At 43.9% G+C, this 70,207-nt stretch overlaps 4 protein-coding genes, 1 long non-coding RNA gene and 1 other non-coding gene across 9 annotated transcripts in view; 3 read left to right on the top strand and 3 right to left on the bottom strand.

The window, feature by feature from the left end:
- LOC133058529 (T-cell surface glycoprotein CD3 gamma chain) overlaps positions 1-6,631 on the bottom strand; it is an 11,794-nt gene extending 5,163 nt beyond the window's left edge. The window contains exons 1-5 of one of the 2 annotated variants that reach the window (XM_061145242.1): positions 6,378-6,631; positions 2,752-2,775; positions 2,099-2,314; positions 1,416-1,547; positions 261-304 (exon numbers count right to left, since the gene is read on the bottom strand). In XM_061145242.1, coding sequence (XP_061001225.1) covers positions 261-304; positions 1,416-1,547; positions 2,099-2,314; positions 2,752-2,775; positions 6,378-6,438 — 477 coding nt within the window. In that variant the 5' untranslated portion in view covers positions 6,439-6,631. The remainder of the gene's footprint in view (positions 1-260; positions 305-1,415; positions 1,548-2,098; positions 2,315-2,751; positions 2,776-6,377) is intronic. The other variant, XM_061145234.1, reaches the window with a different exon arrangement.
- A 1,688-nt stretch (positions 6,632-8,319) lies between these two features.
- LOC133058541 (T-cell surface glycoprotein CD3 delta chain) lies at positions 8,320-12,289 on the top strand. The gene is made up of 5 exons (XM_061145254.1): positions 8,320-8,494; positions 10,225-10,431; positions 10,866-10,997; positions 11,268-11,311; positions 11,549-12,289. Exons 1-5 carry the CDS (start codon positions 8,440-8,442, stop codon positions 11,612-11,614), a joined length of 504 nt encoding a protein of 167 aa, XP_061001237.1. The 5' UTR covers positions 8,320-8,439; the 3' UTR covers positions 11,615-12,289.
- Positions 12,290-17,509: 5,220 nt separating this feature from the next.
- Positions 17,510-28,638, bottom strand: LOC133058511 (T-cell surface glycoprotein CD3 epsilon chain). 3 transcript variants are annotated; one of them, XM_061145216.1, is made up of 9 exons: positions 28,528-28,638; positions 28,307-28,415; positions 26,218-26,235; positions 21,102-21,119; positions 20,455-20,676; positions 19,454-19,621; positions 19,065-19,111; positions 18,152-18,239; positions 17,510-17,719 (listed from the first exon to the last, which is right to left on the bottom strand). In XM_061145216.1, exons 2-8 carry the CDS (start codon positions 28,353-28,355, stop codon positions 18,183-18,185), a joined length of 579 nt encoding a protein of 192 aa, XP_061001199.1. In that variant the 5' UTR covers positions 28,356-28,415; positions 28,528-28,638; the 3' UTR covers positions 17,510-17,719; positions 18,152-18,182. The 3 variants fall into 3 exon arrangements, with proteins under 3 accessions (XP_061001199.1, XP_061001192.1, XP_061001208.1); XM_061145209.1 differs by having other exon boundaries at positions 17,510-18,239; XM_061145225.1 differs by having other exon boundaries at positions 17,510-18,239; positions 28,307-28,412; positions 28,528-28,609.
- A 5,834-nt stretch (positions 28,639-34,472) lies between these two features.
- On the top strand, positions 34,473-55,570 carry LOC133058503 (uncharacterized). Its single transcript, XR_009693343.1, has 4 exons — positions 34,473-34,548; positions 40,124-40,255; positions 53,100-53,151; positions 55,091-55,570. It is a non-coding gene; the product is annotated as an uncharacterized LOC133058503 (long non-coding RNA).
- On the top strand, positions 36,898-37,143 carry LOC133064508 (cytochrome c oxidase assembly factor 5-like). The gene has a single exon (XM_061154726.1). The coding sequence runs from the start codon at positions 36,898-36,900 to the stop codon at positions 37,141-37,143; it is 246 nt and encodes an 81-aa protein (XP_061010709.1).
- An 8,267-nt stretch (positions 55,571-63,837) lies between the features above and the next one.
- On the bottom strand, positions 63,838-63,944 carry LOC133065122 (U6 spliceosomal RNA). Its single transcript, XR_009694853.1, has one exon. It is a non-coding gene; the product is annotated as a U6 spliceosomal RNA (small nuclear RNA).
- Between the last annotated feature and the right edge of the window lie 6,263 nt (positions 63,945-70,207).

The raw sequence follows: 70,207 nt of genomic DNA, 5'->3' as shown, positions 1-70,207 counted from the left end.
ATGGAGGGAGGTGCTGCATCTAGCTCTCTGTGTGGCCCCTAGTATGTTCTTCAGCTTTTCTCACTAGATCCTGACCCCTCTCCCAACCGTTCTCTTTGTTTCATCCATCCTACCCAAAGGGATAACGATGCCATTGTCTGTTATGTCCTAAGCAGTTTTGGTTTACATAGTAACTTCCAAATAACTTGCCCATCCCACTCCCATTCCAAATTTTTACCACTACTAACTAGCAGTGTCTCTTTGATTTCATATTCACTTACCTGGTAGAGCTGGTCATTGTTCAACAGCGTCTGCTTGTCTGAAGCTGCACAAAAAAATAAACAAAATGTACACATAAACAAGACAGAATGAATAATAAACTGGGTTATATTCTCCCAATGGAGTACTGAATAGCAATAAGAATGCACACAACATTATGGATGGATCTCACAAGCATATTGTTGAGTGAAAGAAGCCACACACAAGAGTGCTTCATGTGTGAGTCTATTTACATAAGGATCAAAACCAGGCAGAATGAATCAATGTTGTTACAAGTCAGGAGAGTGGTTGCTTCGGGGACTAGGTAGAGGCTGGAAGTGACCCCAAGGATTAATTCACTTTCTTTAACTGGGTGCTGAATGCCTGTGTGTTTGCTTTGTTAAAAAAATTTTTGAGCTGTATATATGATTCATGCACTTTTGTGAATGCAGGTTTTACTTAAATAAACAGATTTTTTAAAAGTACAGAGGACAGGGACTTCCCTGGTCGTCCAGTGGTTAAGAATCCATCTGTAAGTGCAGGGGACACAGTTTTGATCCCTGGTCTGGGAAGATCACACATGCCACTGAGCAAGTAAGCCTGCAAGCAGCAACTACTGAGCCTCTGTGCCCAGAGCCCATGCGCTGCAACTAGAGAAGCCACCACAATGAGAGCGCTCGCGCTGCAAAGAAGAGTAGCCCTGCTTGCCACAACTACCAAAAGCCTGCATGCAGCAATGAAGACCCACAGCCAAAAATAAACAAATAGACAAAATTAAATAAACAGTGAGTCATTTTTTAAAAAGTACAGAGGACAAATCAGAGAGAGTTGTATCCTGAAACAGGCAAATATGCTATGAAAACACCAAGTGTCCTTTTCCTTCTGCCTTCAGAGTCAGAGCCTCACTGGACCATGCTCATCAGCAACACGTGCCAACCCAGCCTCTTCTATTAGGTCTCTTTTGGTAGGAGGGAGGTTGAGGGTCCCAGATGGCCTCAGCTCTCATCTAAGAACATTGTTTTTTGTTTGTTTGTTTGTTTATTTGGCTGCACCGGGTCTTACTTGTGGCATGTGGGATCTAGTTGCCTGACTGTGGATCAAACTCTGGCTGCCTGCACTGGGAGCTCGGAGTCTTAGCCACTGGACCACCAGGGAAGTCCCTGAGAACATTCTTTTACCTCTTGACTGGCGAGCTTCTTCCTGTCCAGCAATGAAGTAGACCCCAACAGCAAGGAGGAAAATGCTGACGATTTCCGTGAAGATAAAGCCGACCACAGTGGCTGGATTCAGTTCAATGCAGTTCTGACACACTGTGGGGAGAGGGAAGGACAAGAATTCCTTCAATTCTGGAGTTTTTTCTCTTGAGATAATATTTCTGTCCAGGGCAGCAGGCCTCTCTCTGGGTGGTATGGCACAGGAATTGCCTGGAAGATCCTTGGACTAAGAACTCAATGCTTTTCGAAGTTCCTCTATTGTGCAGGAGTCCTGGGGAAATCCATGTGGTTTTACTACCAGCAACTACTGAAATGAAAGGAAGACCATATCCCATTCTCCATGCTACAGTCACTCAACTTGTAATCTCCTGTCTCTTTTACCTATCCTAACTTGGTTTATATAAACTGCTGACCTCCAAGCAGTGGGGCCTACCCAAAAGTGACCAGGCTTTATAAGACAGGCTATGCTTTTTCAAAATGTTGGGGGAACTGCTTTGTTAAATTTTTTAAAAAGTAAGCTGAGATTAAGAAAGCTGACTCTTACATTACTGTTTAGCATCTATGTCTACACCCACCCCAGACAAGAAGCTCACCAGAGCAGCCGGTACTGCTTAATTTCACAAAACCAAACCAAAGGGGATACGTACTTCTATAATATATTTGGAGTGATTTTGAACTGTTATTTGATCCTTCACATTTATATATCCCTCGAGGGTCTTTGGTACTACTTCCAAGATTCCAAGTACGTTTATCTGTGTTTCCATAGCTTATGTCCTCCGTATCTTTAAACCATGTGACCTTCTTTTCATTCGTGTCACAAATCAGAATTACGGAACCATCTTCTCGATTGTCATCCACTTTTACTGAAAAAGGAAATGTCTGTTAAGATCTTGCCTCTGAAATTCTCCCTGTCTCGGGGCGCACATGACTCACATGGGAATCTGGTTAGAATTCCAGGTACTATTCAATAGTTCTGGGGAAGCACTGGGAATTGGCATTTCTAACACACTCCCAGGTGAAGCCAATGCTGTTGATTCATAGGTGGTGCTTTGAGTAATGCCTAGCTGCTAGGGACCCGTTTCTCTTCCAAGCACCAGACAATGAATTGTTTAGCTCCAGGAAAGCCAGGGAGGTCAAGACTGGCCACTGATTTGGTTAACAATGGAAGGGTTTGCTCTCTATCCTTTATCATCCCATCTCTTCTAGGCTGTTCACTTGCTCCCATAGGACTGCTGTTGTGAGAGGCCATATTTTCATGAATTTCCCCAGTTTGATGATAGAAAGAAGCCATTTCACCTACCTTCTTTCACCTGGGCCATAATACCTGTAGAGAAAGAAGACAGAGGATCAGTTGGGCATGGAGTCCTTCAGATCTCCTGATGTATCATTTCCACAGTCATTTGAGGCCAAGATGAAGAGAGAGAGCCTAATCCATGTGAGTGACAGTATCTGTACTTATTTCCCTGGATGGTAGCCTAAACCACCAAACTGAATTTAGGGTGTTGTATAATAAACAGTTTGTCTAGTCTTTGTTCTGGGCTTCTGGGAGGGAGTTTCTCAACGCTTCGAATTTTATGAATGAGAGGATTGCCTTTGTGATTCTTGGTGGACCCTTGGATCACATATGAATTTATGTTAAAGAGATGACTCAGGATGGGACAGGTCAAGACCAAACATGTGATTAGAGAATTGGGACTTTGAGCTCTAGGAAGTGGAGGAGGGACTGGATATTGAGTTCAGTCACATGATCAATGATTCAATCAATCGTGCCTATGTGATGAAATCCCAAGGAAAACTCAGTGGCATTTCCTAGTTGGTGAACATATCAACATGCCAGGAGATTGATGTATTTTAATTCTGGAAGGAAAAAGCATGGAACCTCTGTGTTCAGGACCCTCCCAGACTTCACTCTATGTGTCTCTTCATTTGTCTAGATCTAATTTTTTTTTTTTTATAATAAAACTGTACTATTAAAAAAAAAAAAAACTGTACTAGTGAGTATAGGGCTTTTCTGAGTTCTGTGAGCTGTTCTAGCAAATTCTGAGGTGGCTCTTGGGAACTCTCCAGATTTGTAGGCTGTTCATCAGAAGTGTGGGTGGTCTGGGGATCCCTGAAGCAGTGCCTCCCTTTTAAAGTGAAGATAGTCTTTTTGGGGACTGTGCCCTTCACCTTTGGGGTCTGATCCCAACTCTGGATGGTTAGCATTGCACAATTGTATTGCACTATATGTAAGGGTATTGCCTGTACAGTGTGGAATGCTCTGCTCCTTTAGCAGCTAAAGCCTTGGAAAAGATTGGGTGTGTACTAGCTGAAGTCTTTTAGAGCAGAATTACTTCTATACTGTTCAGCTTTGGTGATCCATTTTTGTGTGTGTAAATTCTGAATGTCCTGAAGGAGTTAGCCACTACATAGCCCTCAAATCTGTCTCAAAAACTCAGAGCAGTAGAGTTGCATGTTAGACATACTATAGAGAGCCAACACTGGAGTTCAATTCAATTGGATTTAATCCAAACACTTACCAATCACTATTATGTGTCTGACATGAATAAGAAGTGTGGAAGAAAAGGGTGGTAATACAAATAACTAGTTGTTGCTTCTGAAGAGTTTACAGTGAAGTGGAAAATAACCCACAAATGTAATAAATGTAATAGTACTTACAAATTATCATTTAGTACTTGTATAAATGCAAGTGGAAAGGGGTAGAAAGTATTGATTTTGGCCAAGAGTGAGGGGACAGGGAAAGCTTGACAGAGACGATAGCAGTCTTAGAACTTCACACAGAGTTGAACTGAACTGTTTATGAATACCACTTAGCACAGTGCCTGAAACATGGTAGGAGCATTATATGTTTTGAATGAAAGTATGAATGGATAAATGAAAAAAAAAAAAAGTAAGACAAAGAGTTAAGCAGATTTCTAACTAGCTCTTCTCCCCAGCAACCTGGTCACTGTGAGAGGAACAAAGAGTTCTCTCATTCTAATCCTGATACCATAGAAAAGACAGTACAATTGATTGCTGACATTTAAAATTTTGATTATCTGAATTCTAGTTCCTTCTAGGACTTGAGAACTCATGTAGCCAAATTTCCTAGGTTGATGGGTGAGAGATCTGAGCCCAGAGGGAGGAGGCATTGCCAAGTTCACCTGGCGCATTGGTGACTGAGCTGCACACAGAACTCAGGTTTCTACGGCTCAGTCCGGGGCTTTTTTTGCTCGACAGAAATAGCTGCTGCACAGGCCTTCAGCACTGCCCCTCACCCTGTGTTGTCTTCAGCTGGCTCTTTCTCTATTCCTCTCAGAAATAATTCTAAACTCCAACGTCTCTTGTAGTCCCCTGCTCAATCATCACCCAGCTCAATTTTAGCAGGTCACATTGCTGCCCACTTAGTTCATTGAAAACACAGATGCTGTAATGGCTCTTTCTTTTTCAGCTTCTTTTCCATCCACAAGCCTCGCTAAGGCTGGAGCCACCTGCACTTCTTCCTCCTAGTCTCAGAGGGTGAGACTGCCTTGTGCTCTGTATCCTTGATCCCACTCTTGCAGCCCTTCAGTGTCAGTTCCAGGGCCTCCCTCTACTCACTGTCTTCTCCTTTAGCTTGGAAATGTGCTCAAGTTTCTTTCACACACACACAAATTTCTTCTTAGAGTCTGCCAGTTCTCCACTTACCACTCAACCTCTCCAGCCTTCTCATCCAAACTTCTTTAAAGAACATTTTACACTTGCTGCTCTTTCCCCGCCTTGCCCTCCACCTTCTACTCATTTCCATTTGGCTTCCACTCACACTACCTCACTTAAACTCTTTGAAGTCATCCGTGACCTTTGTTTTGCCAAATCCCACAGACTTAAACTTTTAAATACATTCTTCTATCAGTGGATGTATCTTTAGCATTTCATATTCTTGGTGATTCTCTCCTTCTGGAAATTCTCTACTCCCTTGGTTTCTATGGAATTGCACTCACCGATTATTCAGTTCTTTGATCATTCCTTTATCTCTTTCCTGACATTTTTCCCTCTAACTTTCCTTAACAGTGATATCCTCACAGTTCCACCCTCAACCTCCTCTTCCTCACATCTCACATAATGCTTGAACGACGTCAACAACTTTAAATGTCTAGAGTCCATATTCCAGGCATCGACCCAGTTCATCCACTTCCTACTGTATTTGCAAATGAATGTTCATACAAGTACCCTATATTGCGCGTTATACTCAGTCTGGAAATGTTGAAACTTATCACTTCAATCAGACTATGAGCTCATGGGGGGCAGGTTATTATTTACCTTTTAGTTAGTTAGTTAGTTAGTTAGGTCGCTCAGTCGTGTCCGACTCTTTGCGACCCCATGGACTGTAGCCCACCAGGCTCCTCCATCCGTGGGATTCTCCAGGCAAGAACACTGGAGTGGGTTGCCATTTCCTTCTCCAGGGGGTCTTCCCGACCCAGGAACCGAACCCGGGTCTCCCACACTGCAGGCAGATGCTTTAACCTCTGAGCCACCATATTCTCTTTATAGCCTGATACATATTAGGATCGACCTCACACATATTTGTTGACCAGCTGACCAACCAAGTGAGTGAATGCTCTATGAGTCTACTCTTAGCTGAAGCTCTGAGTTAAGGAATACAAACTGTTTCTCTTCAGGCTCCTGGCCTGTGCCCTTTGGGCTACATTCAAACCTAAGATGGCGGCATCCGGGTCCTCTCTCAAGTCAGTAAGTCCTCTGTTTTGATTTCTTAAGAGACAAGCACTCCACCTCTCCCATGGAACACTGCTTCTCTCTAGCAAATAAACTTCATTTTTGCCCTTTCTTCTTTGAACTTTAGGGTGACATCTCAAGGTTAGGGGATCCCAATACTCTTGTCCCCCCTGGTGATGGGCTTCTTCCCTTGAGCCCTTCTCTGGACTGTCAGACCCCCTAGCTAGCCCTTACCTTGAAAAAGAGTGACAACCAGGATGAGGACAGCCAGACGCTTCCCCTGCTCCATATCCATCTCTGTTCTCCGCAGAAGCACTGAGCGGCCCCCAGCAGCCAGCCAGCCAGCCTGCTAGCAGCTAGCCTGGCCCCGCCCAGCATCCTTAGGGCTGAGGCCCTTGTGAGCCTCCACCCTCCGCTGCTAGAGTGGGCAGGGTGGGGGCAGGGCTCAGGAGGGCTGCAGGTGCAGATGTCTCTGACTTTCCGTTGGGGAGAGGAGTGTGGGAGTTGGAGGGGAGGGAGCGGGACAGAGTGCCGGATTTCCATCTCAGAGACTCGGCTTATACAGAAAGTGCCCTTGGGTGCGGGGTGGGAGGTGGCCTGGGCCCCTTTCTTCATGAGGACGATAAACACTTCCGCCATCCTCTGTTACTTGGAGCTCAGCCAGTTGTTGCCTGTTGCTAGCTGTTGTTGGGAACTTAGCTGGGAACCCTTAGGTGCTTAGGGCTGGAGCTCTGAACAGAGAGCCACCTCAGTCCAGGGATTTTTTTCACTGCTCTTTGAAGATGAGATCATCAAAGTGGTGCCTGCCTGGAAATTAATAGGTAGGATTATTCCTCCAGGACAGAAAATGCATTTCTAGGGACAGGGTCCTCAGCTGAATTCCCAGGATCTCAGGCCCCTCAGCCAGTTAGCCAGTGAATCAACAAAAACATACAGAGCTCTCGTCAGGTGTTTGGAAAACAGAAGCCAGCAACGCATGTAGAATCTCTACCCTCGGGTAAAGTATGGTCTAACTGCAGCAGTGTAGACAGTTTTGGATCTCCATATCCCAAACGGAAAAACTCCATTTGTCTCCTGGGGAAGCTCAATTGTGCCTGGGACTTAATCATATTGCTATTATTATTTTTAATATTTATTTATTTATTTGGCTGCACAGGTCTTAGTTGCAGCACGTGGAATCTTTGGTCTTCTTTATGGCATGTGAACTCTTAGCTGTGGTGTGTGGGATCTAGTTCCCTGACCAGGGACTGAACACAGGCCCCCTGCATTGGGAGTCTTAGCCACTGGACCATAAGGGAAGTCCCAATTATATTGTTATTAATAACTCTTACTTAGCACATGTGAAGTGTCAGTATTAAGTGTTAGTTGCTCAGTCATGTCTGACTCTTTGCAGCCCCACAAACTGTTGTCCTCCATGCTTGTCTGTCTATGAGGTTCTCCAAGCAAGAATACTGGATATGGATTGCCATTCCCTTCTCCGGAGGATCTTCCCGACCCAGGGATTGAATCTAGGTCTCCTGCATTGCAGGCAGATTCTTTACTGTTTGAGCTACAGGGAAGTCCTATGAAGTGTCAGGCACCATACAAACATTCTGTTTGAATTCTTTTCATGATACTGAGGGGGTTAGTCTCTGGAGAATTCTGTGACTGGCACAGACCCAGCAGGTAGACAGTATTGGAGCCAGGATGCAAATCTCTCATTAGCGGGCCCCTAAAGGCCAACCTCCCGCTGATAAGAAGCTACTTAGTCTGGTACCCCAGGAGGCCCAAGAAGGAGCTTGGGCAGGGTCCCAAGAAAGACCAGAAAAGGGAGGAACCTAGCTGGTATGGCTTATAGAATGGGATTCACAGCTTCTATCAAGGGTTTTGAGAAGTGGCAGTTTTCAGATGGAGAGTAAATGTAATCATGTTGCTGACAGGAACTGAGTTTCTTATTTTTCGTCAGCAGCTCAAGAAAGGACACTCTGAATCTCCTTCTACTTCCCAGCCATCCCAGGATGCTAGAAGTCCTGGCATCCTTTTCCATAGCCTCTGCTTCCAGCTTCTACCCCACCCCCACACTCCATACTCTTGAGAGAGAGCGATTTGCAGCTGCTTCTTTCCTACCCCACCCCCAGCCTACCTCTACCCCAGCCACTCCTGTCACCAACAGCAGACAGAGAAATAGGCGTTTTCTAGTTCCTCCCCCACCCTTTACTTTTTCCGGGTACCCGCGAGTCAGTTGGGGAAAGGCAGCTTTAACCCCGGCTGATAGTCTGTGACCTGTGTCTGTCTCCTGGATGAATTTTGCTGGGAGATGGAGCACAGCAGGTTTCTCTCTAGCCTGATACTGGCTGCCCTTCTCTCCCAAGGTAAGGCTTCTTCGAGTGCACCGGGGCTTTGTGGGGAAGGGACCTGGGAGGGACATTACCACCTGGAATGAGGGCCATTCGAAAGCGCCTCAGTACACCAGTGTTGTCAAGGAGGGCCGTGTTGGGATGTAGCACAGGGTCTGGGAAGCACAGGCTCTTGGCTTTGACTGACTCTAACTAGGGGGGCATCTTGGCCTTCAGTATCTCTCTGAAGACCTCAGGCTAGAGATCTATAGGAAGTTTTGTAGTAGGTGTGCGACTGAGCCTAGGGCTGGTAATGGGAGCTTTGTTCCATCTAGGGTAGATAGCCTCCGGGGTCCAGGACTCCAGGTCATGTGGACACCATTACATCACCACCTGGGGCCATGGCCCAGCACTCAGGGAAATGCTTTAAGAGAAGTTCAATTGCAGCTGAGCAGGAGTGAGGGCAGATTTGGGGTGATAGAATGACGCACTCAGCCCAGTTTGCATGGTTTTAAAACTGATAGTCTGATGTTCCAGGAATTCCCTCAGTTCCAGGCAAACTGGGATGAGTGGTTACCCTAGTAGTCAGCTTCTTTGGGAGAGTCAGGATTTCCACTGGAAATGGATCCCCAAGGAAGACATGAGTGTATGATGTGGAGCATCTGATGTACATGTGTCCCCTGAGAATATATGCATGCTTTCTTGACAGGCACAAGGAATGGCTCTGGGGGGGATTTTCTAAAAGATGCTCTTCTATCCAAATTGGTAACTGACTATGAATCTCAGGGGCAATGTAGATTCCACTTTTCCCTGGGATTGGAGATATACATTCCAGTGCCTCTGTAGGCTGTGGAGATGTTCTTAGTCAATAGCAATTCAGTGGTCCTAGAAAGATGCTGTGCATACATCCAGCCCTTGACTTGACTTGTGTGGAGCCCCAAGAAAGGATTCAATTAAAAAAAGTTTTTTTCTGACCCTCTCCCCCAAGCATGGGTAGAACAACTAGAAATCTTTACATGGGATTTGCCGTAGGTCCCCTTTTGGACCATTGGAATGGTAATTCACATTAGCTTCCCTCCTACCCCCAGCCATCACTGGCCCTGGAAAAGGCTTTGGTAGTACCATTCTCTGGGCAGTGGTTGACCATGAGTGAGGAGGCGGGAAAGAGGATGAGAAGTTGATGTTGGAGTGTGGCAGGTGGCTGGGAAGTAGAATTAGAAGTTTTCTTAGAGAAAAAAAATGCGGACATCTCCAATTGAGAACCATTCTTCTGCCTTTCAATATCTCTTGGGTGTTTTAGCATTCTGGGCTCCCTTCCTACTTCTATTCAGTGATCTGAACACATTTCCATGAAGGTTTTGGATTAACCCAACTCCATGATTTTCTTTTTTGCTCTGTGTTCATCAGGGCCTGTCCTCTGTTTGGATTGCATCATCATGTCCTTCTCTCTTTTTTTAATTGGAGTATAATTTCTTTACAATGCTGTGTTAGTTTCTGTTGTACGATGAAGTGAATCAGCTATATGCCTATATATGTCCCCTCCCTCTTGGCCTTCCCTACCACCCCCCACTGTGTCCTTCTTGGTCTCTGCAGTTTGTGGGGTGCCTGCTGAAGCCTTTCTCTTGTGACTTCCGTCTCTCTCAGCAGAAACCTTGAACTGTTCTAGACTTGGATAGTGGTCCTTCTTAGGTAATGAGCCTCAGCAGAACAGTGGCCTGGTGCAGACTAAAGAGCTTGCTCCAATCGTGGTATTTTTTTTTCCTTAGTGAATCCCAGCGATCTAAAACTGACGGAACTAGAGGACAAAGTAATTTTGAAATGCAATTCCAGCATCACAGTGCTACAAGGAACAGCAGGACAAGAGGTGTCAGGCAATAAAAGTCTGGACTTAGGAAAACGTATCCAGGACCCAAGAGGAATGTATCAGTGCGGCAATGAAAACGCCAAATCTACTCTGCAAGTATACTTTCGAAGTATGTGCTTCCAGGATCCTTTGGGGGTGGAATAGGTGGGGGCATCCAGACATGAGAACTTCCTAGCTGGAGGGAGCTCTAGTGTACCGATTTGTGCTCTCAACAAACTGGCCTGCTCTTGTAAGGGTATGAGCCAGATTTTGAAGCTTTGAGTGGGAAAGAGCTTAATGGTAAAAGAGCAATAGTAGTCTTGTGACCCAAGCAGTAGGGGCTTGGTCTGGAGCCTGGCTGGCCTACTGCCTTTTTTAAGTTCCTACAAACCTGAGACTACTTCTTGGACTGAAGGTTAAAGGTGGATGTAGCAAGGCTCTTGGCAGGCCTTTTTCCAAGTTTGGGTCTTGATATGAGAACTCCTGGGGCTGCCGTAAGAGGCAGAGATGGTTTCCTGATCTTGAAGACCCTCCCCTTCTCTTCCGGCCTCGCTTCCCCCACAGTGTGCCAGAACTGTGTGGAGCTGGACTCAGCCACCCTGGCAGGCATCGTCATCACTGACATCATTGCCACTGTACTCCTTGCTTTGGGTGTCTACTGCTTTGCTGGACATGAGACTGGAAGATTCTCCAGGGGTAGGTAGAAGGGACAGACCATGTGTATGTTGTGGCTGTGTGTGTGTACCTGCTAAGGAATGGGGCTGGCATTGGGTTGTGCCTTATCTGGGCTTCACCACTGAAATCTCCTAAGGACTCCTATAACTGGTTACTGACAGAACTTGGGTGCCCACAAAGCTCATGCAGGCTTCTGAGGGTATTTGTAGCTTCGGTCTCCTGGCAGCATTCATGGGCCTCACTGTGCCACCTCCCTGGCCCTTGCTGACTGTCTTTCTCTGGGTCTTCTAGCTGCTGACACTCAAGTTCTGATGGGGAATGACCAGCTCTATCAGGTGAGCCCTGAGGGGAGAAAGATGAGGATGGGGGGAGGAGCAAGTGGGAATGGAGAGCCTGACAGTATGTTTAACGCACACGCATGTGTGTGTGTGTGTGTGTGTGTGTGTGTGTGAAGGTCCTAGTGGGGAATTCATCACTGGAGAGTCCCATGAGCTCTCGTCTCTGGGTTCTGCTGGGGTTCCCCATGGGAGAGTTCTAACCCTGCCTCCCTGTTCCCCTTTCTCATCTCTTAGCCCCTTCGAGAGCGCAATGATGCTCAGTATAGCCGTCTTGGTGATAAGTGGGCTCGGAACAAATGAACCTGAGGCTGGTGGCTTCTAGGCACATCAGTTATCAACTGGACCATCTCTCCTTGCTCAGTCAAGAAAGATGTCCTCCTCTGCTTAGCAGGTGCCTGGATTTTTGAAGGTTCCTGGGCATGGCATGGCAGTGCTGCCCACCTGTGTCCTTCCTTCATGACTTCCGTCCTCTGCCCCCCATGGACTGTGTGATGGGTGACCTCTCACCATATCCTGGCCCATTGGTGTTTCTGTCCCACTGGTGGGCTCCCTGGATGCAGGACCAGCCTGCTGCATTCTCTTGGCTCCAGTCCCCTGTTAAATCCTTCTACAGCTTTGACTTCCTCACCGCAGGCGAGGGTGGGCTGCTGTCTTTATGTACACAGCCACATAGAAGTTTCCATGACATCACAAGCGGAGGTAGCAGAGACATCGAGGGCCCTGGGGAATCACTTCTAATCAAGGCTCTGAGAATGTGCAGGACAAAGTCCCGCTTCTGCTAAGTGGCTGGCCCTGGCTTTATGATCCCTGTGGACTGGTAGCCACCAACTATGCGGAGGTTTCAGTCAAGGCCTCTTTAGTACCCATTTCCCTGTATAGAAGGTACCATTCTGTTTTCTTTCCCCAGAACCTGTCCCTGCTCCACCCTGCCTTCTGCATAATAAACTGGCATCAGAACCTCTTCATCAGTTAAAACATATGATCTTTTTCCACTCACTTGGAAAGCTGGAGTCTGAGACTGGGTGGGGAATTGGGATATTTTCAATAGATGTCATCTTTAGCCATTGGGTTAGTATTTGTTCAGAAACTTTGTGATATATTTTAAAAATACAGTGACTTCCCTGGCAGTCCAGTGGTTAAGATTCTGCACTTCCAATGTAGGGGGCCTGGGTTCAATCCCTGGTTGGGAAACTAAGATCCTGCATACTGCAAAGCCAAAAAATTAAAAAAAAAAAATTAAGCACAACTTGAAAAAAAATAAAAAGTACATACTTGGGTCCCACTTGGGACCATGCTTGGGTCTCCAGGTAATTCTGAAGCAGCTCCAATTCAAAGACTCTCTGGTTTAGAGGAAGAATTGAAGCCACTTCTTCTTTTGTGTCCTTTATGCCCATTCCTGTCTACCACGGGTGGGAAACCCTCTTTCTATTCTCTGTGTAAGGTAATTCAAGGAACTTTAGGGCAGTTTAATGAGAGCGGGAGTTTCTTAGGCCAAGGCTCCCAAAAGAGAAAATTATTAACAACCACATAGCCAGAGATCTGGATAATTCTTCCCTATCTCCTTGAGATACATACAGACTCTGACTTTGTTAGAGACAGAATGAACCGATTTACACATGCTTCATTCATGGTTATGAGTTATTCCTTCCCTTTATACCCTTCTGCTGCAGTCCTAGCCCTAGATCCCTCTTTTACACAGGATCCGTCCTCCCCGGGCAAGGCTTCCACGGCTTGCACTGCACCGAAGCTCATGTTCTTCCCTTGCACTGCACACCTCCTTTGACCCTATGCTCCTCATATACCCTTACATCCCCCTCTACTACTCACCAGTTCTCAACATTTGCTGTACACTGGATCTCCCAGGGAGCTTTCGAAGTCCTGATGCCCGTGTGCCACCCTCAGAGAGTCTGATCATATTGTGCCTCAGGTGATTCAAATGTGAAGTCAGGGTTGAGAAACACTGCCCTTCACCTGAGCCCTTCTGGAAACTTGGGTCCCTTCAGCTGCCTCCCTTTTTTTGTGCTTTTAAAACACAGCTTTATTGAAGTAAAGTGCGATGAATAAACTACATATATTTAAAGTGTGAAATTTCATAAGCTTTGGCATATGTATACATTTGTGAAACATCACCATGCTTGGTAAGTATGAACCTACCCAACACTCCAGACAGTTTTCTTGTGACCTTTTGCATTCAGATTTTCCCTTAGCCGTTTATCCTCTAGGCAACTACTGAATAGCTTTCTGTCATTATAGATCAGTTTCCAATATTCTAGAGTTTTATGTTAAGTGAAATAATATAACATATACCCCTTTTTGGTCTGGCTCCTTACATTCAGCATAATTATTTTGAGATTCATCATCTTTTTGCATCTATTAATAGCTCATTCCTTTCTAATGTCAGTAGTATTCCATTGAATGGATATACCACAAGCTGTTTATCCATTCACCCCTTGACTGTCTTTTGAGTGGTTATTTGTTTTGGCTATTACAAATTAAGTTTCTATAAACATTCATATATAAGTCATTATATAGGTCATACATACAAGGACATACACTCTTATTTCTATTGGATAAGTACTCAGGAGTGGAATGGCTAGGATAAAATTTTTAAAGAAAGTAGTCTAACTCTTCTCTTTCCAGTCCCATAGGAATTGGCTTCTCAGTTACTTCAAAATGCCTACTGAGAATTTGATCGGGATTGGTTTGAATTTATTGATCAGTTTGGTGTGAACAGATATCCTAGTGATACGGAGTCTTCCAATCCATGAACACATCTTTTTTATAAATTAGAAGGCAGATCTCCTTTTTTGGCTGTCCTGGGTCTTTGTTGCTGCACGGGCTTTTCTCTCGTTCTCTAGTTATGTTGAGCAGGGGCTACTCTAGTTGCAGTGGCTTCTCTTGTTGCAGAGCACGGGCTGTAGGGTGTGAAGACTTCAGTAGCTGTGGCACGTGGGCTCTGTAGCTGCGGCTCCTGGGCTCTAAAGCACAGGCTCAAGAGTTGTGGTGGACGGGCTATGTTGCTCCGAGGCACATGGAATCTTCCTGGATCAGGGATCGGAGCCCTGTCTCCTGCATTGGCAGGCTGATTCTTTACCACTGAGCCACAAGGGAAGCCCCCGTGAACACATTTTTTGGTCAGATTTATCCCTAAGTGTTTTAATCTAAATTCAATTTATTTACTAGCTAAAGGGCTATTTTGGTTCTCTATTTCATCCTCACTGGGTGGAATGCCTTCTCCTTTGTCTTCAGATTCTATCTATCCTTCCCTTCAAGACCCAGCTCAAGTCTTCCCTTCTCTGTGGAGCTTTCGCCGACCACCTCAATTCTCCCAGTACCTCTTAGGAGCACTGATACTACCATCTATAGCACTCCTATGCACACTCACATTTGTTCTGTCATTTTTTACATAGTTGGCCTCTCTTACATAACTGTAAGCTCCCTAAAAACAGAAACTGTTTTTATCCTTTTAGTACTTAGCACAGTGCTGGTCTGTCACATGAATGATTAGAAAAGCAGTCATAGGAGGAATACCTAAGCAATTCAATACAGAATTTTTAAGTCAGGGAAATGGAGTGTTTCTAATGATCACAGTCAGCACTGGGTACCTGTTCAGAGTGTAGGAGTTGGACAGCCTGGGTTGCTAATTCCACCTCTGTCCCTGACTAACTATGCACTTTGGGTGAGTGACTTTATCTCTTTGAGCCCCCATATCCTCATTTGTAAAATAAGGACAACATCTATCTTCTCAGTTGTCACAGGATGAAACGAGGTAACTCTTGTAAAGTGCTAAGCACGATTTCTGTTGTTGTTTCATCCCTAAGTCATGCCCAACTCTTTCATGACTCCATGGACTGTAGCCCGTCAAGCTCCTCTGTCCGTGGGATTTTTCCAGGCAAGAATACCTGAGTGGGTTGCCATTTCCTTCTCCAGGGGATCTTCCTGACCCAGGGATCGAACCTAGGTCTCTCGCATTGGCAGGTGGATTCTTTACCACTGAGACACCAGAGAAGCCCTCAAGCACAATTTCTGCTGCTGCTGCTAAGTCGCTTCAGTCGTGTCTGACTCTGTGCGACCCCATAGACGGCAGCCCACCAGGCTCCCCCATCCCTGGGATTCTCCAGGCAAGAACACTGGAGTGGGGTGCCATTTCCTTCTCCAGTGCGTGAAAGTGAAAAGTGAAAGTGAAGTCGCTCAGTCCTGTCCGACTCTTCAGGACCCCATGGACTGCAGCCCACCAGGCTCCATCCATGGGATTGTCCAGGCAAGAGTACTGGAGTGGGGTGCCATTGCCTTCTCCTCAGTTCAGTTCAGTTCAGTTCAGTTACTCAGTCATGTCCGACTCTTTGTGACCCCATGAATCGCAGCATGCCAGGCCTCCCTGTCCATCACCAACTCCCAGAGTTTACTCAAACTCATGTCCATTGAGTTGGTGATGCCATCCAGCCATCTCATCCTCTGTCATCCTCTTCTCCTCCTGCCCCCAATCCCTCCCAGCATCAGGGTCTTTTCCAATGCGTCAACTCTCCGTGTGAGGTGGCCAAAGTATTGGAATTTCAGCTTCAGCATCAGTCCTTCCAATGAACACCCAGGACTGATCTCCTTTAGGATGGACTGGTTGGATCTCCTTGCAGTCCAAGGGACTCTGAAGAGTCTTCTCCAACACCACAGTTCAAAAGCATCAATTTTTCAGCGCTCAGCTTTCTTCACAGTCCAGCTCTCACACCCATACATGACCATTGGAAAAACCATAGCCTTGACCAGACAGACCTTTGTTCGCAAAGTAATGTCTCTGCTTTTTAATGTGCTATCTAGGTTGGTCATAACTTTTCTTCCAAGGAGTAAGCGCCTTTTAATTTCATGGCTGCAATCACCATCTGCAGTGATTTTGAAGCCCAAAAAAATAAAGTCTGACACTGTCTCCACTGTTTCCCCATATATTTCCCATGAAGTGATGGGACCAGATGCCATGATCTTAGTTTTCTGAATGTTGAGCTTTAAGCCAACTTTTTCACTCTCCAAGCAGAGTAAATGCTTCCTAAATGTTCGCTATTATTGTTTTCATTATGCTGAGCCATACCTTCCTTGCCTGGGCACCATCATATACACCTGGGACAGAACTGCCACCCTTGGACCAGCCTGCTGATCAGCAGCTAGTCATGGTCAACGTCATGGAGATTCCTTTTGAGCCTAAGTACTGCTTTACAGGGACAGAAGTAACTTCAACGCAGGCCAGTACACAGAAACAGCAGCCACAAGACCGAGGCTGAATGTGTACAGTATATGGGGGCTGCAAACCACAGAGGACTTTTCTGAGTCGTGGTCACACCCTTAAATAGTCCTGTGGTCAGCAGGGTTTTCTGAGTGCAGCGAGCCGGCTGATTTGAACCGGGCTGAGAGAGCCTCAGTGCTCCAGAAGGCTCTCTGCAAGCTGAGCATGTGCCCTGGGAGGCCGAGAAGGAAGCCCTCCCACACGGGCCCTGTTGCTCTGCACCCATCACCCTCACTCAGAGCGCAGCCCACATCCGGGCGGCTAAACCACAGCCGGCTTCTGGCTGCCGTGCGCTACCTCTTGCAGCGGAGGCGGAGATCCCTGCTCTGCCGAACCTCCACCTCCTCCCTCCCCTCCCCCAGCCCCGGCGGCTCCTTCTCTCCTCGGAGGGGCTTCCTTCTCGAGGCAGTGGAAATCTGTATCCCCCCTCCCCCACATCCCAACCCCCGCCGACACACACCCCTTCACCTCCTCTTTTCTTTCCGCCGCCTTCATCTGCCTCTTAAGACCTCTATTTCTGTCTCACCCGTTTTCTGAACTGACCATTCATCAGGCATTCTTTGTCATCCTTGCTGTTTTTCTCCAAAAGGGGTTAGTCAAATGATTCTTTTTCTCCCTGTCTTTCTTTCTCTCTTCCCTCCTTCCCTTCCCTCCCTCCCTTCTTTTTCTTTTCCTTCTTCATCCCTTTCCTCTCTTCCTCCTTCCCTTTCTCTATATCCACCCCCCCCCGCCCCGCCCCTCTTTGATTTATTCCCCGATGCCCTTTTCAAAGAGAGCTTCAGGTAAGGCCTGTTCCAGCTGTGGAAACGGGTAGTACGTGCATTTGGGGTCATAGCTGGGAATACAGTCAAAGGTAGGGAGGACCTGTGTTGTCCAGGAAACAAGACAGCCTCTGAGGGCTTCCCAAAAAAGAGGGACAGCAACTCTTTCAGCCAAATACACTTTATTTCTTTTCTTTCTCAGCTGACAAGGAATTTAGCACATTCATGGAGCTACAAATGACCATCTGGGAGTCCACAGTGGAGACAGGGAGGGAGGGGGCACAGAGCGAGCTCTGGGTTGGGGTCTGTGAACAGGGCAGGACCTCTGCCAGCATTTACCCAGTCCGTTCCCACCAAGGGTTTCCAAAAAGAGAGCTAGAAACAGAGAAAGGTGGGTGGAATAGTTAGGGTTGGGGCAGTTTCTATGTAGAAAACTATGGGGCAGTTTCTATGTAGAAAGAGGGAACCAACTATGGGGCAGTTTCTATGTAGAAAGAGGGAACCAAGGGGAATAGTAATATCCACTGGGGAAGGAACGAATGGGGGCAGGGCGGCGTGAAGAATGGAAATAAATATCCCGACAAGAAGGCCGGCCAGGTGTGAAGGGGTGAGTAGCTATGATGTTTCAAAGGATAATAAAGCAGCAGCATCCCTGGACTGGGCGCCAGCAGAGAAGGCAGGAAGGAGGCCGCTGGGGACAAGGCTGAGGGTGGAAGCTCCCCACAAGGCAGAGGAACAGTTCTCCTGGGGGCCCAGGATTTGCCCAGGGAACAAACAGGGCGTGGCAGGCCTGGAGAGGAGTCAGACCTGGGTCAATGGGAGATGGCATCAGGAGTTGTCAGACGCCTCTCTGATTCAGGCCAGCATACAGGTCCCGCTGGCCTTTCCGGATGGGCTAGGGGTGGAATAGAGAGCGGGTGGTCAGCAGGGTGGGAGGAAGTCATTCCTGAGAAAGAATGGCCTCTGCAGAATTAGCTTTGGAGCAATGGGAAGATCCTAGGCTAGGAGGCAGGAGGTGAGTTCAACTGGTAAGAGAGTTGATCTGGTCACCTCCTGTGAACCTCAGTTTTCCCATCTCAAAAACGGGAAACTAAAGGACCACTTCTCAGGGCTTTTGTCAGAATTAAGTGAAGTCATTCATGCAAATGTAAATGCCACATGCTTGACTGGTGCTCAGTAAATATTTGTTGTGTTTGTCCAGGTGTGATATGCAAAATATTTAACCATTGGTGGTGCATACACACCGATTCTCTGCCATGCCAGGCAGTAACTCTTTACTTGCCAAATCAAAAGGTGGTCCAGTGGGGGAGGGGCTGTGATGTTGGGTAGTATGTGTGTTGGGGTGAGAAAGCTTTGGGCTACTCACTAGTGAAATATTTCCATATTTCAGCAGCTGGTAAGTACATGCTGGTGGGATGACAGTCATGAGTTTATGGTGTTTGAGTTTGGGTGTATGGTATTCCCCATGGCTGCTCCTGAGCTAATTAATGAATAAACCAGAGAAAGAGGAGTGACACCGCCACCCGCTCTGCTTGTGGTTGTGGGAACCCTGCAGCCTTTGAGATGACCACCTGCCACCACGACGGATGCAGAGGTGGCACATGTGGGTTGTCCCGGAGCCCTGAGGAGGGGCTTTGAAGTGTCTGACAGGCCAGGTGGCCAGTCCCACCTGTCCGCTTCTCCTCTAGAAAGACCCCTCCCCCATTCTGCCCCTCATTACCTCATAGTCTGGATTGGGTACAGGGGGTGGTCTCTCCCTGTTCTGTCCTGCAAAGGAGGGAAGGGAAACGATTCAGTTCCAAGAGGACACACCAATCTTGTGAAAATGAGACCCAGATCCAGGGTGGCAAACTCCCCTCTACTTCTAGTTTTTTCTGTTCCAGCTGCTATTTTTCCTTGCCTTTTTTCCAATCCCATCTCTAATGACCCTACACAGTTCTTATCATTTTGTGACCTCAGCTCAAGGTCCTTCCATGGTTTCTGAGTAATCTGAGATGGGACATTCTGTGTCGAGATCTTGGCCATACTATGAATGTTCTAGAGAAGCTGTTTTGACCTGGCCCGGGCCGGACATCCCCTCCTTGGTGGGCATCTCCTCCGCGATCTTACCCCGGGGCCTGCCGCCAGCACCCGCTCCTCTCGTCATAGGCGTGGCCTTGGCCTTTCGGCTCTTGCTCCAGTAATACACCAGCAGCAGCAAGCCCAGAGTGACACAGATGTCAACCACGATGATTGTGACCACCACCATCAGATCCACCTCCATGCAGTTCTCACACACTGTGAGGCAGGGATCGGGGGAGAAGAGAAATCCCCCAGCAAGGAAGACACAGGACACCGGAGATGAGGAAGGAACAAATGAAGCTCATTCTCCCTTTAGTACTCACGTATCTGCCATGGCCAGACACCCCTCCCTCTGCCCCCAGGCTGTTTCAGCACCTTTATAACAACAAATAAAGTGTGGTGTTCATGGGTGGAGACTCTGGAGTCAGACAGTCCTGGGTTCAAATCCCAGCTACATGATTCACTAGTTGTGAGAATTCTGAAATGTGTGTTGAACCTGCAAAGCTTCTGTTTCCTCATATATAAAATGGAAGTAAGATAACACTGAACCCATATATTTGGTAAGAATTATATGAAACGCCTGGGCAAGTGTTTGGTACAGTGCTTGAAACTTAATAAGCACTCATTGATTGTTAGCTGTCATTATTGTTTATGATTATGCCTTAGTTTATGACATTTTCATAGAGTAGCTTTGAGTCCTTTTTGCAAATCCTGAAGAATTCATGTCTGGATAAAGCATCAGATAAACTAATATTGGGGCCCCATATTTTCTGGACAGGATATAATGCAGACAGGATACCCAGTCCTGTCTCTTGGGAGGTTGTTTTGGATCTAGTGCTAAGGTTACCCCAACAGCCCTATATTGATGTTTAATCTATATTTCAGAAAATACTGATGATGTGTGGCCCCAGATAGTCTTGGATTGAGTGTAGGAGAAGCACAAAGTTGCCAGGGGACTGTAAGTTGGGTAAGGGGAAATCCTGAGAATGCTCTTTCAGAATACGCTCCCTAAAGTGTCTACTAGTACTTGCTCTTAAGACTTGTATTACCTCTTGCTTTCAGGTACAGCTTATGTGCCGTCTCTGTGCTGCCTTCGGTTATGAAGCAGTGATAATAACCACTGTTGTCCATTTCTGAAAAATTTTCCAGTAACAGCTGTTTCCCATCAGCCTTGTGTATTAGTTCATCACTTTTTTTCCATTTTACTCCACTTTCAGGCTCTAGAGGGCACGTCAGCTCAACAGTGTTTCCAGAGATGGAGACTTCATATGCTGGGGAATGGGAGAGAAGAGAAGGGAAATTTAAAGAGAGAAACCAATAAGATTTAAGGCAAGTTAGTAGCCAAAGAACCAACCAAATGCAGAAAGTCATCTGACATCCTAGATCTCAGATTTTCTTGTCAAAAGGCGACTCTGTTGGCTAAAGGGTATGAAAGAGGAGAGATGCAGGAGAAGGGGCCCTAGAGAACCTCTTGAAGATGACTTCAGAGTTTAGGCATGGACTTGGGGACTTGAAAGGAGAGGGTGAAAATAAAGAAAATCTATAGAAGTCCTTATTTGTAATGTTTCTAAAATGGGGAGTTAGAAATTTTGGGAGGACCTCAGTTCTTGGGGTTAATCTCCCTCAATCAGGTGCTTCTTCCCAACCACAGATCTGCATCATTGATAGGGCAGATATAAAAGACTGATAAACTTACGTTTCTCTTCAGTATTTTCTGAAAATGAAAAAAGGAAAGAATGGTAAGAAAATAATCTTGATTGAAGTTTAAACTGTAGGTAAAAAATTTCAAGTGGAGCTAGACACTGTCGCTAAGAATTCTGAGAGAATTCTTTGCGAGTCCCGTGTCTTGAAGATGAGGTATGTACCTGGCCTAAGAGATATGCTCATAGACATAACTCAGGTACATCAAACTGAGAATATATCAGCATGTACTTCTAGACTGAGATCCACTAAAGCTCAAAAAGTCTTACAATCGTAAAGCTGAAAAATTCTAGACATCTTCAAATTTTTTCTCTTGCATTAGCAAGAACCATATTCCAGATAGATATGAAAGGGATATCATATCCTTCTCAGAGATAAAGACCTTCATTTCTTTGAATCACTGATTCTTATACTCATCTGTTTTTCATTATTCAGAAGTTCTTTCTTATAACTAACAGAAACCCTCATAGTAGAGATCAAATATCTTTCTTCTTATTCCATGCCACTTTCATGTTATTACCCTTAAATTATGTGAAGTTCTATATATATTTTAAGGAAATAATTCTTCTAATAAAAAGTGACATTATTTTAAATTATATCTCAGTACAATCAGCTCTTAATTATATATGTTAGAACTATAGGTATGGACAACTGAAATCCACTAATAAAATTTGGGGATCCAGCAAAATTCCCCAGAGTAGGTAATTTTGCCCTAGGAAGTAGGGATGGGGAGCACCCTGGTTTCCTGGAAGACCTGTGGCTGGGACCCTAGGCAGCACTGGGTAAAGTATGCTCAAGCATACTTGAGTCTGAATATGTAACAGCTGGAAGAGCAGAGCGTGATGCTCAGAGACACCCCTCTCTCTACTGGGGGTGTTTTGCTACAGTGTGCTATGGGGACAGAACACTGGACTGAGTCAGAAACCCTGTGTTTGAATCCCAGATCTGCTTTAGGCTGTATGACCAAGGGAAAATCATTTAACTTCTCTGAGCTTCAGTTTCTTATCTGGGAAGCAGATAAACCATCCACCTCACAAGGTATTTGTGAGAACTAAATGGATTATGAAACTGAAAATGAATGGTGCATTGCAGATGCTCAAGAAAAGTGTTTTTTACTTTCTTTCTTTCCTTCTGGGGGTCCTGCTAATGGAGAACAGAACAGAGTACTGACCCAGTTGCTCAGTCAGCCCTCCAGCGGAGATCATATGGAATGTAAACAAGTCATTCTGCAGGTTTACCTATATACTAATAATGGGGAGCTGAGTATAAAGACAGTAGATCATCGATAATGTTTTGACTTGGAAATAATTTTTCAGCATTGATATTTCTTAGAAATATTAAACTAGAAATCATAAAATAATTTAGAAGTAAATAGAAATTTCACTCTGCATGGTATGTTTGTTTGGAAAAGCAAAAATGGCTCACAACTCTTTTTGGTATAAATTCAGTAGTGAAGCGCAGACCAATACATTCTCATACAATGGCCTAGATGTCTATGCTTAGAAGCACTTGTTTTATTATTATTATTTTGCTGTGCTCCATGGCATGTGGGATTTCAGTTCCTTAACCAGGGATCGAACCCATGGTCCCTGCAGTGGAAGCACAGACCACCAGGAAGTTCCCTTAGATGTCTATACTTAGAAACAGGACGTATGCTCACAAAAATTTTGTACATATTCATAATGATTAAAAAAAATAAGTTTCAGGGACTTCCCTGGTGGTCCAGTGGCTGAGACTGTGCTCCCTATGCAGGGGACCTGGGTTAGACTGCTGGTCAGGGAACTAGATCCCACAAGCTGCAACTAAGACCTGGTGTAGCCAAATAAATATTTTTTAAAAAATTAGTTTCAGTACAGAACAGACTTTTGGACTCTGTGGGAGAAGGTGAGGGTGGGATGTTTTGAGAGAACAGCATGTATATTATCTATAGTGAAACAGATCACCGGCCCAGGTGGGATGCATGAGACAAGTGCTCGGGCCTGGTGCACTGGGAAGACCCAGAGGAATCGGGTGGAGAGGGAGGTGGGAGCGGGGATCGGGATGGGGATTACATGTAACTCCATGGCTGATCCATGTCAATGTATGACAAAACCCACTGCAATGTTGTGAAGTAATTAGCCTCCAACTAATAAAAATAAATGAAAAAAAAATTAGTTTCAGCATCAGATAAATATGCATTTATATTTATATATATGATTGGACTATATATTTATTTTCTAAGTCTTGGTTTTCTTATCTGTAGAGTGGGGATGTTAGAATTATGTGAGGAAATTCAGGTAGAACATTAAGGGCAATTCCTAGAACATGTATGCTCAGTAAACTATAATGCTTATTATTTAGTCTGCATATTTCCCATACAATGATAGCTAAACTCTACCAACTGCTTTCCACCCATCAGATAATATTCTAAGTAAGTCAATCAATCCTCATAACAACTCTACAAGCTAGGTATCATTATTATTTATATTTCACATGTAATAATGCTATGGCATGGAGAAGTTAAGAAAATTATTCAGACACTCAGCAAGTAAGAAGTTGAGCTAGGATATGATGGTCTAGCTTCAGAGTTAGTCTCTTAGCCTCACACTCCATAACCTTCTCCACTGCCTGAGATATTGTTCCTTAAAATACAAGCTCACCCTTTAAAACTCAACTCAAGAATCACCTCCCCTGGGGAGCTTTCCCTAACTATATCCTTTGCAGAGTTGGCCATGCATCTGTTTATATTTTATTTTACTCTTTACTCATAGTAGGAAACAGATTATATTATCAATTATTTGTCTTTCAAATAAGACCATCAGCTTTTTTTTTTTTTTTTTTTTTTGCCTAACCATGTGGCTTGTGGGATCTTAGTTCCCTGACCAGGGATTGAACCCAGGCCCTCAGCAGTGAAAGTAAAAGGTTCTAACTGCTGGACTTCCAGGGAATTCCAAAGACCTTCAGCTTCTTGAGGGGAAGGAACTAGTGATGCAGTCATATGCATGATCATTTATTCATTAAAAAAACAGATATTGAGCACCTGTTCACACGCACACACACACACACACACACACATATATTGAGCACCTACCATGTGTGTTAGAAGTAAAAGTAAAGTGTTAGTGGCTCAGTCGTGTCCGACTCTGTGATCCCATGGACTGTAGCCCACTGGGCTCCTCTGTCCATGGGATTCTCCAGGCAAGAATACTGGAGTGGGTTACCATGCCCTTCTCCAGGGGATCTTCCTGACCCAGGGATCAAAACCAGGTCTCCTGCATTGCAGGTGGATTCTTTACCGTTTGAGCCACCTGGGAAGCCCGTGTATTTGGCCAAGTAAATAAGGTGTTGTTTTGGCCTTCAATGAATTCATGATATACACAAAAAATTCCAACCCACACCCGCATATATATTCTTTCCTGAATGGATGCTCAGGAATACACATCACTCAGCTATAATCGGACCTGACAGTTAGCAACAAACATAGGCACATCTCATACAGATTCTATTGAAAGATAATTATATTTTCTCTCTAATGGTTCTGGCTCTTAGTATTTATTACTGTGATATGTCATGATCATTTTGATCCACATTTGAAAGGAAGTTGTACAGAGCGAAAATCCTCTTACCAATTTCTTCTGAATCTGAAAAAGAAACTATTTGAAACACTCCTATCAGCTAATAAGGTCAGACCCTTCCACCCTGGATTAGGACTCTTCCCTCAATCTTCAGAAAACAATGGATATTTAAATTTCCCATGGTTGCATATGAAAAACTCTTTCATGTTCTACATTAAAAAAACTGGTGGCTAATTAGGTATAAAAAAAGGGTCCTAAGTAATCATTTTGAATATAATGTCTATTCGATACATAAATATAAAAATATATTTATAAAATTAAAAATATAATTGGCACTAGTGGTAAAGAACCGCCTGCCAGTGCAGGAGACATAAGAGATACGGGTTCTGTTCCTGGGTCGGGAAGATCCCCTGGAGCAGGAAATGGCAACCCACTCCAGTATTCTTGCCTGGAGAATCCCATGGATAGAGGACCTGGAAGGCTACAGTCCACAGGGTTGCAAAGAGTTGGACATAACTGAAGTGACTTAGCAGGCAGGCATAAAATTATCACATTGTACACCTTAAACTTATACCATGTTATATGTCAACTATATTCCAATAAAGATGGCAAAAAAGGAAGATCTCTATTGGGCATAAATTAAACGATAAACAAAAACCAACCCCAAATGACCAATAGCATGCAGAAGAGATTAGTTTTTCTGGCGTTTATCAGTGCTCTCAACATATCCCATCTGTCAGTAAGGTAACATTAACACATTCTCCATGATATATTTTTTAAAAAGGATTCTAAGGACACTACCATTTAGGCAGATTAATGCTATGTAATGGAGACTGGCCCAGTGCCTGCCTTTTAACACAAAATTGGTTCATTCAATTTGGAGGAGCTGAAATGAAGAGAAAGCCTTCCAATATTGGGATATTCCTGCCTCTCTTCTATGACTGAGGAGGTAAGTCCAGGCCAGGCACACTCATATGCATATGCACACATGAATAAACATGCATGCACACACATACACTTTCAGAGTACTTGGACATGTAATTTTTCTTCTTCTTCTTCTTCTTTTTTTTTTTTTCACTTTTTGGTAATACCCCACAGCTTGTGGAATCTTATGGCCCTCTCCAGGAATGGAACCTATGCTCCCACACATTGGAAGTGCAGAGTCTTAACCATTGGACCACCAGGGAAGTCCCTGGACATGTAATACTGAATGTGAACTCAAATGCTGGCCCAGAGGCCTATTCAGTGCCTCTCTAGGCATGCATTCAAGCCACAAATCCTCTACAAAAACTCACATCAAATAGGAAATGAAAACTTGGCATTGTTTTAGTTGGCTCAATTCTTTTCTTCTGAATAGTTAACACTCATTATTTCTTATGATCTCTGTCGCATTCCTCTTCTTGGCTAGAACTATCCCTAGACTTGTGAGGAAAAGGCAAAGGAGAAGACTAGAGAAATCCCTTTTATTGGTCTCTGTAGGAGGTCTAGTGAAAACATTCCTAAGTACAAAACAGACTGGGCTGATTTGATAACAAAGAAAGAAAAAGCATAACTCACCTTGTGCCCAAGCACCAACTAGAAAATAAAGAAGAAGAAAAGAGTTAGTAAATGTTGTGAGTGACTTTGAAATTCCAATTCTATAGTCTGACCTTTTCTGAGCAACTATGGTCCTTCCCACCCACTTCTGGATCACAGTTAACCCTATACGCTGTGAGTGATACGGACATCTAGGTACTGACCTGGGGTTTTTCGTCAATTTGGGATGAGACAGAAGAAGGAAGCACCTAGCGTTAAACATGAACACACAGCATTTGACAAACAGACGTTAGAAAAAGTTGAGGGGTGCTTCTGGGGAGATGGAGAAAGAGCGAGAGAGTTTTGCAGCCCAGCCTCCATTTTAAAAAGAAATCTCTTGACTGTGGAAGAAAAACAAGCTCTGGGTTAGGTACAAAGATTGAGATTCTTGTTCCATCTCTGACTCCTGCTGGTCTGATGGTTCGGTTTTTCCATTTGTTTTTTACCTGAGACAGAGATAGGAATATTTGAAACCAATTACTCATCAGCTAGAGCCTGTGCATTGAAGAGTCTGATCATATTTCCACTGGGTCCTCCAGAGTCCCTGCACTCAGCAGCAATCCGGATTCTCTGTAATGACCCGTTTCCCTGACATCACCTTCAAGTTTCATGTGTACCTATTTTATCAACAGCCTCTATATAGGGTGAGACACCCCTCCCAATCACTGTAACCAGAGCAGCCTGGGCACATTCTCATGAGGCCAAACCTCTAGGGGTGGTTGGGTCTTTGGTAGTCCCTCTCTTTCTCTCTGCAGAGCACAGTTTATACTATGGGGCTATAACCCAATGCCTTGAGGAGTCACACTCTGCCCCTTGACACTCCAAACATGTTCCCTGGACCAGTAGGAGACAAACGAGCCAGAGAGCTTGTTATAAAGGCAGAAGGGCAGTTCCACTCCAGACCCACTGAAGCAGAAGTTGAAATTTAACAAGATTCCCCGGTTACTCGTGTGCACGCTCAAGCTAGAGAAACCCAAGATGAAGCAGGAAGTGGAGACGCCATGGCTGTAACTCTGAGATGCAAGCCCCAGCTGTGATAGCGTTTTCTAGATCTCTAAAATACAACCCTCATGAGCTATTTGGCCTCACATCATGCCATCATTAAGGGCACAGGCTGTAGGCAGTTCTGAGTTCCCAGATCAGCTTCAGCACTTACTAACTGTGGTTTTAAACAAGCTATTGAACTTCTTCGAGTACTAGTTTTTTACATCTGTAAAATAGGGCAGAGGTCCCCAACCTCTGGGCCACAGATGGGTACCTTCTGTCAGATCAGTGGCAGCATTAGATTAGAAACAAAGTGCACAATAAATGTAATGTGTTTGAAACATCCTGAAATGAACCCCCACCCCAGTCCGTGGCAAAATTGTCTTCTACGAGACTGGTCTCTGGTGCACAAAAGGCTGGGGACCACTGAAACGAGATACGTATAACGTTTACCTTCCAAGGTGGAGGGAAAGATTAAATTAGTTAACACGGGTAAAGACTTTTTGTAACATGGTATCTGGCACTCAGTAAACAGCAACCTTAAAAAAAAAAATCTTTGTCTGATATGAGCTATGGAAAGCCTCTTAATTACTTATCAATTTATATTCCACCTTCCTTCCAACAGGACTAAAGTAATTGAAAGCACTTGGTCAACTGAAAAGGACTGGAAATTATGAGGTGCTTCACTGTCTCAGATACTAAGCTTGCCATATACTTGGTGCAGAGGTTGGGTTCAACCATCTACTCTCCTCGCAATAAACAGTGAAGGCTAACTCCTCTAATCTCCTTTGTGTTAGTTCATAAGGGCTGGGCTGTTCACTGACAGAACAAGCTTTTTCTCGGAGGCACAAAGATCTCCTTGCTTTCAGTAGATATGATCACCTCAACTGCTTTCCTTTAGCTGTTCTCTGAAAGGTCTTTTGGGAACACACTAGCCTAGCCCTAGTTCCCTGTGCTAACACTGCACCAACACTTCCTTACATTTTCTAGAAAATGAGGCTTCTTGATACACTGGGCAGCACCAGGGTAGGCAGTGAGCCTTTCATGGTCTGGAGAAACACCCATATTTTCATTCCATCCTACTCACCTAATAAGAGGCAGAGTCCCAGAACTCGCCAGAGATTCCCCGACTGCATCCTTCCCTCACTGGACGCTCACTCTACCTAAGATGGCGGAGGCCAGTTGGCTCACAACTTCTGAAAAAGAAACCAGAGGGCTTTTTCAAAACCCCTGCTGGAGTTGAGGACCCTGGGGCCATTACTCCCAATGCTGGGATGAAAAAGGGGGCTTTGTAAGAGAGAGACTCACCATTTTCCGAAGCAGGCACCTTCGGCTGGGAGGGGAGGCGGGTTTCTGAACCCCACACAGGAAGTGTGGAGGGGCCTCTGGGCCTGAAGGGTTCTACGTTTGAGACGGAGGCAGCCACCTGGGTTGGCTGGGGAGAGTTGGGCCCCATGTCCTCCCATTGGACGACGGAGACCTGAAGGTGCTGTGAAATACCTGCAACTTAGCTGCCCAGGCCTTGCACAATGCACCCCCCACATTGGGGCTCCCTTCTCAGATACCCCTCCCCACCACACAAGCTGTGATAGGAAGAAAGAGGTGCACCCAAGAGTTGCTTTCTTTATGGCATACGTGGCTTGGGGCAAGCTGTTGGTTTGAAAATATATGTTGATTTAAAACCATGAGATGCCATTCTTTTTTGCCTATAATGTTTACAAAAATATTTTTAAAATGTAATATTCAGCCTTGGAAAGGGTAAAGAGTGACAGTCGTAGACTCTGCTGATGTGAGTGTCAACGGTTATGGTCTTTCTTAATTTTTGAGCACGCATTAACCAAATGCTTACCCAGTGCCGGGCACTGTGCTAAGGCCTTTAACCAACAGTTCTCTAAGGACTTCCTTGGCAGTCCAGTGGTTAAGACTCTGTACTCCCAATACAGGGGCACAGGATTGATCCCTGGTCAGGAGCTAAGATTCCACATCCTAAGTGGCATGGCCCCAAAACAAACAAACACAGACAAACAAAAAAATAAACTTCTACAGTAGATATTAGGGTTTCCCTGATGGCTCAGTGGTAAAAGAATCTGCTTGCCAATACAGAAGATGTGGGTTCCATCCCTGGGTCGGGAAGAACTCTTGAAGAAAGAATTGGCAACCCATTCTAGTATTCTTGCCTGAGAAATCCCATGGACAGAGGAGCCTGGCCAGCTATAGTCCATGGGGTCAGCAAGAGTCGGATGTGACTTATCAACTAAACAACAACAACACAGTAGACATTAGGGTTAGGGTGTGGCCTCAAAACAAGCAAAAAATGACCCTCTGAGATAGGTATTATTTTCATCCTCATTTTATGCTTGAGTCAACTGGGGCTCAGATAGGTTATCTAAGTTGTCACAGATTACAGAGCTGGGAGCCTCAAAGTATTTTGGTGAAATTCATTGATTTAGTAAATATTTGATATCTACTCGGCTGTAGTATGTGCTGGGTGCTAGTAATAGAACAGTCACAAGATAGATAGTCCTCATGGAGGATGAAAGGAAATGTGGACCTTAAGCTGATTATTTCAGGAGACTGATGCTGAGAAATAAGAAATACAAGGGCTGGGGGAGTGATAGAAGCGAGGCCTAATGTAGTCTGGGGGTAGGGAAGGTCTGCTTTCTGAGCGTAACATCTAAGCTGAAACCTGCTGGAGGCCTGTAGTGAACCAGGATGGGGGGAGCACAAGGAAAGTATTCCAGACAGAGGGAGCAGAATGTTTGGGGCCTGGGGATGAGGAAAAGAGACCCATTCAAGAAACCGGAAACTCAGAAAGGCAAGTAGCAAAGGTAAGAAATGGAACTGAAAACTCAACGGGGGCCAGATGGAGAGGGATTTGCAAGCCTTGTTAAAGATTCTTTTTAAACAGTTTTGTAATTGGAGGATGATCGCTTACAATGTTGTGTTAGTTTCTGCTGTACAATGAAGTGAATCGGCTGTATGTACACATACATCGCCCTCCCCCTACCCGGGGGCCCGCCGCCCCTCTAGGTCATCACAGAGGGCCAGGCTGCCCTGTGCTATATAGCAGCTTCCCACTAGCTATCTATTTTACATATGGTAGTGTATATGTGTCAGTGCTACTCTCCCAGTTCATCCCAAAAGATTCTTAAGGATTATTTTAAGGGTAGTGGGAAGTGATTGAAGAGTTTAAAACAGGAGGATGACAGCATCAAATTCTTTAAAACTTTTTAAATGAAAAAATTAATCGTGGAAGTAATACATGCACGTTACGAACAAAGGAAAAGAGCGCAGAAGAATACATACAACCGTCTCCTGACTCACCTTGCCTTGGCCTTATTCCTCTCCCTAGAGAAAACCACTTTCAACTTTGTAAACTGTCTTTCTGGTGGTTACCTTCTTATCTATAAATGTGAGTTGTCATCATGTGGGTTCTCTGGGAAGCAAACTGCGATGGAGATTTGTGTGCAGGTGGCTCACAGAGGGAAGCGCAGCAACAGCTCTGGTCAGGGAAGGAAGTGGGATTGGCCAAGGGAGAAGGGGGACGACAATGAGAGTTCAGCCAAGCCAAGGGGAGATACCAGGCTAGGGTTGTATTGCAATAGCAAAGAGTCTCATATTCTATAATGAGTTAATCAGTAAAGGGATGTTACCCATAAGTTAAATTATACATAATGGCTCATTGGCGGGAACCTTGCCTCCCAGGTAATGAGAGTTAACATGACATAACTTTGTTCCGTTCATAGGAAACATCCTGACCAGGTTCACCTGTGAATGACTGCAGGCAGGAAGAAATTAACACAATCTCTCCCGAGTCTGGCTGGAACCAGGACTTTACACCCTCCCCTTTCAGTATAAAAGAAGCCTGAAAAAAAAAAAAAAAAAGAAGCCTGAATTCTAACTCTGGAAAGATGGTTCTTTGGGACGCTAACCTGCCATCTTCTCAGTCTTAACGGATTTTCCAATGAAATAGCTATTCCTTGCTTCCATAACTCCTCTCTCGATTTATTGGTCTGTCATGAGGTGGCTTTCTGATTTCTTTCTGGTGGCTCAGATGGTAAAGAATCTGCCTGCAATGCGGGAGAACCAGGTTCAATCCCTGGGTTGGGAAATTCCCCTGGAGAAGGAAATGGCAACCCACTCCAGTAGTCTTGCCTGGAGAAGTTCATGGACAGAGGAACCTGGTAGCTACAGTCCATGGAGTTGCAAAGAGTTGGACACAACTAAGCAACTAACACACACACTCGAGGTGGCACTAGTGGTAAAGAACCCGTTTGCCAATGCAGGAGACTTAAGAGATGTGGGTTCGATCCTTGGGTCAGGAAGATCCCCTGGAGGAGGGCATGGCAACCCACTCCATATTCTTGCCTGGAGAAGCCCATGGACAGAGAAACCTACAGTACATAGAGTTGTGGAGAGTTGGAAGTGACTTAGCATGCATGCATGTATGCATGCAATGAGTGGTACAAGCTTGGACTTGTTAACAGGGTGACCCATCAGAGGAGTCCTGAATTGAGGCCATAGGCATATCATCTAATTTTCAGTATGAACTGTTTCCAGAGAGGTGTGAACTCGGGTGTTGCAGCTGCTTCCGCTGAGAACAAGTCTCAGCGGAGTGAGTGAATTATTTTTTTGCCTTCTGTGAGAGGGCTCCGCTGTGAGCTCCCAGAGGACACAATCCCAGCAGATGGGTGAGTAAGTGGTCCTCAAGGGGGAACGTGGGCAGCATCACCAGCATCCATGCAGGTCATCCCTTGGCCTGCTTAAATCCACTTGCTGTATAATAATTTCACGTCATTCTTTAATCAACCTTTTCAGGATTCTGGTTGATCTTTTTTCTGGAGAAGCTTGTGAGAGAAGAGTTATGGCCCCACTATAGCTGTTCTGGGGGCCCCATCTGATCATCATAATCTCCCTTCTTTGTTACTCATTCTAGACTGTTCCTGGCCTTAGATGTTAATAGCACTTTTGCTGACCCAAGGGAAGACATAGCTTGGGGAGCCTGAGCCCCAGGTTGGCGTGGCCTTCTCAGGCTGTGAGCCCTTGGTTTCTACATGTATTCTCCATGCTCCCTGCAGTCCTGACTCCTCCTGATGATAAGGAGAGATTCATCCTGCTGGGAGAGTGAATTATTTTTTTGCCTACTGCCAACTGCTACATCCCTTGGGCCATTGGAAAATCATATGTAGGACAATTTTTTTGTTTTGCTGACCTGTTCTCTGCATGGCAAGATGCCAGCATTTGGTTGGCTATAGGCCTCTAGCATCCCACACAAACAACCACACACATTTCCAAAATACCCTCTAGAGAACAGTACCATCTTAATTGAGAATTACCATTTAAGAGCTTTCTTCCATCTGTGTTTATAGAACCCAGTCTCCAGTTCCCTCTCAAACTGAGCAGAAGGAGGCAGCAATTGACTAGGAAATCAGTAATGTGGCCACATGAATGCTCCAAAATCACTGCAGATAATGACTGCAGCCATGAAATTAAAAGACACATACTCCTTGGAAGAAAAGTTATGACCAACTTAGACAGCATATTAAAAAGCAGAGACATTGCTTTGTCAACAAAGGTCCATCTAGTCAAGGCTATGGTTTTTCCAGTGATCATGTATGGATGTGAGAGTTGGACTATAAAGAAAGCTGAGCACCGAAGAACTGATGCTTTTGAACTGTGGTGTTGGAGAAGACTCTTGAGAGTCCCTTGAACTGCAAGGAGATCCAACCAGTCCATCCTAAAGGAGATCAATCCTGAATATTCATTGGAAGGACTGATGCTGAAGTTGAAACTCCAATTCTTTGGCCACCTGATGTGAAGAGTTGACTCATTGGAAAAGACTCTGATGCTGGGAAAGATTGAAGGTGGGAGGAGAAGGGGATGACAGAGGATGAGATGATTTGATGGCATCACCAACTCAATGGTCATGAGTTTGAGTAAACTCTGGGAGTTGGTGATGGACAGGGAGGCCTGGCATGCTGCAGTCCATGGGGTCGCAAAGAGTTGGGCACGACTGAGTGACTAAACTGAACTGAATGCTCGGCATGAATGTCTCTACTTTTCTGAATTCTGCCCTCATTCAGCCTGCACTACAGCCACTAGACCAGCCCAGGACTCCACTCTGTTTCCTGGGAGTCTCTTAGGTCTGTTCTTCCCTCTGGCTTCCCAAATGGTCTCCATCTCTGTTCTAGTAAATTTGCAGTCCCTAAGCAGTATTCTCATTTTTTATTTTTGAGGATTAATTTAAAAATTTATGGTAAACACACATAACATAAAATTTACCATCTTAACTTTTTTTTTTGGGGGGGGGGGTTGGGGATGAGGCATGCGGGATCTTAGTTCCCTGAACAGAGATTGAATCCATACCCCTTTCATTGGAAGTACTGAAATGGAGTCGTGTAACCACTGGACTACCAGGGAAGTCCCAATCTTAACTACTTTTAAGTGAACAGTTCAGTACTGTTAAGTACATTTGTATTGTGCAGCCAGTCCCCAAAATCTTTTCATCTTGCAAAACAGAAACTCTATATTCATTAAACAACAACTCCCCATTTCCTCCTCTCTTCAGCCCATGACAACCACCATTCTGCTGTCTGTCTCTATGAATTTGACTTTCTCATTTAAGTGAAATCACATAGTATTTGCTTCTTTGGAACTAGCTTAATTCATTAGCATAATGTCCTCAAGATTTAGACTGAATAATTATTCTATGTATATACTATGTTTTGTGTAGCTATTCATCTGCTGATGGTCTCTTGGGTTGCTTTCACCCTTTTGGCTACTACGAATAATGCTGCTATGAACATGGGTATTCAAATCTCTCTTCAAGACACTGCTTTCAATTCTTTTGTGTCTGTACCTAGAAGTGGAATTGATGGATCATATGGTAATTATATATTTAATTTTTTTTTAAGATCTCATATATCATTTTCCCCAGCAGTTGCACCATTTTACATTTTCTCCAACAGTGTGTAAGGTTCCAATTTCTCCACATCTTTATCAGCACTTGCTTTCTGTTCTTTTGATAATAGTCATCCTAATGTCTATTGTAGTGGGAATTTCTAATAATGTACTTTCCCAGCCTTGAGAAATTCCATAGAAGTAGAATCTGGAAAAACAGCATATATTAAGAAACTATGCTTATGATTATCTTTCATGTTTTTCTTAGAATAATAGCCTTGTTACAAACCCCAAGGCCAGATCCAGAAGGGAATATGACCAGGATCATGAAAGCATGGACTTTGGAACACCGGGTCAGCGCCAGGCATGAACGCTGCCTACGCACTTGCTGATTGCTCCCGAGACTAGCCCGGAAGGGAACAGCCTCAGGTAAAAACCAAGGGGATCTGGACTATGTCAGTGTCATCCATGACATTTAGGAGTACATTATTAAAACAGCGTATGTCTTGAGAAAGGTAAGATTAAAGCAATTCTTGTAGTCTGCACTTAGGAATAAAAGCTGGACTCAGAGTGGGCTCTGCACCTCTGTCCAATAGAGGCTGCAGGTCCCCTGACCCATTGCACCAGATTTCATGTTCTGTCTTCATTCTTGTCACTTGCTCCCAGACCATTAAGGCGATAGGGTATGAAGTGGTATCTCATTGTAGTTTTGATTTACCTTTCCTTGATAGTTAGTGATGTTGAGTATCTTTTCACCGGCTTGTTGGCCACTTTATATCTTCTTGGGAGAAATGTCCATTCAAGTCCTTTGCTCATTTTTTAAAAGCTATTTTATTATATATTTTATTTATTTATTTTTGGCTGTGCTGGGTCTTTGCTGCTGTGCAGACTTTTCTCTAGCTGTGGCAAGTGGGGGCCACTGTGTAGTTTTGGTGCTCCGGCTTCTCATTGCTGTGGGTTCTCTTGCTGCAGAGCCCCGGCTCTAGGGCATGCAGGCTTCAGTAGTTGTGACACATGGGCTCAGAAGTTGTGACACATGGGCTCAGTAGTTGTGGCTCCGGGGCTCCAGAGGACAAGTTCAATAGTTGTGGTGCATGGGCTTAGTTGCTCTGTGACATGTGGGATCTTCCCGGACCAGGGATTGAAATTGTGTTCCCTGCATTGCCAGGCAATTCTTAACCAATGGACCACCAGGCAAATCTGTTTGCTCAATTTTTAATTGGGCTTTTAAAAAAAGCTGTAGTTGTTTATATATTCTAGCCCTTATCAGACATAGGATTTGCAGATATTTTCTCCCATTCCATAGGCTGCCTTTTCATGCTGTTGTGAAACTGGATGCACAGCTTTAAATTTTGATATACTCCAATTTACCTATTTTTCACTTTTATTGTCTGTGTTTTTTAAGTCATGCAGTGGCCCCCTTTCATTGCCAGTCTAGAGAACCCTTCAGGCTGGGGAACAGGAGGAGGAGGATTGGATTAATCTTTTGAGTCTCACTCAGTTATTGCAATGGTGGTCTTTCTGCCTCCACGCTTGATCCGACCAATCCATTTTCTGTAAGACAGTGAGAGTGAAGTTAAAACATACTAAAAAGTGTGATTTTGTCACACTGCTTCTTGAAGTTTGAAACACTCATCATTCTCAGGATAATTATAAAGCCAGGGATGGTGGTGGAAGTGGGGAAGGAATTTTGTCCCTGATTCTCTTTCCAGCTTTATCTAGCCTTCTATTTCTTTCTCCTCCTTTTTCATGCTTTTGCTGTACTAAACTATTAATGGATGCCTAACCACTTCATGCTTTTTATTTTTCTTACTTCCAAGCCTCTATGTATTCTTGGGTTTTCTGCCTAGAAAATTCACCCTCATCTAGGTCAGCTCATACTCAGGCTTCAGATTTCAACAAGATGCATCAGCCTCTGGGTAGCGTGCCTTGAACCCCAAACAAAAAATTAGGTTAGGCAATACTCCTCAACACAGCACTCATTATAAATGCCTTTTACTTGTCTTCTCTCTTCTAGACCACTGTAAAATACTGTGTCCTGTAAAATAGTGTTTCCCTGTTCAACACTTTGCTGAAGGAATAGGTAGGCAGCTGGTGTAACAAAGGTCTTAGTGTTACTGAATCAAACTTGTGTCTGCTCGCCCATGCTGAGTAGAGCCAGCCTGCTGACACTGGCTTGTGGGGAAGTACAGTACAGTGTTTACTGCTCAGGGTCAAGCGAGAAGTCAGGCAGCTAATGCTTAAAAGACCTGAACCCCCTGGTGGCTTTCAGGGAAAGGTTTTAAAAGACAAGGTGAGGGAGGGAGATTGTGGGGTATGTGATTAGGTTGTGGACATTCTTCTGTTTTGCTGGTGGTGGGGTTACTGGGAGTCAACATCATCAACCTTCTGGTTTCAACCAGTCTGGGGCCTACGTGCTGTGGGTAACATACGGTTAACTCTTTCCACCTGGTGGTGGTTTCAGTATCTGCAAAACAGCTCAAAGGATATGGTACAGAATATTATCTATAGCCCTTGAAGAGGAACTAAAGGTCCTTGACCTTGTTTAGTAGCTAAACTATCATTGTTTTGCTTGACTATTTTCCTTTATTTCTGAATATTCTGACTTCTCTGATTGAACCCCAGTCCTCTGTATTAGAATTACCAAGTCTTAGCACTGGACCACCAGGGAAGTCCCAAGCTCCATATTTTTAAGAAATTTATTTATTGGGCATCCCGAGGAGTCTGGGCCGTCTCGGAAGGAGAGGGTGGAGGCCGCGGCCAGCTGGAGACGCAGTCATGTCCCGGTATTACGAGGACAAGCCGGAGGGCTGCGCCTGCGCGGGCGTGAAGGAGGATCTGGGCGTGTGTCTGCTGCAGTCTGATTGCCTGCTCAAAGAAGGAAAATCCCCTCGGCAGTGTCTGGAGGCAGGCAACTGCGAAGCTTTGAAATCCTCATTTTTTGAGTGTAAGAGATCAATGCTGGATGCCAGGTCAAGATTCAGGGGAAGAACGGATATTGATACTATGTTGAAACCAAGCTGAAAACAACAAAGGACTCTGGTCATTAAACCAGAGAAGCCAAAATAAGAAACATACTTCTTGTTACATCTGTTCAGGTGGACCAGTTTTTTGCTCCATGAAACAAGAAAATGGATGAGTTCTGGTTTTCAGTAGGTATAAATGATTCTCTTGCCCTAAGTTATTCTTAGAATAAAAATTTAATTGAATAGTTGTGAGCTGAGAACATAGTAGATGTGTTTTAAGAATTGTTCTGAAGCACAGGGAATGGAAAGATTGTTAGTTTCCACTGACTTCTCAACCAGATGACACAATCTGTGCATCCTTTGTCAATACTGTGAAGGCCAGGGGTGGGACTGTGAGAATCAGCATGCAGCCTGATGAGAAAATATCCATCTGGAAGGCGTAGGCTAAAACTTTCTTTTATTCCAATTGTACTATTTAGTTCCAAAATAAATTGTGTTTGACTGCTTGGTGAAAAAATAAAATTATTGATTTATTTTGGCTGCGCTGGGTTGCAGCGTGCAGCATTGCTGCCTGCAGGCTTTCTCTAGTTGTGATGAGTGGGGGCTACCCTCTAGTTGCGGTGCTCAGGCTTCTCAATCTGGTGGCTCCTCTAATTGCTTAGTTGCCCTGCGTTATGTGAGATCTTCCCAGACCAGGGACTGAACTGGTGTCCCTTGCATTGAAAGGCAGATTCTTAACCACTGGACCACCAGGGAAGCCCAAGCTCCACATTTTTAATAGTCTGTCCTTTCCCCACTTTTTTTAACATGTTACCTGTATTATATAACAAAGTTTCATATGTGTAAAGGTCTAACTAATGGGCTATGATTGTTTCACCAGTTAATTTTTCCATCCCTACATCAATACCACATCATCGTTATTGTTTTCTCTCTTTTTAAAAATTGAGGTAGAGGTGACTAACAATATTACATGAATTTTATGTGTGCAACACAGTGATTCACAATTTTTAAATGTTATATTCCATTTACAGTTATTATAAAATATTGGCTATATGCCCTATGTTCTATGGTATATCCTTATGGCTTATTTACTTTATATGTAGCAGTTTGTACTTCTTTGTCCCCTATCCATATCATACCTCTCTACCCTGCCCCTTCCTCACTAGTAGCCACTAGTTTGTTTTCTATACCTGTGAGCCTGTTTCTTGTTTGTTATATTGACTAGTTTGTTTTAGTTTTTAGATTCTACATATAAGTGATAACATACATTATTCATCTCTCTCTGACTTTTTTCACTGAGCATAATACCCTCCATGTCCATCCATGTTGTTACAAATGGCAAAATTTTATCCTTTTTTATGCCTGAGTAGTACTCCATTGCATACATATGCTGCATCTCTTTTATCCATTCATCCATTGATGGACACTTAAGTTGCTTCCTTATCTTGGCTATTGTAAATAATGCTGCTATGAACACTGGGGTGCATGTATCTTTTCAAATTAATGTTTTCATTTTCTTCAGTATATACCCAGGAGTGGAATTTCTATTGTATATAGAAATATAATTGTGGATTATATTGTAGTTTTATTTTTAGTTTTTTGAGGAACCTCCATACTTTTCCCCACAGTGGCTACACCAATATATATTCCCACCAACAGTGTACAAGAGTTCTTTTTTCTCCACATCCTCCCCAACCATTTGTCACTTGTGGTCTTTCGGATGATAGCCATCCTGATGGATGTGAGGTGATATCTCATTGTGGTTTTGACATTTCTCCAACCACATTATCTTACTTTTTATAACTTTATTATAAATTCTGCCATCTGATAGAGTAAGTTCTAAGCCCTGTTCTTTTCAGAAGTGTCCTATTCTGGGCCTTTTACTTTTTCATATAAATTTGGAGTCATTAATAGTTTCATGAAAAACCCTTCCAGAATTTTGTTAGAAAATGAAATAAATTTGTAGATCAATTTGGGGAGAATTGGTATTTTTATAATATTAAGTCTTTGAATACATGAACATGCTATAGCTTTCCATTTATTTATTTTGAAATGTCTCTTGGTGGTGGTTTAGTCGCTAAGGCATTTCCAACTCTTATGATCCCATAGACCATAGCCCACCAGTCTCACTTGTCCATGGGATTTCCCAGGCAAGAATACTGAAGTGGATGAGTGAATACATTTCCTTCTCTAGGGATTCTTCCCAACCTAGGGATCAAACCTGTGTCTCTTGTGTTGCAGGCATATTCTTTACTGCTGAGCCACCAGGGAAGCCCCAAAATGCCTCTTAAGAATGTTTTATAATTTCCTCTATCTAGGTCATATTTTTGTGGAGTTAGATTTTTGTTGAATATACCCTGAGACTATGGTAGGTGGTATCTTTTTTTAAATGGAAGTATAGTTGATTTAAAATAATAGTTTCAGGTGTACTATATAGTATTCAATTCAATATTTTTAGAGATTATACTCTAAAGTCTTTTTAAAGCTGTTTTTAGTTAATTGTTGGGGTATAGAAGTGCTTCCTAATAGTATGTATATTAATCTTACACCTGTTTCATTGCTAAATTCTGTTGTTCCTAATCATTTGTTATATTTTGTTTTGGTATTGTGGAAAATTGTGTCATCTGCAAACAATTACAGCTTTAGTTCTTTTTTTTTTTTTCTTTTGCTCTGCAAGCTTCTAATTTGTCTTCCTTGTTGTACTGTGCTGGGTATGGTCTCTGATACAACATGGAATAAAAATAGGGACACTGAGCATTCTTTTCAGTGCTTAATTTGGAAGTGAATCTGCTGTTAGGATGATACTTGCTGAAGGATTTTAGTAGTTACTGTTTATCAGGTTAAGGAATTCCTATCTTCTTCCAATTTACGAAGAGTTTTTATCCTGCACAGGCATGGGATTTTATTCATGCTTTTTCTGCTTCTATTGAGATGCTCATGTGGTTTTTCTCTTAATCTGTTTATGTGGTGAATTACATTTGTAGGTTTTCTAATATTAAACCATTATTATATAACTGATGTTGGGCTGCACCCCACAGGCTGGCAAACCTTGTAGCTGCCTGGCCTTGAGACCAAAGAAACAGCCTGGAGACAGTGACATCAGTGGTTTATTGGACAGGGGATCTTATGAAAACAGACTTGGAGCCACATCCCACCACGTGCAGCAAATGGTGAGAAGAACACAGCAGGTTTTACTGCTTGCAGGGGTGAGGGGGCTGGTGGGAGAAGGAGGCCACTGTTTATAGGGAAACTGACACGAGGTGAGTTCAGTTACCAGGGACCAATTAAGCCCTACAATTAAGAGGATTGGATAGTCGTGACACTGAAGCAGGGACTGGTCCAACAGATGTACAGAGAGCAAGAGAATAGCCATCTAGAATGGTCTGCCCATATGACTAGATAAATCCTATTTTGTAGTGGTTCCTTCCTTCCTTCCTTCCTCCTTCCCTCCCTCTTTCTCTCTCTTCTTCTTTTTTTAAACTTGGTTGGATTCAATTTGCTAATATTTTGTTTAGGATTTTTTCTTTATTTTCTTTTTTAAAAAAATTTTTCTTCATTTTCATTAGTGAATTAGGCTTGAAATTTCTTTGTTATAGTGTCTTTGATTTTTGTATGGGGGTTATGCTGGCCTCGATGAATGACTTAAGTAGTATTTTATTTCTTCAATACTCTGGAAGAAATTTAATTTTGGGGGGCATGATAAGTGATTTGCCACCCATTTACTGGTTTTTCAGCTTCTAAACTTTTGTTCCACTTCCTATCTGCTATTATCTTCATATTCACCTTGTCTTTTATGGGTATATGCCATTTTAGCAGGGTTTCAGAAGTCAAAGGGGATAAGTACCACATGTGTGCCAAGTTTGTCATGTTTAACCCCATTTATTTGTGAAATTGAACCAATTGAGAGTTGATAGTATAAAAAGTAGATTCAGATCTGAGCTTGTATATTTAACTTTAAATTATTCATTTTAATGGAAGGACTGAGAAGTCTATATAACATAAAACAGTACCTAATTCAAAACAATTTACCAATCTAGTAGCATTAAGTATACCTAATGCCTAGGTACGTAGGCCTAAAAAATGATTTCCCACTAGAAGTAATCAAAGATACTTGAAGATTTGTGGATGATTTCAGATTTGGGCAAGAAATAGACAAGATGAGGCTGGAACATTTTGTCATATGTGTCAAAAAGACTGTCATGTAAGAAATTACCCTCACGTTATCATGGCCTCCTGATACGTGCATGCTCTGTCTCTCAGTTGTGTCCGACTCTGCAACTCCTTGGACTGTAGCCCGCCAGGCTCCTCTGTCCATGGGATTCTCCAGGCAAGAATACTGGAGTGGGTTGCCATTTCCTCCTCCAGGACATCTTCTGGATCCAGGCATCAAACCTGTATCTCCTGTGTCTCCTGCATTGGCAAGCAGATTCTTTACCATGAGCGCCACCTAGGAAGTCCTAAGATACTATATACAAACAATTCCAGAGATCACAGAGCAGAATGGCTTACAGATAAAATGAATACCCTTGATTCATTTGGTGTATTAAATCAATTAAAAACATTTCATGGAAAAGAATCTAAAAAATACATACATGTATAACTGATTCACTTTGCTGTACAGTAGAAACTAATACTTTTTTTTTTTTTAATTTGAGAGAACAATTTCTTGTTATAATGAACCAGAAACAAAAGATTCTACTGCAACTGAAGAGTTGACAGACTATGGTTGAACTTAAACCTTCAGGGGGAATAAGAAGAGGGTCAACAAAGTAGATGAATGGAGAAGCCCAAGATTAGTCTAGGGTAAACAAAAGGATAACAGCACTTCAGCAAGGTTATCTTCTGACCCTCCCACCAGGTATCTGTCATCAATTTTCAGCCCTTTTCCTTCTGAGGCATCTGCCAAACCAAAAGGCTTTCTCCTCTGTTGTAGGGTGTTCAGCCAACCCAAAAACATCCCTTAGAGCATGATGCAAAACCAAGAAGAAAAGTTTATAAATCTCATTCCAGGGTAGAAAGTGCACATATCCAACCCAGTAAAATGGTTATGTGGTGCAAATGTACATGGTAATAACTTGAATCAAATCAGAGCTGCTACCCTGTGTAACATGTTTAGGTGGCCCGGTAGCTATGTCAATGTTCCCAATTTACTAAAGCATCAATGTGGCAGAATGCATTTATGAGCTCCTGATTTTCTGAACACTTTAAAGAGGCGATTAAAAATGACGTAAAACAGAATTCTATCTCAGAAACCTAGACATTAAGGTGGAACACTGGCGGACTCTTTCTGGGTGCCCTCCCACTGCCTAGAGGAAAGGAATGTTCTTATCTCCAAAGATCCAGAAAGTTTCCCCCAGTGTAGCATACAATGACCTTATATGCCTCAAAATATTATTGCCGTACAATGGTCCACTCTTTCCTTTAGTATTAAAATTTTTACTTAGTTAGCTGCCTCGAGTCTTAGTTGTGGCATGAGAGATCTCTCACTGAGGCGTGTGACCTCTCTCATTACAGGGTGTAGGCTTCGTTGCTCTGTAGCATGTGGGAGCTGAGATTTCCAATCAGAGGTTGAACCCACGCCTAGGCACTACAAGGTGGTCTCTTAACCACTGAACCAATAGCAGAGTCCCCACAAAGGGCCACTCTTCACCAAACTCAGCAAAAAGTACTCAAGTCTACTTCTTTGAGTCTTCGTTTCCTTATTAAATCTCCCACGTAGTGCAAAAGTTGCATTAAATCAATATGTAGGTTTTCCTTCTATGAATCCTTGTTAGTTTAATTTTCAGACCTAGCCAGGGAACCTAAGAGTATCAAGGAAGACTTTCTGTTGCTGTTGTTCTTGTTGTTCAGGGGCTCAGTCCTGTCTGACTCTGTGACCCCATGGACTGCAGCATACAGTCTTCCCTGTCCTTTATCATCTCCCAGAGTTCGCTCAAATTCATGTCCATTGAACTGATGATGCCACCCAACCATCTTGTCCTCTGTTGTCCCCTTCTCCTCCTGCCTTCAATCTTTCCCAGCATCAGGGTCTTTTCCAATGAGTCAGTTCTTCACATCAGGTGGCCAAAGTATTGGAGTTTCAGCTTCAGCATTAGTCCTTTCCATGAATATTCAGGGTTGATTTCTTTCAGGACTGACTGGTTTGATCTCCTAGCTGTCCAGGTGACTCTAAAGAGTCTTTTCCAGCACCACAGTTTGAAAGTGTCAGTTCTTTGGCGCTCAGCCTTTTTTACTGTCCAGCTCTCACATTCCCATATGAATACTAGAAAAACCATAGCTTTGACTATACAGACCTTTGTTGGCAAAGTAATGTCTCTGCTTTTTAATACACTGTCTAAGTTTATTCATTTCCAAGGCAAACCATTCAGTATCACAGTAATCCAAGTCTATGCCCCAACCAATAATATTGAAGAAGCTGAACGGTTCTATGAAGACCTACAAGACCTTCTAGAACTAACACCCAAAAAAAGATGTCCTTTTCATTATAGGGGATTGGAATGCAAAAGTAGCAAGTCAAGAAATACCTGGAGTAACAGGCAAATTTGGCTTTGGAGTACAGAATGAAGCAGGGCAAAGGCCAACAGAGTTTTGTGAAGAGACGCAGTGGTCATAGCAAGTCAGTTCAGTTAGTTAGTTCAGCCACTCAGTTGTGTCCGACTCTTTGCGACCCCATGAATCGCAGCACACCAGGCCTCCCTGTCCATCACAAACTCCTGGAGTTTACTCAAACTCATGCCCATTGAATCGGTGATGCCATCCAGCCATCTCATCCTCTGTCGTCCCCTTCTCCTCCTGCCCCCAATCCCTCCCAGCATCAGGGTCTTTTCCAATGAGTCAAATCTTCGCATGAGGTGGCCAAAGTATTGGAGTTTCAGCTTCAGCATCAGTCCTTCCAATGAATATTCAGGATTGATTTCTTTTAGGATGGACTGGTTGGATCTCCTTGCAGTCCAAGGGACTCTCAAGAGTCTTCTCCAACACCACAGTTCAAAAGCATCAATTCTTCAGTGTTCAGCTTTCTTTATGGTCCAACTCTCACATCCATACATGACCACTGGAAAAACCATAGCCTTGACTAGACAGACCTTTGTTGACAAAGCAATGTCTCTGCTTTTTAATATGCTCTCTAGGTTGGTCATAACTTTCCTTCCAAGGAGTAAGCGTCCTTTAATTTCATGGCTGCAATCACCATCTGTAGTGATTTTGGAGCCCCCGAAAATAAAGTCTGACACTGCTTCCTCTGTTTCCCCATCTATTTCCCATGAAGTGATGGGACCAGATGCCATGATCTTAGTTTTCTGAATGCTGAGCTTTAAGCCAACTTTTTCACTCTCCTCTTTTTAGTTCCTCTTCACTTTCTGCCATAAGGGTGGTGTCATCTGCATATCTGAGGTTATTGATATTTCTCCCAGCAATCTTGATTCCAGCTTGTGCTTCTTCTAGCCCAGCATTTCTCATGATGTACTCTGCATATATAAGTTAAATAAGCAGGGTGACAATATACAGCCTTGACCTACTCCTTTTCCTATTTGGAACCAGTCTGTTTTTCCATGTCCAGTTCTAACTGTTGCTTCCTGACCTGCATACAGGTTTCTCAAGAGGTAGGTCAGGTGGTCTGGTATTCCCATCTCCTTCAGAATTTTCCACAGTTTATTGTGATCCACACAGTTGAAGTCTTTGGCATAGTCAATAAAGCAGAAATAGATGTTTTTCTGGAACTCTCTTGCTTTTTCAATGATCCAGTAGATGTTGGCAATTTGATCTCAGGTTCTTCTGCCTTTTCTAAAACCAGCTTGAACATCTGGAAGTTCACAGTTCACGTATTACTGAAGCCTGGCTTGGAGAATTTTGAGTATTACTTTGCTAGCGTGTGAGATGAGTGCAATTGTGTGGTAGTTTGAGCATTCTTTGGCATTGCCTTTCTTTGGGATTGGAATAAAAACTGACCTTTTCCAGTCCTGTGGTCACTGCTGAGTTTTCCAAATTTGCTGGCATATTGAGTGCAGCACTTTCACAGCATCATCTTTCAGGATTTGAAATAGCTCAACTGGAATTCTATCACCTCCATTAGCTTTGTTCGTAGTGATGCTTTCTAAGGCCCACATCCCAGGATGTCTGGTTCTAGGTGAATGATCACACCGTCGTGATTATCTGGGTCATGAAGATCTTTTTTGTATAGTCCTTCTGTGTATTCTTGCCACCTCTTCTTAATATCTTCTGCTTCTGTTAGGTCCATGCCATTTCTGTCCTTTATCAAACCCATCTTTGCATGAAGTGTTCCCTTGGTATCTCTAATTTTCTTGAAGAGATCTCTAGTCTTTCCCATTCTGTTGTTTTCCTCTATTTCTTTGCATTGATCACTGAGGAAGGCTTTCTTATCTCTCCTTGCTATTCTTTGGAACTCTGCATTCAAATGGGGATATCTTTCCTTTTCTTCCTTGCTTTTCGCTTCTCTTCTTTTCACAGCTATTTGTAAGACCTCCTCAGACAACCATTTTGCCGTTTTGCATTTCTTTTCCATGGGGATGGTCTTGATCCCTGTTTCCTGTACAATGTCACGAACCTCTGTCCGTAGTTCATCAGGCACTCTGTCTATCAGACCTAGTTCCTTACATCTATTTCTCACTTCCACTGTATAGTCATAAGGGATTTGATTTTGGTCATACCTGAATGGTCTAGTGGTTTTCCCTACTTTCTTCAATTTAAGTCTGAATTTGGCAATAAGGAGTTCACGACCTGAGCCACAGTCAGATCCCGGTCTTGTTTTGCTGACTGTATAGAGCTTCTCCATCTTTGGCTGCAAAGAATATAATCAGTCTGATTTCAGTGTTGACCATCTGGTGATGTCCATGTGTAGAGTCTTCTCTTGTGTTGTTGGAAGAGGGTGTTTGCTATGACAAGTGTATTCTCTTGGCAAAACTCTATTAGCTTTTGCCCTGCTTCATTCCATACTCCAAGGCCAAATTTGCCTGTTACTCCAGGTGTTTCTTGACTTCCTACTTTTGCATTCCTGTCCCCTATAATGAAAAGGACGTCTTTTTTGGATGTTAGTTCTAAAAGGTCTTGTAGGTCTTCATAGAACCCTTCAACTTCAGCTTCTTCAGCATTACTGGTTGGGGCATAGACTTGGAGTACCATGATATTGAATGGTTTGCCTTGGAAATGAACAGAGATCATTCTGTCATTTTTGAGATTGCATCCAAGTACTGCATTTCAGACTCTTTTGTTGACCATGATGGCTACTCCATTTCTTCTAAGGGATTCCTGCCCACAGTAGTAGACATAATGAACAGTATGATAGGCAAAATAATAGGATACTGAAAGAGGAACTCCCCAGGTTGGTAGGTGCCCAATATGCTACTGGAGATCAGTGGAGAAATAACTCCAGAAAGAATGAAGGGATGGAGCCAAAGCAAAAACAATACCCAGTTGTGGATGTGACTGGTGCTGGAAGCAAGGTCTGATGCTGTAAAGAGCAATATTGCATAGGAATGTGGAATGTTAGGTCCATGAATCAAGCCAAATTGGAAGTGGTCAAACAGGAGATGGCAAGAGTGAATGTCCACATTCTAGGAATCAGCGAACTAAAATGGACTGGAAAGGGTGAATTTAACTCAGGTGTTAGCAAACACCCTATTAAATATAAGAGAAGATTCTACACATGGACATCGCCAGATGGTCAGTACCCAAATCAGATTGATTATATTCTTTGCAGCCAAAGATGGACTGTTTATACAGTCAGCAAAGCAAGACTGGGAGCTGACTGTGGCTCAGATCGTGAACTCCTTGTTGCCAGATTCAGACTTAAATTGAAGAAAGTAGGGAAAAACCACTAGACCATTCAGGTATGACCTAAATAAAATCCCTTACGACTATACAGTGAAAGTGACAAATAGATTCAAGGGATTAGATCTGATAGACAGAGTGCCTGACGAACTATGGATGGAGGTTCATGACATTGTGCAGGAGGCAAGGATCAAGACCATCCGCAAGAAAAAGAAATGCAAAAAGGCACAATGGTTGTCTGAGGAGGCCTAACAAACAGCTATGAAAAAAAGAGAAGCGAAAGGCAAAGGAAAAAGGAAAGATATACCCATCTGAATGCAGAGTTCCAAAGAACAAGGAGAGATAAGAAAGCCTTCCTTAGTGATCAATGGAAAGAAATACAGGAAAACAATAGATTGGGAAAGACTAGAGATCTCTTCAGTTCCAAAGAACAAGGAGAGATAAGAAAGCCTTCCTTAGTAATCAATGGAAAGAAATACAGGAAAACAATAGATTGGGAAAGACTAGCGATCTCTTCAGTTCCAAAGAACAAGGAGAGATAAGAAAGCCTTCCGTAGTGATCAATGGAAAGAAATACAGGAAAACAATAGATTGGGAAAGACTAGCGATCTTTCAAGAAAATTAGAGATACCAAGGGAACACTTCATGCAAAGATGGGCACAATAAAGGACAGAAATGGTATGGACCTAACAGAAGCAGAAGATATTAAGAAGAGGTGGCAAGAATACACAGAAGGACTGTACAAAAAAGATCTTCATGACCCAGATAATCACGACAGTGTGCTCACTCACCTAGAGCCAGACATCCTGGAATGTGAAGTCAAGTGGGCCTTAGAAAGCATTACTATGAACAAAGCTAATGGAGGTGATAGAATTCCAGTTGAGCTATTTCAAATCCTAAAAGATGATGCTGTGAAAGTGCTGCACTCAATATGCCAGCAAATTTGGAAAACTCAGCAGTGGCCATAGGACTGGAAAAGGTCAGTTTTCATTCCAATCCCAAAGAAAGGCAATGCCAAAGAATGCTCAAACTACCACACAATTGCACTCATCTCACACGCTAGTAAAGTAATACTCAAAATTCTCCAAGCAAGGCTTCAACAGTATGTGAACTTCCAGATGTTCAAGTTGGATTGAGAAAAGACAGAGGAACCAGAGATCAAATTGCCAACATCTGCTGGATCATCAAAAAAGCAAGAGAGTTCCAGAAAAACATCTACTTCTGCTTTATTGACTATGCCAAAGCCTTTGACTGTGTGGATCACAACAAACTGTGGAAAATTCTGAAAGAGATGGGAATACCAGACCACCTGACCTGCCTCCTGAGAAATCTGTATGCAGATCAAGAAGCAACAGTTAGAACTGGACATGGAACAACAGACTGGTTCCAAATCAGGAAAGGAGTACATCAAGGATGTATATTGTCGCCACTCTTATTTAACTTATATATGCAGAGTACATCATGAGAAATGCTGGGCTGGATGAAGAACAAGCTGGAATCAAGTTTGCTGGGAGAAATATTAATAACCTCAGATATGTAGATGACATCATCCTTATGGTAGAAAGCGAAGAAGAACTAAAGAGCCTCTTGATGAAAGCAAAAGAGGAGAGTGAAAAAGTTGGCTTAAAACTCAACATTAAGAAAACTAAGATCATGGCATCTGGTCCCATCACTTCATGGCTAATAGTTGGAGAAACAGTGACAGACTTTATTTTCTTGGGCTCCAGAATCACTGCAGATAGTGACTGCAGCCATGAAATTTAAAGACGCTTACTCCTTGGAAGGAAAGTTATGACCAACCTAGAGAGCATATTAAAGAGCAGAAACATTGCTTTGCCAACAAAGGTCCATCTAGTCAAGGCTATGGTTTTTCCAGTGATCATGTATGGATGTGAGAGTTGGACTATAAAGAAAGCTGAGCACCAAAGAACTGATGCTTTTGAACTGTGGTGTTGGAGAAGACTCTTGAGAGTCCCTTGGACTGCAAGGAGATCCAACCAGTCCATCCTAAAGGAGATCAATCCTGAATATTCATCGGAAGGACTGATGCTGAAGCTGAAATTCTAATACTTTGGCCACCTGATGTGAGAACTGACTCATTGGAAAAGACTCTGATGCTGGGAAAGATTGAAGGTGGCAGGAGAAGGGGACGACAGAGGATGAGATGGTTGGATGGCATCACCAACTCAATGGACATGAATTTGAGTAAACTCTGGGAGTTGGTGATGAACAGGGAGGCCTGGTGTCCTGCAGTCCATGGGGTTGCAAAGAGTCAGACACGACTGAGCGACTGAACTGAATCGAGGTTTGTCATAGTTTTTCTTTCGAAGAGTAAGCATATTAATTTCATGACTGCAGTCACCATCCACAGTGATTTTGGAGCCCAAGGAAATAAAGTCCATCACTATTTCCGTTGTTTCCCCATCTATTTGCCATGAAGTGATGGGACCAGATGCCATGATCATAGTTTTATGAGTGTTGAGCTGTAAGCCAGCTTTTTCACTCTCTGCTTTCATTTTCGTCAAGAGGCTCTTTAATTCCTGTTCACTTTCTGCCATTAGAGTCGTATCATCTGCATATCTGAGGTTATTGATATTTCTCCCTGCAATCCTGATTCCAGCTTGTGCTTCAAGGAAGACTTTTCCCTCTCCCATATTCCTTTGTAGGCTTCTCAGGTGGCATTAGTGGTAAAGAACCCAGCTGTCAATGCAAGAGACATAAGAGATGGGTTCGATCCCTGGGTTGGAAAGATCCCCTGGAAGAGGGCATGGCAACCCAGTCCAGGATTCTTGTATGGAATCCCATGGACAGAGGAGCCTGGCGGGTTACAGTCCATAGGTTGCAAAGAGTTGGACATGACTGAAGCAACTTCACACACACACACACACACACACACACACACACACACACACACACTGTTGCAGGAACACAAGGGCAAGAATTCCAGGCTGCAGCTGTAGCTTGCCAATTACCATGATAGGCAGCTATGGGTTCTACCTCCGTATCTTTTCACTCTCCTCTTTCACCCTCATCAAGAGGTTCTTTAGTTCTTCTTCACTTTCTGCCATTGGAGTGGTATCATCTGCATAGCTGAGGTTGTTGATGTTTGTTCATGCATGCTAAATCGCTTTGGTCATTTCTGACTCTTTGTGACCCCATGGACTGTAGCCGCCAGTCTCCTCTGTCCATAGGATTTTCCAGGCAAGAACACTGGAGTGGGTTGCTGTGCCTGCCTCCAGGGGATCTTCTTGACCCAGGGATCGAACCCCTGTCTCTCATGTCTCCTGAACTGGCTGGCGGGTTCTTTACCACTAGTGCCACCTGGGAATGATGTTTGCAATGCATTGAATACATTTAACGCCATGAGTTTATAATGACCTACAAACAAACATATACACAAAAATCTCTAAATGGTAACCATTGGATGATACTAGTGAACTAGCTGTTGTACTCAAAACTGGTCTTTTACCTGTACGAATTATCCCAGTGGGAAGTCATTTTGTAGAGGAGGGAAATTCTCTTCCTAGAAGTAGCCAGGCTAGTAAATGAAGCAGGAATGTTAGAATTAGAACTCATTGTTTTGTAACACCTAATGAAGGAGTGGTTCTAGACACTGAGTCTCACAGACTGCTAACATCACCAAAAAAGGACAGGAAGAACATCGTGTCACCTATGAGGTAGAGTCAACTCTGAATCTGACTGAGGCTTGGTCAAGTCTACAGTGTGACTCTTAGGTGCAGTCAGCATCAGCTGACAAACTGTTAGAAATGTGAAATTTCATGACTTGCCTCAGACCAGAAACAGAAACTCTCAAGGTGAGGTTCAGCAATCTGTTTTGACAAACCATTCAGAAGAGACTCTGATGCCCACTAAAGGTTGAGAATCATTGCTCTAAATCCGATAGCAATTTATAGGAAATACAGAGGAATATATTATACAGCATCATAGCAACGCAAGCCAAAAATTCAGACTGTGGAAAAATCCAGACACAAGTGACCCAGTTTCTTTGAATGTAACTTGCAAGGAAATAGAAAAAGGGATAAAGAGGAACATATAGATTAAAAGAGACTTAGGAAATATATAGATCAATTGCAAATTTTGCACATTATTTGGATCCTAATTCAAATATGTAAACTGAAGGGACTCCCCTGGTGGTCTAGTGGTTAAGACTCTGCACTTCCAATTGAGGGGCAGGTTCGATTCTTGGATGGGGAATTAAGATCCCAGAAGCCGTGTGGCACAGACAAAAAAAAAAAAAAAAGATAAGCTATAAAAACATTTAAAATATTTATGGTATAATTGGAAATTTTAACACTAGATATATAATATTTAGGAAATGTTCATTCTTTTTATGTGTGACAATGGCATTGAAATTACATTTAGGGGTGAAATGGTATGATTTCTTCAATTTGTTAAAAATAAGATTGGATGGGTAGGTCAAGGTATAAATGCGACAAAGTTGACCATGGGTTGCTTATAATTGGAGCTGGGTGATAGGTACCTAGGGGTCATTATACCATTTTGCGTACTGTTGTATGTGTTTGAAATTATCTATAGTAAAAAGCTAGAAAAGAAATTGCCTTTGACTCTGTGGGGCTTTGTGAGAAACCCATGGGAAAAGTTTTGGATTTAAATACAGAATTCCCAGACTGGGCCCTGATTCTTCCACATACTTTATAGGGAGACTGAGCTGGATAGCTAGGCAAATCACTTCATATCACCATCCTCATTTTCTTCATCTGTTAAAAAGAATATTGAGAATTAAAGGATGCAATGTCTTCAAATGCTTTGCACAGTGCTTTGCAGACGGAAGGTTCTAGTATCAACTATCTGTGAATTTCTTAAAGCTGGCTAAGGCATCTTCTAACGTTTCTTCAGCCCAGTGTGGGACATATATCAGGTGATCCTTAAGTGTAGACTCAATTTCTTTAATCAGATCATTATTTATTAAATAAATGAGTGAAAGAGTACATTCCAAATTCTGTTTCAGAACTCTAGGTTGAATCATTCACTCAATAATTAAGACCTAGAATGAATGAATAAAAGTAGGAGACATAACCTGACAATTATAATTTATTACTTTATACATTTTCAAATAGACTCTACTATATATTATAGACTATAGTTGCTCCCCTCCTTTCATGATAGCTCCTAGGCTGAAAACAGTGTAAGGTGGAAAACTGTTGATCAGTGTGTAGTTTTCAGTCATGAAGGTGCTCTTTGTGTGGGTGTGGGCTCACCTCTATGGGACTCTGTGGACTGTAACCCATCAGGCTCTTCTGTCTAAGAGATTTCCCAGGCAGGAATACCGGAGCGGGTTGCCATTTCCTTCTCCAGGAGATCTTCTCAACCCAGGGATCTTTGTGTGCTAAGTCACTTCAGTGGTGTCCGACTCTTTGAGACCCCATGAACTGTAGCCCACCAGGCTCCTCTGTCCATGGGATTCTCCAGGCAAGAATACTGAAGTGGGTTGCTATTTGCTTCTCCAGGGGATCTTCCCAATCCAGAGATCGAACCGCATCTCTTGCATCTCCCGCATTGGCAGTCAGGTTCCTTATGACTAGCGCCACCTGGGATCTTTAGTGAGATACAAAAATAAGCAAAGTTAAAACTGGAACTGTTTTAGGTCTTTACCCTGGGGCTTCTTTGGGTTCCACCAGAGGGCGCTCCATATCGCGTGCCTTTGCTGAGATGTGGAGCCCACAGGAACCTCTCCTGTTATGCAGTCACCCCTTTAGCAAATGTACATTGAGCTTCTACCATGTGCCTAGAAGTTGTAGGTGCTGAGGATACAGAGGTGAAAAGACCTGGACCTGTCCTCAAGGGACTCAGACTAGAGTGGAGACTGACATGTAAACAAGAAAGGATGGCACAGTGCAGCAAGGGCTATAATAAAGGTATTACAAGGTGTAAGGAACTATTAATTCTGGCTCCAGGAGTTAGGGAAGGCTTCATAGAATGTGAGATTAAATTTGAAAGGCAAGTAAGAATTCATCAGGTGGACAAAGCAGACAGAATAGCGAGTACAGATACATTGTGTGTGTCTATGTGTTAATTGCTCACTGTGTCCAACTCTTTGCAACCCCATAGACTATATCTCAGCTGGGGAATAGCCGGGCTCCTCTGTCCATGGGGTTTTCCAAGCAAGAATACTGAAGCGGGTTGCCATTTCCTTCTCCAGGGGATCTTCTCTACCCAGAGATTGACCTTGTGTCTCTTGCATTGCAGATTCCTTACTGTGTGAGCCACCAGGAAAGCCCACAGATATATGTACATGAAGGTAAGAGCACACATATAGTTAGTTTGCCATGGCCAAGAATAAGTTTCAAGGAACCTGAAAAGTGGGGAGGTGGGGCTGGATAGTTGGTGGGGCCAGATCATAAAAGGCCTTATTCTGTGAAAAGGAAAGCGCCCCTTAACATTTTTTTTTTTTTTTTAAATTTTTTGGCCTTGTTCATGTAGCATGTGGGATCCTAAGTGCCCAACCAGGGATCAAACCTGCAGCCCCTCTATTTGAAGGGTGGAGTTCTAACCATTGGACCTCCAGGGAAGTCCTCCCCCTTATGGTCTATGTTCAGCTCAGTAAATATAGGGGCAATGTTAAACTCTAGAAGAGATGATCTCCTCATCATAGTTCTGCACAAAATGGTTCCAGAGTTTTTTGTCTTTGAAAGGATCTTTAGGGAGCAAATACACTTCACAAGATCTTCATTCTCCCAATTTTATAATTAGCGGCATTTAGTTGCTCACTTTCTCATGATTTTTGGATTTGATTTATGTGTCAGAGAATTAAACTAGCTCTCAAAAGTGTTATGATTTGCCATTATTAAGGATCTAAAAAAAATTGTGGTTCAAGATGCTAAGAATCCTTCTAGAAACGTTGGAATAATGTTAGCATCCTTAGAGTAAGAGCTTGCACTTGACAGTTTTAAATGGTCATTTTTTGCTGTTTTTCTTTGAAAATCCCATTTCCTCTGGTTCCTGCTACTATAACTCAGCAGATGCTGACACTAGTTTAGTTTACTTTAGTTGCTTAGTCGTGTCCGACTCTTTGTGACCCCATGGACTCTAGCCTACCAGGCTCCTCTGTCCATGGGATTTTCCAGGCAAGAGTACTGGAGTGGGTTGCCATTTCCTTCTCCAGCTGACACTGAGAGGGTGTAAACACAGGGACATTTGGGAAGAAAAAAAACAGGAACATTGCTGAGACTTTTCTCCAGTCTTCTGGGGGAAGCTGGGGCTGGGTGGGGTGGGGTGGGGAATCCCCCAAGGGACTGGTCAGGTGTGCTTTCTCTCTTAGTCTCTTACTCAGCAGGGAAGACTCATATCCTGTTTGCCTGGACAAGCCGCGGCTCTGCCCTTTTTACCCAGAAATGCTTCTGAGCAGACGAGTCCAACCAGCTCGTTCCCTTGCAGGCATCAGACATCCATGGGAAGTGGAGGGGGCGGGGCAGAGAGGCTGAACTGCCTTCACTAACTCAGCACCCTGGCCACGTCTCAGCATTCAGCAGATCTGTGATGGGAAACAGTGGTTCTGAGACCTTGTGGCATCTGAGGTTTTCTGAGTAAGACTGAATTTCATGGATGAAGCACTTTAAATCAGAACAGTAGACTCTTGGAAGGTTAAGACTGGAAGGGTCAGGACTTCCCTGGTGGTCTAGTGGCTAAGACTCTAAACTTCAAATGCAGGGGGCTGGGATTCAACCCCTGGTCAGGAAACTAGATCCCGAATGCTGCAACTAAGACCTGAAGCAGCCAAAAAAAAAAGAAAGAGGAGACTGGGAGGGTCCTTAAAAGTCACTTGTTCCAAACCCCTCATTTTATTAAGGTGGAAACTGAGGACATGAGAGTTTAAAACAGGGTAATTCTACATTTCAGTAACCCTGGAAAAGTCCTTGGTGTATGCCTGTTTTTCCAGTGAAAATATCAACCATGCCAGTTTTACTCTCAAAACTGTTCTGGTTTGGACAATAAATTATATGATCACTCACATCCACCCTAAAAGAAAAGAAAGGGTGTGAATAGGTAAGAAGCAGCAGAGAAGGAATGTTAGAGGAAAGAAACAGTTTGAAAAAGGTATAGAGATGAACATAAGAATGAATCTAGTACAGCAGGGTTCTTTTTCAGTTATTCTTCTAAATTACATTTTCTTTCATAGAGGTTTTGCTTCTCCAGATAAAATTGAGAGGAATAAATATTAACATCTTGGTCATTTGCAGTTTCTTGTTACTAGTGAAGAAAGAGTTCATAGGGCCTGTACTCAATCTGAGGCCTGTCCGTGCTGATCGTGCTCGGCCACCTCTCCAGTGGACTCTGAACTCTGCTTAGTGCCTGTGGGAACGACAATGGAAGGATAAGACCCCTTCTGGACAGGGGAACCTTGAAGATCGTATCCAGGTTACTCATCGCCTAAGAGAAAACATACTCTAATCACCCCTGCCTCCGGACAGTATCTATCGGAATGTAACCACAGGCTTATTGGTTATTAACTGGTTGGAATGTAATCGCAGGCTTATTGATTATTAACTGTTTGAACACATAACATGTGAATGATGGGGTTATTGTGATTGTATTTACCCTTCCTTTGTAAGCCTCAAGGGATTTGGGGTGGTGGGTTTGGACACGTACACATGGGGTATAAAAGATTTTCACAAATGCTGGTTGGGGTCCTTGGCCAAGAAGAGACTCTGCCTTGAGCCTGCCGGTGTAATAAACTGCACTCCACTATCTGCATTGTCCTTCTGAGTGAGTTTGTTTTCCGGAAAGCGTGGCTATAACATTTGGTGCGTTGGCGGGGATACTCCTCCCTTTGAGGAGACAGGTCTCATTTGAGGCCACCCTGAGGCTTTGTAGCTTGAATCTCCTAGAGGGGGGAAGGTGCCTCGCCCCTCTGGAAGGATTCTGCTTCTCAACGCCCGGACCTTTCACCTTAGCAGGTAGTGGAAGGCAGCAGGGGAACTGAGCGCTCAGGTGAGGAGGAACCCACCCGGCAGGGTGGAAGAAGGGGCCTGATCACCCCCCTGGGAGGGGCTAGAAGGAGCGGGGACCCACAGGAGCCTGGAATAGGCAGGCGGCGATTGCTTTCTAGGGTTTAGGAAGGAAATTTGTGAAGGTCATTTAGGAGGTGTGTCCACGCCGTCTTGGGGAAAATTATTACCAAGCGATCACCAGGGGATTTTTAGGACAGGAAACTGGTCCTTGTATGCTCGTATTCTGCCCTCCCCCAGGAGGTGTCCCGTCTGCTGTGAAATTCTTGACTCCCTTGGAATTGTCAGGCTAGAAGGAGGGGGATACATAAGTGAGTATGAATTGGCTTTTCTGGAGATGGCCTGGGACAGGGGATATTTAACCCATCTGTGTTTTCATCTGCACCTGATCAAGCCCACCAAGGCAGAATGGACTTTAAGGGAGAAACAGTCTTGGACCATGTGATGTTCTGGTTCAACTGTGCTGACCGGCAGGTGAAGACATGCTGATCCCCCTTCTCCCTCTGGGATCTGGCAGGTAAGGCTCTTCTCACCCCAATTAGGAAGGAGGCAGAATGGCAATTTAAGTGTCACTGAGTGGAAATATCAGAAGTACATAGGGTACTGAGAACTTCGCAGACAGAATGAAAAGGAAAAGTAGAAGAAGGTCTGAGAAGGTAAGCAAGATGGGGGTAAGTGAATCTAAGGCAAATGTATTGGAGTGCATGATTAAAAATTTAAAGAAGGGATTAGGAGGAGACTACGGTGTGAAGATGAAGCCTAACCAGCTCCACAGACTCTGTGAGGTCAAATGGCCCCCTATGGGAGTAGGACGGCCACCAGAGAACACCATGAACTCAAAAATAGTGGAAGCAGTCTATACAGTAGTCACAGGAGAGCCAGGACACCTGCATCAATATCCATCTATTGACTCATGGCTAGGGTTAGCTTGAGACCCTCCTACTTGGACAAGGTTCTGTATCCAGAAGGGAAAGGGAAAAATATTAATGGCACAAAAATTTACTAATGATAAAAAAGGAAATTCTACAGGATTTGGACAGGGATGACCTGACCCCTCCCCCATGCTGGATAATGACGCGCCTGCCTCCCAGTGCTCCACCAGGACCGGAGGCCGCCTTAAGGCCCGATCCAGGGCCAGGTGAAGTTCCTGCAGCAGCCGCTGCTCTTCCGCCAGCTTTCCTGGAGTTCGTAGAGCTGCCGTTCTGGCAGGCCCCCATCCCGGTGACAGAAGCCTCTGGCCAACACTTCCAGGATCCGGCTCCAGCCGAACCGCCCAAGCTATACCTGCCTCTCCCGGTGAGTACTGACAAGAAGGGGAGGGAGACGTTGGAATTAAGCAGAGACTGCGCTCTGCCGGAGAGCTGGAGGGAAGGAAAGAGAACAAACAAGAGATTTATAGCGCTAGCTGCTGCTCTGGGAAAGTCTTATCTCGGGCCCTCTGGAAAACCTCATCTGCCCCAGGGACAAGACAGTCCTTCAACCGGTCCCAAGGGAGGCCCCGGTCCCCGTTACAGCCAAACCAGTGTGCCCAGTGCAAGCTTTTGGCCCCTAGAAGAATGAATGTCCTAAGGCAAGGAAGGAAGAGGAAGTTCCTACAGTTGTGGGGCTTACTGACTTGGAAATTAACTAGGGCTGCCAGGGCTCAGAGATATCAGGTTCCCGAGAGCCCATGGTAACCTTAAAAGTGGGGGACCAAAACATTGACTTCATGGTGGATACAGGAGCAGAACTGTTGGTAGTAACAAAACCTGTGGCACCACTGTCCAAAAAGACTACCGCTGTAACTGGGGTATCGGGAGAAGAGATGATTAAATCGTTTTGCCAGCCCAGAAAATGTCAGATGGGGAGGGGGGGGCACCAAGTGATTCATGAATTCCTATACATTCCTGAGTGCCCAGTACCCCTTGTTGGGAAGAGACTTGCTCTCCAAACTAGGAGCACAAGTGACTTTCTCCCCTGAGGAGAGGCCCACCTTCCGGATGGACACTATGACTTATTTGCTCTCTCTCTCAATACCACCCCAAGATGAGTGGAAGTTGCATGAGCCTCTGAAGGCAGAACCGGGTGGGCCGGAAGAGCATGAGAGAGCTAACTCAATTATTCCCTGAGGTCTGGGTGGAAGACAATCCCCTCCTCCCCCCAGGCTGGCTAAACATCACGCCCCAGTGATAATAGAACCCAAACCAGGCACCATCCCGGTTAGAAAGCGCCAGTACCTGCTACGGATAGAGGCCTGAGCCGGCATATTGCCCCACATCAATAGATTGAAACAAGCCGGCATTCTAGTAGAGTGTCAGTTGGCTTGGAATACGCCAATCCTGCCAGTCAAAAAGGAAGGAGGACAGGACTATAGGCCTGTACAAGATCTCAGGCTAGTCAGCCAGGCTACTGTGACTTTACACCCCACTGTTCCAAACCCCTATACCTTACTTAGCCTCCTCCTGCCGAGGACTAAAGTTTACACTTGCCTAGATCTCCAGGATGCCTTCTTCTGCATACACCTCGCCCCTGCGTCACAGCCCATCTTTGCCTTTGAATGGGAAAATCCAGTCGGGAGCACCAAACAACAGCTCATCTGGACTCCCCCACAAGGGTTTAAGAACTCCCCAGCCATCTTTGGGGAAGCCTTGGCTTCTGATCTGGACTCATTCCATCTGGAAGAGTATGGATGTCAGCTCCTACAATACGGGGATGACCTGCTGCTGGCTGTCTGAGACCAAGGAAAAATGCTGGAAAGGGACAAATGCACTGCTCCAGCTGTTGATGGAAGCAGGTTACTGGGTGTCGAAGAAGAAGGCAGAGATCTACAAGAGGAGGTAAGGTATCTGGGGTTTGTTTTAAAGAAGGGCACAAGGTTCCAGACCCTAATTGGGTCCTATATACTGATGGCACTAACCTGATAAAACAAGGACAACTGCTGTCAGGTTAGCCAGAGCGGAAGGGGCCATCAAGACTGAAAAGAGATGGTGGGAATTGCCAAGTGGCAAATTATTGGTACCGGAGGAGCTGGCACACAGTCTGGTAAGCCAAACACACCAAACGACCCACCTAGGCCATGCTGCCTGCTCACAGGTTAATGCTGCCTCTCGGGTTTTCAGACAAAAACCTCTGGGTATTCAGCTGAAAGGCATGCTGCCCCCTGAACACCTGGGAGTGGACTTCACTGAAATGAAACCTCACCGACACTACCGTTACCTGCTGGTCATGGTATGTACGTTCTCGAGATGGGTAAAAGCTTTTCCTACCTGGACTGAAAGAGCATCAGAAGTAGCCCAGTGCCTGCTTAGGGAAATAGTTCCCAGATTTGGATTTCCTACCAGCATTGGATCAGGCAATGGCCCGGCTTTTGTAGCTGATTTAGTACAACAAGTAAGCAAAACTTTAAACATCAAATGGAAACTGCACACTGCATATAGGCCCAGAGTTCTGAGATGGTGGAATGAACCAACCGGACACTTAAAGAGACTCTCCAAGTGGATCAGAGAGAATGGCTGCTCCTGAGTGGACTTGCTTCCGATGGCTCTGCTCAGACTCAGGATGACCCCACAGTCCCAAGGCTATTCTCCGCACGAAATTGTGTATGGGAGGCCTCCTCCCATAATAAAACAGGTGTCAACAAATTTGCCTCAGGTAAGGGGGGATAGGATTTCACAGCAGATGGAACTGGGTAAGGTAATAAATTGGGTAACTAAGTTTGTACAAGAAAGGGTGCCGTTCCCCCTTGGGGAACAGATCATGAGTTTACACTTGGTGACCAAGTATGGGTCAAAGATTGGAAACATGATTTGCTAGCCCTTTGGTGAAAGGGCCCTTATGTTATTCTAACTACCCCTACTGCAGTTATAGTTGCAGATATTGTCCCTTGATCCATCACACCAGAGCGAAGAAGGCATACCACGCTGACCTGGAGGATGCTGAGTGGACCACCCAGAAGGACCCCACCGACCCATGGGAAACCAAGATCATTCTGAGGAGGAAGAAGAAAACGAGGTCCTGGACGAGCCCTCTACAGGATGGAGCTGGATAAACGACTCCTGCTGCTCGGCCTCACCAATGCAATTCTGAACCTGACCACTGCTCCTGCACAGGACAACGTCTTCATCTCGTGGGCCACAACTCCGCCAACTGTTGGGTATGTGGGGCTATGCCCCTGTCAGTAATGGACTGACTCCCCTGGTGGGTATCGCCACTCCGTTCCTCTCTCTCACCAACCATAACCTTTCTTTGCTCTCCTGGTGTAAGAAGAAGCCATCAATGGGCCAGGGACATAGGGTTACATTTAACATGAACACCAGCCTTACGGAGATAACAAAGGCTTATACCTCATATATGAAAATTAAAGAGGAAAAGGGCTCCCTTACAAAAGGGGGACAGGCCTCCCGGTACCTTGAGCAATACTACCAGGTCTGGGATGAGTATTTCTGGATGACTCCTGAAAAAGGACAATTGATTGCCCCTGCTACTATTTGCTGCGAACAAAAAGAACAAATAGTTGGATTTGGAGACCGTACAAATCTTGGAAGTTACCTATCACCCCAATCAGTCTGCTCAATGGCCCGGGTCCGACTGGAAATATAATCCTGGAATCCGCTGGGTAGCCCCCAATGGGACCCAGTGGCTCTGTGGGCTTAACTTATGGCCATGGTTACCAGTTGGCTGGGTGGGGCGTTGCACATTAGGATTTGCTTTCGCCCATGGCAGTATTAAGCCTAGCCTACACCAGCCTCCAGTAAACCTCCCTTATCTGCATGCAAGATGGACACGATCTGTGTTCCAGTGGTATGACTATCTTGCTGCCTTGTTTGTACCCTCTGTAGGGACAACGGATATCATGGTTAAGGTAGAGGCCTTAACTAATTTCACTAAACAGGCCCTCTTAGACAGTACTAAAGCCATTAATGCTAAATGCCGGCATGAGACCGATAGTCAACAAGTACCGTAAGGGAAAGTTGAAAAGAATTTTGAAGAGAGAGTTCAAGAGGGCATGAAACCGTTAACGAAGAACAGATTCAGTAATTCAAAATAGGACTCACGGCAGCCCAAGGAGGGACTTGTGCCATAATCAAAGTCGAATATATGCAATGAAAATATTCCCTTTTGGACTTCAGTCCTCTCCTGGGTAAAGGGAGACTGGTGGAAAACCATTGTAACTGTTGTTATAGTAATCTTGATCATACTGCTTTGTGGGCCCTGCTTCCTACAATGCCTTGTGAATTTTGTAACCCAGAGGTTAATAGCATTCTCTCATATGGGTGGCAGGAGGACTAAGGTACAATATATCTCAATAAATGATGCTCATTATGGAAACTAAGAGCATCAAGAGGGGGGAATGAAGAAGGAATTCATAGGGCCAGGACTCCATCTCAGGCCTGTCCATGCTGATCGTGCTAGGCCACCTCTCCAGTGGACTCTGAACTCTGTGCTTAGCGCCTGTGGGAACGACGATGGAAGGATAAGACCCCCTCCAGACAGAGGAACCTTGAAGAGAAAACAGACACTAATCACCCCTGCCTCCGGACAGTATCTATCGGAATGTAACCACAGGCTTATTGGTTATTAACTGGTTGGAATGTAACTGTGGGCTTATTGATTATTAACTGTTTAAACACATAACACATGACTGATGGGGTTATTCTGATTGTATTTACCCTTCCTTTGTAAGCCTCAAGGGATTTGGGGTGGTGGGTTTGGACACGTACACATGGGGTATAAAAGATTTTCACAAATGTTGGTCGGGGTCCTTGGCTAAGAGGAGACTCTGCCTTGGGCCCACCCGTGTAATAAACTGCACTCCACTATCTGCATTGTTCTTCTGAGTGAGTTTGTTTCCCAGAAAGCATGGCTATAACACTTTTAATTTTTCCAGTTCCTTCTATCTGGCTTCCCTGGTTGGCAATCTTTAGAGTCAGCCCTTTGCTACTGACCCTCATGACCTTGGACAAGTCACTTTATGTCTCTGGGTGTCAACACCCAGTGTGTACAACAGAGATTGGGCTCATCAGTGTTTCTTAAACCAGTGATCAGCAAACTCTGCTGTGCAATCTATATGTGATTCTGCTGCACGTGACTAGGACAAAGCTAACACCCTATGCCACTGCCCTGCAACCTACAACACCCACACTGTTCTGTACCCTATACAACAAGCCCTCTGGTCATGGCTTTGGATATTGTGGCCATCAGATTACTTATAATAGCTTTGAACGGTTTGTCTCTGGTTTTTATTTGCTTGGGTGTTGTTTATCGCCTGGAGGATCTGTGAGAGTTTTAGGGATTCTGCAGATTGCACTTTGAGAAACACTGTCCCCAAGTTTTTCAGTGAACAGAGTTCTAGAAAGATTAACAGATGATGTGTAAGAAAACTGGCTTCATGCATTTTAAAAGCCCTGAGAAATATTGTAGTGAAAACCAAAAATAAACAAGTATCTGTTTAGTTTAATTGATCATTTCCCCATGAGTACAGAATCTTCTTGTCATTCAGTACCTACTCACATCATGGGGAGTGGTCTTTGAATGCCAATTAAGGGGCATGTGGCTCAGTGGTAAAGAATCGACTTGCCAATGAGGGAGACATGGGTAGACGTGGGTTCGGTCCCTGGGTTGGGAAGATCCTGTACAGAAGGAAATGGCAACCCACTCCAGCACTTTTGCCTGGACAACTCCATGGACAGAGGAGCCTTGAGGGCTACAGTCCATGGGGTCGCAAAGAGTCAGACACGACAGAGTGACTGCGTGCATGTGCGCAGAATGTAACAGGTCTCCAGACTTCTTGCAGTTCTTAGAATTTGACCTTTGATCCTGCACTCTCTTCTCGTCTACCTTTAACCCTAGGATCAGACCACTCCTTCCTATTGTCTCAGTTACAGAGTCCAGACTTTTCCTGCTTATGACATCACCACAAACCGAGTGTGACTGCAACTCCTCTTTGTTTCTGAGATGGTTGCTGCTAAAAGAGTAAAGAGTTAAGAGGTGGTGTTGCAATATATCAAGGACTCTGGACAGAAACTTGCTAGCACTAAACAATAAGGTCTTACTATATAGCACAGAGAACTATATTCAAAATCCTGTGATAAACCATAATGGCAAAGATATAAAAAAGAATGTGTGTGTGTATATATATATATATATATATGTGTGTGTGTGTGTGTGTGTGTGTGTGTATGTGTGTGTGTGTGTGTGTATAACTGAATCACTTTGTTGTACAGCAAAAACTAACACAACACTATTTTAAAATCAAACTTTTTTTTTCAGTTGCTAAGTTGTATCCGACTCTTTGAGACCCCATGGACTGTAATCCACCAGGCTCCTCTGTCCATGGGATTTCCCAGGCAATAATACTGCAATAGGTTGCCATTTCCTTCTCCAGGGGATCTTTCTGACCCCGGGATCCAACTTGTGTCTCCTGCATTGGCAGGTGGATTCTTTACCACTGAGCCACAAGAGAAGCCCGTATATCAACGATATTTCAATTAAAAACAAAAACAAAAACCCTGTAGAGGAAAAAAAAAAGTTGTTGATACTGAGACCAGGGAACAGAATTGATGATTTGGATTAAAAGTCACTTAAAATCAAAAGTTGCAAGTTTCTTTAGTTAGCGTCTATGTGCTGTTATTCTGTAAGCTGGCTAATTGCAAGGTCAGCTTCCTCCAAGAAGCTTAGGTCTCTTTCTAAAGTAAGTGCACAGTCTCAGTGATACTTATGGAGCAAAATATATGAAGGTGTTGGAAAAGGTGAAGCTTTTTCCCATCCTGCCTGGCACAGTGCTGCACATGTGGAGACTCCATCTTTTAATGAACTAACAGATTATTTTCTTACTGTTATAATTCACTGAGTGTTTGATGCAACTACTTAAAAAAATAATTTATTATTATTTTTTTGTTTCAATTGTTTATTAACGGACCAGATTACAAAAATAATCCTGGTAGATACCTTAGTTCATCCTTCTAATAAGTCTGTTGATCTGGTCTTCCCTGTTGCCAGCAAAAAATATGGAACGCTTCACGAATTTGCGTGTCATCCTTGCTCGGGGGCCATACTAATCTTCTCTGTATCGTTCCAATTTTAGTATATGTGCTGCCGAAGCAAGCACTAATTTATTTTTTAATTGAAGGATAAATGCTTTACAGATTTGTGTTGGTTTCTGCTAAGCATCAACATGAGTCAGCCATAGGTATACGTATGTCCCCTCCTTCTTGAACCTCCCTCCCACCTCCCACCCCTCTAGGTGGTTACAGAGCCTCCGTTTGAGTTTCCTGAATCATATAGCAAATTTCCATTGGCTATCTACTTTACATAGGGTAATGTAAGTTTCCATGTTATTTTCTCCATGCGTCCCACCCTCTCCTTCCTTCTCCCCACCCCTGGGTCCATAAGACTGTTCTCTATGTCTGTGTCTCCCTGCAAATAATTTCATCAGTACCATCATTCTAGATTCCATACATATGTGTTAGTATATGATATTTGTTTTTCTCTTTCTGACTTACTTCACTCTGTATAATAGGCTCTGGGTTCATCTGCCTCATTAGAACTGACTCAAATGCATTCCTTTTTATGGCTGAGTAAGAGTCCCTTGGACTGCAAGGAGATCCAACCAGTCCATCCTAAAGGAGATCAGTCCTGGGTGTTCACTGGAAGGACTGATGCTGAAGCTGAAACTCCAGTACTTGGGCCACCTCATGTGAAGAGTTGACTCATTGGAAAAGACCCTGATGCTGGGAGGGATTGGGGGCAGGAGGAGAAGGGGACGACAGAGGTTGAGATGGCTGGATGGTATCACCGACTCGATGGACATGGGTTTGAGTAGACTCTGGGAGTTGGTGATAGACAGGGAGGCCTGGCATGCTGCGATTCATGGGGTCGCAAAGAGTCAGATACGACTGAGCGACTGAACTGAACTGAACTGAATATTCCATTGTGTATATGTATCACAACTTCTTTATCCATTCATCTGTTGATGGACATCTAGGTTGCTTCCATGTTCTAGCAATTGTAAATGGTGCTGCAATGAACATTGGGGTACATGTGTCCTTTTCGACTTTGATTTCCTCAGGGTATATGCCTAGTAGTGGGATTCTTGGGTCATATGGTGGTTTTATTCCTAGTTTTTTTTTTTTTATTCCTAGTTTTTAAAGGAATCTCCATACTGTCTTCCACAGTGGCTCTATCAATTTACATTCCCACCAACAGAACCCACCAAAGAGGGTTCCCTTTTCTCTACACTCTCTCCATCTTTTGTGGAGATGCCATCTTTTAATTAACTAACAGATTATTCTCCATCCCACTTACTGTTAAAACTTCATGGAATGCTTGATGCAACTACTTTAAAAAATTATTTATTTATTGCTGTGCTGGGTCTTTGTTGCTGAGCAAGGGCTTTCTCTAGTTGCAGTGGGCAGGTGCTACTCTTCATTGTGGTGTATAGGCTTCTCATGGTGGCTTCTTTTATTGTAGAGCAGAGGCTCTAGGGTGAGCAGGCTTCAGTAGTTGTGACAAGTGGGGCTTAGTTGCCCCACTGTATGTGGAATCTTCCGGGACCAAGGATAGAACCCCTGTCCCCTGCATTGACTTCTCCTGCATTGGCAGGCAGATTCTTGTCCACTGGACCACCAGCAAAGTCCATTACTTTGGATTATCTATGTTTAAGTCCTTAAATATGTGTAAAACCCTTTAATATCTTTACCTTTAGAAAAAAGTAAAACCTCTTTAGCATACTGTCAAGTTGCCATTGCCTTACTCTTTTAAAAGTTTCATTACTCATTAGAATCTCCCATACTTTATTAGAATTTAACTGAAAACCCTTGGAATGCAATGCAAATGAAAGAATCTCACCTTCAAACAGCTCCTTTCCTGCTGTTCTCCCTCTTATTTTTCTAAACTTGTTTTATAGAGGAACAATCATAGAGTCCAGAGTTCAAGGCCAGCTGATACTGTTTCCTAGCTACATGGTTTTGGGCAAGTTACTAATCTCCCAGCCTCATTTTACTCATCTGTATAATGGAGAGATAATGAAGTACTTTCTAGGGTTGTTGTGGATGTGAAGATACTAAAACTAAGTTAGGTAACAGATGGTGGTTATTATTAGTACTATGAGCAAGCTCCAGCATCCTACTTGGAGTTCCTACACAAGCCATGCTGGTCCACCCCTAACTCAAGGCCTTGGCCCAGAGTGCCTCCTCTTTTGCCAACTGGTCTTCCTCTTTCAGGATGCCTTGTATATTTAACCCTTTCAGAGAAGGTTCCCTAGTGCTCCCAAGCAGAGTTTGTGTTATTCTTGTGTTATCACTGGTACCTGGTATGTACTTCTGCATGGCTTGTCAGCCTGTATTGTGACTACCTTTTTTATTGTTATTAGCCTGATCATGCCTTGAGGGCTAGGATCTTATCTTTTTTTTTGTACCCTTGAGTTCCTGAGGACAGTGCCTGACACCTGGTAGTTGCTCAAAACTATTTAATAAAAAAAGGAGAATAAAAAGAAAACACCAACAACAAACAAATGATTAATAAGATACAGAAGGAACATCATGGTGATATTTTGGCATAATCCAAATTGCATTTTGGACCAAATTTCCAAGTTATTTCCCACAAATCTTTCCTTTTAGGAAAGATTGCCAAGAAGAGGATGACTAATGTTTCTTTCATTTATTTGTGCTTAGAAAGTCTTCCAGAATGGTGGTGATGGTTGTGATGGGGAGAGGAGAAAGGCACCCCTGATCAGAGAGTGGCCTGAAGATACAATAGAGGGCTGACAGTAGATATGCTAGATACATTCTAATGAGGAGGGGAGACTGGTATTGTAGAAAGAGCTTAAATTATCTCTGGAGTTGACTTGAGAACTGGGCAGGCCTGGCTTTGAATTATGACCATGTCACCAGTAGGTGACCTTGGAGATGCCACTTGACTTTGGCCAGTTTCTCCTTTCATTCCTGTCATAAACTGATGGAATCCATCTCTCTTTCTGGCTTCTACTCTTCCCTCTGTAACAGCAGGGAAAAGGGCAGGGCACAGTTTTTGAAGGAATGACATTGTTCATCACTTCATGGCAAATAGATGGGGAAACAATGAAAACAGTGAGAGACTTTATTTTCTTGGGCTCCAAAATCACTGCAGATGGTGACTGCAGCCGTGAAATTAAAAGATGCTTGCTCCTTGAAAGAAAAGCTACGACCAACCTAGACAGCGTATTAAAAAGCAGAGACATTACTTCACCGACAAAGGTCCGTATAGTCAAAGTTATGGTTTTCTCAGTAGTCATGTATAGACATGAGAGTTGGACCATAAAGAAAGCTGAGTGCTGAAGAATTGCTACTTTTGAACTGTGGTGTTGGAGGAGACTCTTGAGAGTCTCTTGGACTGCAAGGAGGTCAAAGCAGTCAGTGTTAAAGGAAATCAGTCCTGAATGTTCATTGGAAGGACTGATGCCAAAGCTGAAGCTCCAATACTTTGACCATCTGATGCAAAGAACTGACTCATTAGAAAAGACCCTGATGCTGGGAAAGATTGAGGGCAGGAGAAGGGGATGACAGAGAATGAGATGGTTGAATGGCATCACTTACTCGATGGACATGAGTTTAAGCAAGCTCTGGGAGTTGGTGATGGACAGGGAAGCCTGGGGTGCTGCAGTCCATTGGGTCACAAAGAGTCGGACACAACTGAGCGAATGAACTGAACTGAAGGACACAATATAAGCCAGTTAGAACCAAATGGGACCAAGATTGCAGACAAGACCAGACCTTGATCCTCAGTCAGCAAGTGAAATGACGGACCCAGAGGTGCCATGACAGTTCCACGCACTGTCAAAAGACCAAGGAGTGGGCGGTGCCCCAAACCCTGGAAATTTCCACCCTTTCCCCAAAATAGTTGGAATAATCCTCCCATTCATTAGCATATGAAATTACCCAGCCTATAAAAACTAACCAGGCCACATTTCACGGCTGCCCTTGCCCTCTGCAATGGCCCACACTCTGTTTGTGGAGTATGCTTCTCTCTGAATCTGAATAAATCCATTTCTTACCTATCACTTTGTTTCTCATTGAATTCTTTCTGTGATGAGACATTAAGAACCTGAGCTTTATTAGGCCCTGAAACCAGGTACCATGGGTTTTGGCTGGGTTCGAGTCCCAGCCATGTGGGTTCAAGTCCCAGGCAGGGTTTTGGCTGAGTTTGAATCCCAGCTACCAGGTTCAAGTCCCAAATTAGGTTTTGGCTGGGCTTGAGTCCCTATCTGAGATAAATGGTTTCACATCTCCCTAGGACTGGGACATTTCTTCCCTAGTACACAAAGAAAGTAGAAACCAGTAGATGAGAACTCTCTCAGGAGGGAAAACCGCCCCCCCCCCCCCCCCACACACAGATGAAAACTTCATTTTTGTGGCCCAACTCTTTCACTTTCAACATTAGCCAAATCTGGACCCATCCTGGGCTTCCCCCTTGTCTAGATTGACCATAAAAATTATCTCCCACATTGTCACAGTGTGAAAAGTGTGAAAGAGGTACTGTTAACCATTACAGTGAGACAGCAGGTATGAACTAGGGTTGTCCTGAGCATTCCAAACATTCTTAACCTCTTGTTAATAATGAGGGAGGTACACTTTCTCCTGTTTACTGGCTCATTTTAACATGCTAATACTTTACCTTCTTCAAACCAACAAATGAAATGAAGTGAAGTCATTCAGTCACATCCAACTCCTTGCCAGAATACTGGAGTGGGTGGTTCCCTTCTCCAGGGGATTTTCCTGACCCAGGGATCGAACCCAGGTCTCCTGCATTGCAAGGCAGATGCTTTACCAGCTGAGCCACAAGGGAAGCCCAAGAATACAGTAGTGGGTAGCCTATCCCTTCTCCAGTGGATCTTCCTGACCCAGGAATCCAACCAGGGCCTCCTGCATTGCATGCTAACACTTTACTTTCTTAAAACGAATAAGTGAACCCAAAACTAAAAAACTTCTTTCTCCTTTCCAACTATGGGCTTCCCAGGGAAAAGGGAACATGGGTTCAATCACTGGTCAGGGAAGATCCCACATGCCTCAGGACAACTAAGTCCGTGCACAACCATTGAGCGCACATACTGCAGCTAGAGAGTAGCTCCCACTCGCTGCAACTAGGGAAAGCCTGCCCGCAGCAGTGAGCACCCAGCACAGTCAAAAATAAACAATAAATATTTAAAAAGTATTCAACAGATGACAAGACCAAACTTAGAAATGCAACGTTTGAGTCATTATTTTACATCACTCGAGTTTACACATCATTTCTTAGAATGTTGGTCATATTTTAACAACTAAAAATTACCATTTATCAAGTGCCTACTATGCACCCAGCAATGCAGCAGGCACGTCAGAGATATTATTTCTGATTATCATAATTTCAAGAGAAGCAGATGTCTCCATCTTATAGATGAGAAAATTGAGGCACAAAGAGACTCATTCATTCTAATACCTATTGAACCTATTCATTCTAATACCTAGTGGAGAGAAAAAGGGAAAAAGGAGAGTGAATGACCAGGGATGAGACTGAAATTCTAATCAGGGTCCAGACCCTAAAGATCCTTGATAAGGGTTAAAGAGTGTGGACTTTATCTAAAGGGCAATGGGGCAACATTGAAAACTTTTCAGGGGAAAGGGACCTGATCAGATTTGTGTATTTAAAAGAGCACAGGGATTTCCCTGGTGCTCCAGTGGCTAAGATGCCATGCTCTCAATGCAGGGGCCCAAGTTCAATCCCTGGTTAGGGAATGAGATCCCACAGGCCACAAAGAAGATCCAGCCCAACCAGATAAAGAAAATAAATAAGTATTTTAAAAAATAATAATAAATATAAGAGCACACAAATACAATTTGGAGAAAGACAATAGGGTGAAACAAGGCCCGAAGCAAGAAGCTGATTCTGGGAACAGTAATCCAGACAGATGATTTGACCGGAACTGAAACAATGGTGGAGGGAATGGAGAGAAGTTAGGATCTGAGAGCTATGCAGGAGGTAGAATGCAAGAAGATTGGTTTACCCCTGAGCCACCAGAGAAGGCCCTATTCAATAAGTAATGCTAAGGAAACTTAGTAAACGAGGAAGCAGATTTTTGCCAACATTTTATTATGAAAATTTTCAAACATGCAGAAAAGTTGGAAGAACTTTATAGTGAACACCTATATTCCCTACCTAGGTTCTTCAGTTAACATTTTACTATGTACATGCTTTATTACATATCTATTCAATCCTTTTTTCATCCTTTTATCCACCTATCCATTAACATGTCATTTATTTAGTTTTTTGATGCATTTTAAAATTTCAGACAAGGGAGGTGGGAGGGAGGTTCAGGTTGGGGGCACACATGTACTCCAGTGGCTGATTCATGTTGATGTA

The sequence above is a fragment of the Dama dama genome, chromosome 1 (genome assembly GCF_033118175.1).
Source record: "Dama dama isolate Ldn47 chromosome 1, ASM3311817v1, whole genome shotgun sequence".
Classification (NCBI taxonomy): Eukaryota; Metazoa; Chordata; class Mammalia; order Artiodactyla; family Cervidae; genus Dama; species Dama dama.
This window is presented reverse-complemented; position numbering and strand designations above follow the sequence as displayed.

Coding starts and splice junctions, on each gene's coding strand:
- LOC133058541 (XM_061145254.1), top strand. CDS start 8,440: ATGGAGCACAGCAGGTTTCTCTCTAGCCTGATACTGGCTGCCCTTCTC. Junction 8,495..10,224: donor GGCTGCCCTTCTCTCCCAAG/GTAAGGCTTCTT, acceptor TTTTTTCCTTAG/TGAATCCCAGCGATCTAAAA. Junction 11,312..11,548: donor GGAATGACCAGCTCTATCAG/GTGAGCCCTGAG, acceptor CTCATCTCTTAG/CCCCTTCGAGAGCGCAATGA.
- LOC133058511 (XM_061145209.1), bottom strand. CDS start 28,355: ATGCAGTCGGGGAATCTCTGGCGAGTTCTGGGACTCTGCCTCTTATTA. Junction 19,112..19,453: donor TGCTGGCGGCAGGCCCCGGG/GTAAGATCGCGG, acceptor CCTCCTTTGCAG/GACAGAACAGGGAGAGACCA. Junction 18,240..19,064: donor TACCCAATCCAGACTATGAG/GTAATGAGGGGC, acceptor TTCCACCCCTAG/CCCATCCGGAAAGGCCAGCG.
- LOC133064508 (XM_061154726.1), top strand. CDS start 36,898: ATGTCCCGGTATTACGAGGACAAGCCGGAGGGCTGCGCCTGCGCGGGC.